The sequence below is a fragment of the Hyperoodon ampullatus genome, assembly GCF_949752795.1.
Source record: "Hyperoodon ampullatus genome assembly, chromosome: 12".
Lineage (NCBI taxonomy): Eukaryota > Metazoa > Chordata > Mammalia > Artiodactyla > Ziphiidae > Hyperoodon > Hyperoodon ampullatus.
The window spans coordinates 5,151,210-5,223,298 of NC_136925.1; positions in this window are offsets into that span (position 1 = coordinate 5,151,210).

The following is a 72,089-nucleotide window of genomic DNA, read 5'->3' on the forward strand; positions in this document are numbered from 1 at the left end:
TTAAAAGTGGAAGAAAATCTTCAAAGGTTTTGTAGAATCTTTTGGACTTTCACTCTCCATTGAAGCAGAAAAATATGCACTATCTTAAACTCTCCCCTGGAGAGGAGGTTTTCTCTCTGCCGGAAACTCATGCCATTAATGAAAAGTATTCTTGTCTAACCTCCTGCTATTTCTTTTTCAGGATTTTAATATAGAGTGTATTGACAAATTTTCAGAATAGTGTTCATTTTGTTAATTATATGTGCAGAACAGTGTTTAAGACAAATTGTTCAGGAAGAACTTAATAAAAGGAAGTGTTGAATTTAGTTTTCAGTTACATCCATTTGCTGAATACAGCTAAGGGAGTAATTTTAACTGGTCATTAGTTTGAATTGCTCAAGGGCTGCTTTTCATTGAAATAATGAATCTTCAAAATTAATCCTTTGTCCTCTCCACCCCGCACCCCATGCTCATACAGTCCTTTTTATAGAAGCTGGATAGGGGTGTCTTGTTATGAATACTAATTACCATATTAAGTTGTCAAATAGTCACTTCATGTAGAAAGATTTTATTATTGTCATTATGTGCTTAATCCTAATTTAAAGATGTTTCCTCATCTTTTGATAAAAACCAGATGATTAAGTTACAGTTCATTGACTAACTCAAAAATTAAAAAAAAAATACTATTACAAAATAGTATTAGCCTCTCAGAAAATAAATAGGTCTAAAGTCTTGCAGGAAAAAAAAAGAGATCCTAGTATTTTTAAACTAAATATAGTACTTACTGAAATATAGTCATTAGATCATATGAGAAGGTGGATTCTTTTCATCATGTTGAATATAATTTATCTTTATTTTAATTTGATAATTATTAAATATGGAACACAATCATCAAAATCAAGTTTTAGGTACAATGCCATTCATACCTCTTCAATGAATATTTACAACATGAAAATTGTTGTCTGTCTGCTAAGTGAGATTTTCACATATGTTCATTTTGTGTTATATATATTTGCTAGAAAAATGGGGGAGCATATCAGCCTGAATTTATATATCCTGCTTCTGAAAATTTATCACATGAATTGTTAACAAAATGAAGCTGATATCTGAACTTTATAAGATAATGATTCTGGCAAAATCACAGGCTGCTAATTAGAATTTGCAGTCTGGATTTTAGAGTATCACTTTGAATTATGTGGTTTTAAAAATATTTTTCATCCCTATTAGATTACTAGCCTAAGTAACTTTAATTTAATAACATATAAATCACATCAGGAGTGCCACACATACGTTTAATGCTCTTGTATAAATTCATGCTAACAAGCTTTATTAATTGAATCATTTTGGTTTTTTGGCAAGTCACGTAAGTAAGTGCTTGGTCAAGTATAGAGAACACATTTAAAGACAGGACGCAAACAGTTGGGATAAGAAGAATTTTAAAAAATGTTTGCAGTGAGATACTTCAGGGATGGGAATGATGCTTTATAATACATTGTTATGAAAAGATCCAAAAGAGAAAGCACACAATGAAAACCTGAATTTGTAAATAACTGTTCAAGACGATTGGGGCATACTTCAGGGTGCATGTAAGATAAGCATTTGACAGACAAAATTTTATGCCAATAAGTGAAAATGCGTATGTTCAGAGAACAATCCAATCCAAACACATGAGGAATTCATTGGTGTCTGTGCTTACCATTTGTATTAGTTTTGCAAGGCTGTCATAGTAAAGTATCACAAGCTGGCTGGCTTAAAAGAACAGAAATTAATTTTTTGAAAGCCAGAAGTCCAAGATCAAGATGTCAGCAGAGTTGGCTCCTTCTGAGGACTCTGAGGGAGAATTGGTTCCATGCCTTTCTCCTAGATTTCGTGAGGGCTGGCAATCTTTGGTGTTCTTTGGCTTATAGATGCATCGCTACAATCTCAGCCTCTGTCTCCAACTGGTGTTCTCTGTTTCTTCACACAAACAGCTCAACATGATGGGGAAAAATACATACATATGGATTCCTAAATTCATGGCTAAATATAAAGAGGTCCTTAGTGCTGCCCAGAAATCCTACCACTTTTTCCTAATCAAATCAATTTTCCACTTTTCTTGACAATGAGTTCACACTTTCTCCTCTTTCCTTAAATCTCCAACTCCACTTCCACCTCCTGACTCTCAGTTAATAACTTTATTTCACTGAGAAAACAAAAGCAGGAAAAAAAGAAAGTTCCATCTCCTATCACTACATGCAGTTACATACTTTTTTATTGTTTCACTTTTTACAGGTTTTTATCTTTATTTTTATTAGTAACATTGTATGTGCAAGTTGAAAGACTATTTGGGTAAGAGGAAAAAATGATTATTTATGATCTCATAATTCCAACCTAACATTATTTCTGGCATTTATATAATTTCTTTCCAGTATGTTTCCTCTGTACTCATCTCCCTCCATCCAGTTATAATTACGTAGTTGGTAATATTTGGTAGTCCCCTCCACTTCATATTAAAGAAGAGGATTTCTCTTTATTACATATTTTCCATAGCCGTCCATGCCTTATCATTACACTGTGACCATACCATAACTTAATCATTCCATATTTTTGAAATTTAGACTGTTTCATCTTTTTTATGCTACTTTCATGTACCACTGCTGTGAACCTCTTTAAGCATAAATATTTTTCATTATTTAAAATTATTTCTTTAGATGAGATCAAAAGGATGTATTCATTTAAAAATGTTGACATATGCTATTGAACTATAATATTTTTAAATGGTATTACCAACCTATACTGAATACATGATACTTATTTGCCATATTTCATCAGTGTTATGAACCATTATTAATTTTTTTGGTAATTTACAGGTAAAAAATGGCGACCTGTTTTTTTGTTTTTGAAGTATAGTTGACTTACAATATTATATTAGCTTCAGATATACAGCATAGTGATTCAGTATTTTTACAGCTTATACTCCATTAAAAGTTATTACAAGATAATGGCTATAATTCCATATGTTATATAAATATCCTTGTTGCTTATCTATTTTATCCATAGTAGTTTGCACCTCTTAATCCATTACTCCTAACATGACCCTCCCCCATTCCCTCTTCCCACTGGTAAGCACTCGTTTGTTTTCTATATGTCAGTCTGTTTCTGTTTAGCTATATACATTTGTTTGTATTATTTTTTTAGATTCCACATATTAGTGATATCATATGGCATTTGTCTTTCTCTGACTTATTTCACTAAGTATAATATACTCTAGGTCCATCCACATTGCTGTAAATGGCAGAATTCCATTCTTTTTTTATTAATACTCCATTGTGTGTGTGGGGGGGTATATAGGTATACCCCCATCTCCTTTTTCCTTTCCTCTGTGGATGGACACTTGGCTTGCTTCCATATCTCGGCTATTGTAAATAATGCTGTTATGAACATTGGGGTGTATGTATCTTTTCGAATTAGCGTTTTCATTTCTTCCGGATATATACCAAGAATGGAGTTTCTGAGTACTATGGTCGTATGGTAGTTCTAGTTTTAGTTTTTTGAGGAAACTCCATACTGTTTTCCACACTGGCTGCACCAATTTACATTTCTACCAGCAGTGTACAGGGTTCTCTTTTCTCTACATCCTCACCAATATTTGTTATTTGTAGACTTTTTGATGATAGCCAGTCTGACAAGTGTGAGATGATATCTCATTGTTGACTTGATTTGCACTCCTTTAATAATTAGTGATATTGAGCATCTTTTCATGTGTCTTTTAGTCATCTGTATGTCTTCTTTAGAAAAATTTTTATTCATGTTTTCTGCACATTTTTTGATTAGTTGTTTGTTTTTTGATATTGAGTTGTATGAGCTGTATATATATTTTTCATATTAACCCCTTATTGGTCATATCATTTACAAATATTTTTCCCATTCCATACATTGTGTTTTTGTTTTGTCAGTGGTTTCCTTTAAACTGCAAAAGCTTTTAAGTTCAATTAGGTCCCATTTGTTTATTTTTCCTTTTATTATTTTGCCTTAGGTGACAGATAAAAATATATTACTATATTTTATGTCACAGAGTTTTCTGCTAATGTCCTCTTCTAGGGATTTTTTTATCGTGTCATACCTTACACTTAGGTCTTTAACCATTTTGAGTTCATTTTTGCACATGGTTTGACGAAATGTTTTAATCTCATTCTTTTCCATGAGGCTGTCCAGTTTTCCCAGCACCACTTATTGAAGAGACTGTTTTCTCTCCATTGTATTTCTTACTTCCTTAGTTGTAGATTAATTGACCATAGATATGTGGGTTTATTTCTGGGCTGTCTGTTCTGTTCCATTGATCTATGTGTCTGTTTTTGTGCAGTAACATGCTGTTTTGATTACTGTAGCTTTATAGTATAGTATAAAAGTCTGGGAGGGTGATACCTTCAGTTTTGCTCTTTTTTTTCTCAAGATTGGTTTGACATTTCAGGGCCTTTTGTGGTTCAGTATAAATTTTAGTATTATTTGCTGTAGTTGTGAAAAATAATCATGGGTATTTGATAGTGATTGCATTAAATCTCTAGATTGATTTTGGTAGTAAGGACATTTTAACAATGTTATTTCTTCCAATTCAAGGACATGGATTCATTCAAGAGCATGGATTTCATTTGCTAGTATCACTTTCAAATTCCTTCATCCATGTTTTATAGTTTTCATATTATAAATCTTTCACCTCTTCGGTTAATTTTATTTCTATGTATTGTATTATTTTTGATGTGATTTTAAATGGTATTTTTTCTTGCTTTCTCTTTCTGATAGTTCATTATTAGTTTATAGAAAAGCAACAGATTTCTGTTATTAATGCTGTATCTGGCATATTTGCTAAATTCATTTATTAGTTCTAGTAATTTTTTGATGGAGACTTTAAGGTTTTCTATATATAGTATCATATTATCTGCAAATAGTGACAGTTTTACTTCTTCCCATCCAAGTTGGATGCCTTTTATTTCTTTTTCTAGTTTGACTGCTGTGGCTATGACTTCCACATTCTGTCAAGTAGAAGTGGCAAATGTGGGCGTCCTTGTCTTGTTCCAGATTTCAGAAGAAAAGTTTTCAACTTTTCACCATTGAATATGTGATAGCAGTGGGTTTGTCATAAATGGCCTTTACTATGTTGAGATATGTTCTCTCTATACCAACTTTGATGAGAGTTTTTATTATGAATGGATGTTGAATTTTTTCATATGCTTTTTCTGCATCTATTGAGATAATCATGTGATTTTTATTCTTCCTTTTGTTACTGTGGTGTATCACATTGATTCATTTGCAGGTATTGAACCATCCTTTCATCCCTGGGATAAATCCCACTTGATCATGGGGTATGATCCTTTTTATATATTGTTGAATTTGGCTTGCTAACATTTTGTTGAGGGTTTTTTTGCATCTATATTCTTCAGAGATATTGGCCAGTGATTTTCTTTTTTTGTTGTATATTTGTATGGTTTTGGTATCAGGATAGTGGTGATCACATAGAATGAATTTGGGAGTGTTCCCTCCTCTTCAATTTTTTGGAATATTTTGATAAAGCTAGGTATTAGTTCTTTATATGTTTGGTAGAATTCCCTGTGAAGCTCTCTGATCCTGTAATTTTGTTTGCTGGGAGTTTTTTTTTTTTTTAATTACAAATTCAATTTCACTACTAGTGATTGGTTTGCTCAGATTGAATCAGGAATAAATAGACAATCTTGGCAGGTTGTATATTTCTAGAAATTTGTCCATTTGCTCTGGATTGTCCAATTTGTTGGCATGTAACTGTTTATCATATTTTCTTATGATTTTTTGTATTTCTGGCATCAGTTTTTATTTTTCCTCTTTAATTTCTTATTTTGTTTATTTGGGTCCCCTCTCTTTTCTTCTTGGTGAGCCTAGCTAAACACTTATCAATTTTGTTTATCCTTTTAAAAAATCAGCTCTTGGTTTCAATGATCTTTTCTATTGTTTTTTTAATCTCTATTTTATTTGTGTCCTCTCTGATATTTATTTTCCCCTTTCTTCTGCTGACTGTGCACTAGTGCACATCTGGTTTAACCTATGTTGTTCCTACTGCTCTCCTTGCTTTTCTCTCTTTCTTAATTTTCCTACCCTATCAGTTCATTCCCAATGACATATTTACAGACTACTAACAATCACCTAGAAAACTACATATGCTCTTTGATCTCGTCTCACACCATCTACTTGTTTCATTTCTCAGATCCCATTTAAACTGAAACATCTGAAGAGCTGCCTATTCTTGTTGCTTCCATTATTTCCTATCTTATTCTCTTTGAACCTACTCCACTCAAGATTTCATCTCAACCATTTCATTGAAACTGCCCTTGTCAAGCTGATCAGTAACCTCCAAATTACCAAATCCAGTAACCCCTTCTCAGTATTTATCTTAGATTACCTATCAGCAGCATTAGATTACCTATCAACAGCATTTGAGGAAGAAGTTGATCACATCTTCCTCTTAGAAACTGTTTCTTCATTGGATTCCGGGACACACTCTCCCTGTTTGTCTCCTACCTCTCTGGCTACTTTTTCCTCATCTTTCTGGCCTCTTAATGTTACAGTGCTTTAAATGCCAATGATATGCTGATGACTCTAGTATATTTATCTCTAATCCTGATCTCTTCCTTGAATATCAGTCAGGCTCATGAAATACCTGTTTGTCAATTCTTTGTGAACATTTAACAGCCTCTCCTCAATCTTAATTTGATGAATAATACTTCTGATTCCATCCCTACCCTCCTCTAACACACACACATCAGCTCTTCCTGTAGTCTTCCAATGTCACCAAATGGCAACTATGTCTACCAGTTGTTCTGGCCAGAAATCTTAGTGTCATCTTTGACTCCTCTCTTTATCTGTCACCCTGGCAGATCCTTTCTGCTCTACCTTCTAAATATATCTGGAATCTATCCTAGTCCATGCCACCATTACCATTTGCCTGGATTATTCCAATAGCTTCCAATGGTCTCCTTGTTACTACTCTTGCAAAAAGAAGCCATTTTCTAAAACCCATACTGAATAAAAATTTTCCATCTGCTTTCTTATTCACTTAAAACCTGAAGTCTTTACTATGAGCTGAAAGACCTACATGGTCTGGCCCACTAAAAACTCTCTTAACCTCATTTCCACTCCCACCACGCTGTACCAAGGAAAAATCAATCATGTCTCATCTCAGGGTTTATGGATTTTCTCATTTTCTGTCTGTAATGTTCTTACCCTGGATGTCTGTGTGATTAGTTCCTTTACATCCTTTGTATATTTACTTCCATGTCTCTTTATCAAGAAACATTTATTTCAACCCCTCAATCCCTTTTACCTGGTTTATTTCTCTTTATAGGATTTGTTACTAACATATTCTGTATTAAGTTTTTTGTTCCTTTGTTGTTTATTATATAACTTCCCATTCTAGAAGGTAAGCTCCTGGAAATAGGACCTTTGCCTATTTTGTTCACTGATGTGTCCCCAGAAGCCTAGAATAGTGCTTGGCCATAGCAAATGTTCAATAAGTGTGTGTCAAATTAATGAAAGTTGGTTCCTGGGTTGTCCTTTAAATCTAAGACACAGAACCTCTTATGGTGGTGTCAGGGGTCTGCATTATTAACAAGGCCTTCTAGTGCGACAGCTACTGTTCTGGATTTTAAAAACAGTTGTAATGTGAGGTAGAATCAAAGTGGTATATGGGGTAACAGAACTTTAAAAAAGAGGAAATTTTAAATGTATTCAGCAGCAGTGGCATGTATATTGATTAGATAGTTGAGGTTAATGAGGAAGTACATTCTTAATTATTATCGAGTTTAACTTTATAAGAAATATTTTCCACTCTCTTGTAGTCCACGCAAAATGCCAAAGAAATTTGAGTTATATCTTGCGTGAAGAAATCAGAATTCGCTGCTTTTAGACCAAGTATCTTTGTTTTCTATGAGTTTGCTTTTACTGTAGGGAAAATATTAAATAAATCCACTGATAAAATATTTTAAAAGAAAATATTAAAATTTAATAATTAAAATTTAAAAAATGAATTCTAAATTTTATATATGTTAGAGGAATATGGTGTCTGTGTATTCTCTGACATATCTTAAATTTTTCTGTGATTCTGCAGTATGATTCTGACAAAGTGGTAACAGTACTATATTTAAATATCTCTAAATTCTTTATAATATTCAAAATGGATAAGTTGTCCTTATTTTGATCCATAGATAAATTATGGAAACAAAATAGAGGCATTATTCTAAATTAAGCAACATGAAACAGAGAATATATCAGGAGACCACTGTGAATCTAATGATCTGTCCCAGCAAATAGTATGTTTTTCAGATTTTTCTGTTCCTAATAGCTCAGCAGGCAGTATTTTAAAAAACGAGTTGAGTTGTAGTATATAAACAATAGAGCTTCCTGTCAGTCATAAAGACACTCTTCAGAGAGAAATGAGATGTGCAGTTCTATCTCTTCTCAGCGATAACAGATGACACATACATCTTGGTTCACATTTTCCAGCCATAATCTCCAAAGCAAGAAACTTTATTGAGAATATGTGAGTTCCATGATCTTAAAATAACCTTTGGCCTCAAATCTGCAAATGACATTAAAGTCATTACTTTTCTTGGGGCTGTGCTTACAAGGAGAGTGGTTAAAATATAGACCTGTAATTATCATAATTTTGGTAACTGGCAAATCTAGGCAAGAGGATACTAAGCCATAAAGGAGGACCAGAGAAATCTCAGACATTGCTTTCATTTTCATCCTTGATGTAATTTGAATCATTTTTTTAAAAACAAATTTTATAATCGTGTCTTTTCCTCTAACACATCCCTGTGCATGGTGATGTTGGTTCATAGTTGTTTGAGAGTCAAGGCTTGGGAATCAGAGACCTAGGTTTAGTTTCTGCTCTACCAATTAGCCAAGTTAGACGAAGTGACCTGCAGAAAGTCTACTAATTTCTCACATTCAGTTAACACATCTAAATGTTAGGGTACTAACAGAATTTACTAGGGTAGTGATGTCAAAAAATGGCCCCAGACCCTCTCTTCCCCCAGGGAGACATGGATTCAACAACAATACACAGACCAATTCCTTTTGTGAGAAATCCAGATACTAGTTAATAGAATCCTGCAGTTGCACCCCATATGAGTGCAAAACCAGCCACATCAAAGCCAATAGGAAAATTCGTGGCAATCACTTGCCATAGTACCTCTCTCCTCCCAACTCAGAGCAGTGTGATCATGAGAAGACTCTCAGCTTCTGGCATCTCCCTGTGTAGGGAAAGAGAAGGCTGAAATATACATCGAACTTGCAAACTTTTCAGAGGGCTTCCAGAGGGACTGATTTTAATCTTGCCTGAATCTAAATGCTGACGGGAAAGGGCAACAAATTTGGGGTCTCTTAAAACAGAGGCACACACTCATTTGCCATAGTCACTTCCCCCAGCTCATCATGGAATAAGTAGAAGAAACCCCCCAACTCCCAGCTTCTCCTGGGGGAGAGAAAGAGTTGGATCATTTGTCCAACATTCTGGCTTTTTGAGGAGCTACCCCAAAGGGACTGGTTTCTGTCTCACCTGTGTTGGAATCTTATTGAGAGTTGGTATAATCTCGGTGCTTAGGAGCCCCTGAGAACAAAAGATAGCTGAGCGTCTTGCTGCTACTCCAGAGAATACACGGTACAGCAGACAGAGGATGATAGAGCTTGGCAGTCTTCCTCTCAGGGGGGAAGAGAAGAGTGGGGCCAACATTAAACATTCCACCTTTTCACTTTCTACCATAGACTTTCTTCACCTACAAACCCATCCTTATTCTGAACCAGCGTTCCTAAAGCTAACTCTGATTATATCTTTGCCTTGTTTAAAGATTTCTTTTATATTCATGTTGCCAAAGATAAAGTATGCATTTCTTAACATTGCCTCTAAAGTTTGTTCTGTTCATCTGGCTAAATTTCCAATCTCCCTCCTTTCCATCTCTGCTACCCTGTGCTTCAAAGAAAGTAGCTTCTTATTCACTACATCTGCCTGCGTTTTTTAAAACTACTTCTTTGTACACATTCTTAAAAAATTTGCTTCCTGCCTTCTTTACCTGGAAGAAGCTACCAATTTGTTAAGCTCAGACATTCCCTTTTCTTTGAATCTTTCTCAAGTAGCCAGAATCAGTCACTAAATATATGTTTCCAGATTTCTCTGCTCTTGTCTATATAATAGCACTTATTGCATTGCATTGTAATTGTTAGTTTTTGTATCCTGACTGGTCTTTGAATTTAGGGCAGACTGTATCTTATGTTTAAAAGAGACCTAGTACCTAGCACCATGCTTGACACATAGGAAACATTAACTAAATGTAGCCTGGATTAATGAACATCATAAATTGGTGTGAACAAAAGATCATGTAATGATTTTCTGAAAACAAAAACAAAACAAAACACTCAAAGTGTCTTTACATAAAACTAGGGGAAGCGGTTGTTAATGAAAAAATGTTGCCGGCCACATCATTAAAAAAACAAAAGATGTTGCAGCCATCAAGCCATCACATTTCAGCCACCCTAATGGTGAGCCTTGAGGGAACTCAGGGTAGAAACAGGATGTCCACCATCAAGCCATCAGTCACTACAGCCATCCCCCCAACAGTCCACCCAGGATGAGAAAGCACAGGACACTGGCCCCAGAGAGCTGAGGTTCATATCAAAGTAATGATTTCAGTGAGCCCAGACTCTTGCATTTTCACATACATAGAAAAGCATTAAACTCCTTAACTTGAGATATCTGGTTTTCTTTAACAGTAATCTTTTGATGTTTCAACTACCTGGTGTTCATTGCAAAGACTCCTATATAGCCTGCCTTCTCCCATACCTCTTTGGAGTGGTCCCTCAGAGAGATCTTAGAGTCCTGTCTCCCGGGCTTGAAGTCCTCAAATAATCCACCAAATAAAACAAAACTCTCAACTTTTAGATTGTGCATTTTTTTCAGTCAACACTGTGAGAGAAATGATTATTAAAGGAAGCATATTTGAGTTGATGTGGCAGTGAAAACAACAGTTCAAAGATTTGATGTTCCTTGTAGGAAGGTCCTTTACCTCTCCTTAGGTGGCACACACAGATGAATAGAATGGCATCCGTGTTCTCAAGACATTACAATCTGTAAGGAAAAACAGTTATGTGAACAGTTTGGTGGAATAAGGGAGTACAAAAGCTATGACAGGTGTGTATACTGGATATGTATAAAATGGGTGTGGTGAGTTCTTTATGAGGTTAGATAAGGCCTCCTAGAGGAAGTAATTAAATTAAATTAAAGGTAACATTTTTGAGAAAAAAAGGAGAATATTAATACCAGAATTTGTCAAATGGGTAATGAATGAAGTAGAGCCTTGGTTTTTGCATTCCTCTTGTAAGCCAGTTGGACATGTTATATTCATGTGCATTTATGTATATTCAAAAGCTGTGTTCTAACTGAAAAATTTATTTATTACTAATTGATATGTATTGTTGATTTTATTAAGCAACCATATTGAATTTACACAAGAGGAGAAATTGAAATATTTCATTACAAACACTAATCTAATTATGTTGCAAAGAGATCAAAGCATGGAGTCAGGTGAAGTGATAGAGCTCCTGTTGGGCCTGGCATCCTTTTACAGAAAGTTCAGGCTTTGTTCTTATTCCCATGTTCTTTAGGCATGTGATCAAAGGCATTTAGATCTCTCAGGCCACACAGTTTGAAATTGACAGTCACCTCAGAGAACAGACTCTGAAACGTCTATGGGGACATCATAACGTTTAACACCAGAATAACACCAGAATAACACCAGTCAATTATTTTTCTAAGTTAAACAAATATCTCTGATAACAATCATTAAAATTCAAACAGATAATTAATAATTATACTCTGTAGCTTAGTCCCACTGGGAGAAAATTAATTTACATGCTAACAGTATTTTTAATAGTTATTTGTTGCAATTTTGATACACAGTGAGGCTAAGATGTCCATATGCATTTGATATTGAATTTTTTCCCCAAAGGATATATTTGCTTAAGGAGAAAAGTAATCATTATACATATTGAAAATCAGATGCTTTTGAACTTTACTAATGTCTGGATAAGACAAGTTCCCAAAACTTATTTGTCTTCTCTGTTAGGAGTGTCTTAGCTATTACTAGGATTTTGTACATTCATATTAACTCTGTAATCAGCTGTTGAAGTTTCTTTAAAACTTCGTAAGATTTTTATTGAAGTTGTAATTAGTCTATACATTAAAGAGAACTGAAATTTTTTGTCAGTTGATGAACATTGTATACATCTCTATTTGTCTGTTATTTGTCTCAATAAGGTTTTAAATTTTCCTGCAGAAAGGTCTTATAAAATTCTTGTTAAATTTATTCCTAGGTATCTATATGTATTATTGTTATTATTACTGTAAGTAGTGTCTTGACCTACTTCATTCTCACTGTGGAAAAACCTACCCAGGATTTTTTTAGCATCATTACTTTTAATTACAATAAGAACTGGAATTAAGTGTTGACCAGAGAAAGCATAAATAATGCTGTATCCATATGATGGGATATTGTAGATAGTTTAAATTGAGTGAAAAACAGTATATACAAGAATACAAGTGAATCTTAGAAATAAAGTGCTTTTTGGAAAAAAAAGAATTTCAGAGGACTACATATACACTCAAAAAGAAGCAAATTGAATACATAATGCCATAGCAATATTCATATATATGGTAAAAGTGTTTTAACAAACAGAATGATAAGCTCAAAATTGATGATAACAATTACCTTTGGGAACAGTAAAATAGAGGATAGGTAGGATTAGGGAGAACAAACAGTAGCTTCAAAGAGGGAGATAATATTTTAGTCTTAGATTTGGATGGTGGTTCGTATATGTTCACTTTGTTATTATACTTCATTAGTTTCATATATCTTAGCTTCATTATTTTGTATGCATTAAATGTTAGATATTGTTTTTTAGGCAATAGGAATAGCTCAGGCTTTTCAAAATGGTTAGGAATTCACAAATAAATAACAAATCACTAAAAATTACTGTAAATCCTTTTAGTATTAACTTGTAATCCTCTTATACAAGGCCTGTGAACACAAAATCCTTAGAAAGGCTTTTATGAGCTTCATATGTAGCCTAAGAGATAACAAGAAATATGTTTTCTTAATATATTAAATTGATTCTGTGATTGAAAATATTATACTCTTTGAAATAAAATATGGCAGCATGTTATTAGAATATTAATATTGTAATATTACTTCAAATCTTTACAAAACTATCATTTTATTCAATGAGGCCTACTCTGACTACCCTATTTATTACTGTAAACTTCTCTCCCAGTCCCCTAACCCTGATCTTCTTTTTCTTTCTTATTCATAACACTTAACATTTTTGATCATATTGTTTAGCTTACTTATGATATTTATTGTTTAATATCTATTTCCTCTCACTAGAAGGCAGTATGGAAGCTAGCTTCTGAAATGGTCCTCTATGCATTACCTTTCCTGATATTTGTGTCTTGGTGTAGTACTTACCCACTTTGAATCATGGATGGCCTTTGTGACATATAGAATACTCTAGAAGTGGTTTTGTATGATTCCCAGTACTAGGTCATAAAAACATTTCAGTTTTTAACTTGTCCTCTCTCGGATCATTTACTGTGGCGAAATCCATCTATCATATCATGGGGACATTCAAGTAGCCTTGTGGAAAGAGTTACCAAGGGATGAACTGGGGCTTTTTGCCAGCAAACAGAAAAAACTTGCCAGCCATTTGAGTGATCCACTTTGAAAGTAGATTTTTTCCAACCCCAATTATGCCTTCAGATGACAGCATCTGGCCCCCATTTTGACCACAACCTTAAGAGAGACAATTAAGCAGAATCACCCAGGTCACCCATAAATACTTGACCCACAGAAACTATCAGAGATAATAAATGGTTATTTTTTAAGCCAGGAAATTATGATTTAAAAATAAAGTCATAAATGTGATTATAAAATCCTCTGTTAAAACCTCAGAAAGATATGAGGTGGTAACTCAAAGAACCATTCAGTTAAACAGTTGGGCTTTGTTCTTACAGCCTCAGCTTAACCCGAAGGTAGAAAATATGCTATCTCGAAGATGCTTATGGGTGTAGCTTTGTCAAATGAAATGAACCCCAATATAATTCACAATGGACCAAAGAAATTTGGTGAGAGTTATACAGACAGAAACACTGCCAGCTTGATCTGCAAGGGACAGAGATAGTACAGAATAAAAAGAGAAATTTGGATCCTCAATCATTTTACATACAGGAAGCAAACTGATAAAATTACTTAGCTGTAAACACATGCCGCATTTCCTGACAAAGAAGAATGATTGGAAAGGCAGAACTAAGGGCCCAGAGTATGGAGCAAAGAACCTGGCCTTCAGTCCTAATGAAGGAACTGACAACACGTGCCTTGTGGGATTTCAGAATTGCTGTGGACCAGTGAATTTTATATGCCTCCCATCGTTTTAATTTTTCAGTGAGAACGTTTAGAGTGGTTATCCTTTGCCTTTCTCAAAAATTGTTTGTAGGGACTCTGGTGGATAGATACCTTGTCTGTTTAGTTCACAGGTCTTCATATTGAGAACTCAGAACTGGATCCACGGAGCTTCATTTGCACCTGACTTGATTTAGATGGTAAGTTGCTACCTCCCCAAGACAGCTGTTTGTCTCCTCACTGAACGTAAAAGTACTTTAAAATTCTTTTACTGCCATCAAAGTCAAGGTTAATGGCTAAAATTCACCATTGACTGTTGCTGTAAGGGACTGAGACCTTCGAGGGGCTTGGGGGGAAATGACCATTTTGTATATGGGAGGAATATGAATCATCGCAAGCCAGGGAGCACACTGAGATACCTAGTCTACAAATTTGCTCACACTACTCTTCATATTCTGGTCATCATGCCTTGTGGAATCCCACCCACACTGAATCATGGCTGGCCTATGTAACCAATAGAGTATTATTAAAACAACAGATGGTGTGTGACTTCTAATGTAGGCAAGTAATGTCGTTTTGTTTGCCAATTTTAATCTCAGGTGCCTAGAAGAGTTCCTGGTACATAGCAGACGTTCAATAGATATTTACTGTAAATAAAGGATAAATACTGATGACATACATTTTGGTCATTATAATAAATTATTTTGAAATAATTTGTATTTTGTTACTCTTTGTTCATGCTATTGGTGAATTTTAGCCATTACGCTTGACTTTGATGGCAGTAAGAGAACTTTCAAGTTCTTTTACATTCAGTGAGGAGACAAACACCTCTCTTGGGGAGGTAGCAATCTACCTCTGTATCATCAGCACAACTTACTTTCTAATATACAATCATCTCTTCTGTTATCAGCTACCACTTGTGTATATCTAGCTCCTATCACTTACTGCAACACTGAAGCCTTCTGTCTTCTTGAATTATCTTACTTGACTATGTGGTATTGAGATACAGACTTTTTTATATACAACTGCAATGTGGTTCAGCTGCTATTTCTGGCAGCCAACCATTGAGCATTTACCATGTGTCATATGTTGTCATATTTAATCCTTACAATTCTGTGAGTCAGTGCTATTAACTCCATACTAAGAAATGGAGGAAAATGAGGAAAATGGGGCATAAAGAAGTTTAAGAGGTTGACAATAAGAGACAGAATTTGAACTAAGGCAGTTAGACTTGAAAGATGATGTTCAGTCAACATCAGTTCACTGTGCTGTCCTGCCTTAGATTTCAAGTCTAACACCTGATTTCAGATGAAAGGCCTTTAAATGCAATGAAAACAAAAAGGGTCCCCGAGGCATACTTGTTGACATCTATACTCAAAATGTAATTGTCTTTCATATCTGTTAGCATGTTCTGAAGAAGAAACTTTGACTTTTAAATAGAATACCTGCTAATATTTTACAAAAATGCATATTTATTTTAATACTACATATAGTCAATGAAAAAATTAATCCTAATGGGCCAATTAACTGACTAAATTTCTCATTTTTTACTCATAAATATATACCAAAAGAGCTTAGCTTTTATAGAGATACCAACTTGCCTGGATAATAGTTAGTTTTAATAATGTTGCCATGATCAGAATCAAGGGCCAAACCAAGCCTTTGCTATATAGCTACAGAGCCCTGTAAGAGAGAATTTATAAAATCTTTTACTAACAAAAGCTTTTACTAATCCCAGTCAACAAACTGTGATTTAGTACACAGATTAAGTAAGAAAACAAATGACAAAACCAATCTTGTCTTCCAGATGGTTGGTCATTGAATATTGTGAGCAACTTGGTTAAGTTTAGTTTATACGTCTAGACTTAAGAGGCAGTGTGATTTATTAAGAAAAACTATTGAGCAAAATCATCAGATTTCATCTACTAATTTTCTATAGATCACAGTTATATTTACTAAGTTAGGCCTTAATAACTGCCACATTAGAAAAACAAAACATGACAAAACAAAATTTCAGTGACTTTAAAAAGGATTATTTCTTCTGTGAGTTTCATGTCCCACATAGGGAGTTATGCAGAGCTCTGAATGACAAAATCTCTCAGTGACCCAGGTTGATAGAGACTTCATCTCCTGTGGATGCAACATATGGACACCTGATTCAGGAGCTATCATAGAAAGGAAGAGGGATTCAGATGGCACACTAATGCTTACCTGCCTGACCTCATTAGAAACACATGGCACTAGTACAAAGGAAATATAGAGACAGACATGCATATTTTATATTGATCTATCTGAATTCATTAATCTTGTCTTCTTTTGGCTGTGTCTTTCTGTTAAATTCATCTAATGAGATTTTGATTTTAGATCTGTGTTATTTTTCTTCTGCAATTTCCAGTTGTTTTTTTTAATAGATTTTAATTTGTTAGTTAAATTGTCCACATTTTAATTTATTTTTTCAATCTTCCCTTTATTTTCTTGAACGTATCAATAACAATCATTTTAAAAGTCTTCAACAGTAGTGAAAATATCTGGATCACCAGTGGTGTTGCTCCCATTGTTTATTTTCTCTCTGCTTCTTTTGTCTTGCTAAGTAATTTTTAATTTAATGTTAGACATTGTGGATAAAAATCTATAGAGGTTTCTGATTATGTATTCTCCTTCCAGAGAGATTCTCTGTGTCTCTTGGCCAGAGAGATGGGTAGCTGATTATCCATCAACTAACTTCAACTAGGTACTGGGTACAGTCAGTGCCACATTGCAGCTCTGAAAAAAATCCAGTCTCTGTCAAGCTCGCACCTGTCCCTATGGGGTTTTCAAGTAGGAGTCTGGTGTATTTTATGTAGTTTATCTCCCTAGTTAAGGAACCAAAGTCTAATTTTTGTCTTATGAATTTTTTGCTTTTTCTTTTCTTTTCTTTCTTTCTTTTTTTTTTTTTTTTTTTTTTTTTGCGGTATGCGGGCCTCTCACTGTTGTGGCCTCTCTCGTTGTGGAGCACAGGCTCCGGATGCGCAGGCTCAGCGGCCATGGCTCACGGGTCCAGCTGCTCCGCAGCATGTGGGATCTTCCCGGACCGGGGCACGAACCCGTGTCCCCTGCATCGGCAGGTGGACTCTCAACCACTGTGCCACCAGGGAAGCCCGAATTGTTTGCTTTTCAGAGACTTTTCCTTTTAGGATTTTAGCCTGCTGACCCAGTTTTGGTCATACTAGCTACATGCTTTAGGCTCTCTAAATCTCTGTTTCTACTTTCTAAACCTCTGCTTCCACATAGCAACCAGAGTTTTCACTGGATTTTTTGCCTCCTGTCAGTTCAAGAATCATCAAAAGATTCCAAATAAAAGCAGCTGCAGAAACAGCTTACTTTTTCAATATTTTTCTTTCTCCAGAGACCTAGCCCTTCTATTTTTCTGCCTCAGAAGCTTCTTGCTACCTTCAGGCAAATGAATGCTATATTTTATTTTGCCTTTCTAGTTGTTGGAAACACTAGTCTGCTGCTCAGCTGTTCCATCACTTCCCAAAATAGAAGTCCTAGGGAAACATGAAATATTTTGTAAGCACGAGCTATCTCTGGCACTGTCCAATAAATTTTCCTTCTTCTCTCATATAGAAAACAGACAACTCCTCTTCATTCAATAACTCCCAATGTTCCATCAAGTCACTGAATCAAATTCAAATCCATGATCTCCAAGATACATACAGTTGCATTATGAGTCATCTTGAGCTGGAGATGCATGAACAAGTTACCTATGCACTGTACACATCAGTTTACAAAAAAGCAGTAGGACCAGGATAAGGGTAATAAACAGTCCCACTGGGAATAAAGAAGACAGGGTGGCACATAACAGTCACTAGTCTATAAGCAATTCTGGAATCCCATTTGACAGATAGTTTAAGACCTCCTACTCTGAGTGTATCTATTATTCTCCCTATATTTTGGCTCTGCCTTCTGGAATGTTTCTTCTATTATTCTTGACTTATCTGAACTAGGAATTGGAAACTATGCCGAATAAAAAGCTTTCTTAACTCATTTTCCCTCCATAGTCTTGAGGATCCACAGCTTTTTCTTGTTTGTTAATTTAAGTCTGGAACAATCCAAGGTGTTTTACAGTCCAAGCTTATGATAAGCATTCCTTTGAAAATGCAGTAAGCTTCTGATTTATTTGCTTCCAGACAATTCCATGAGTCATGGTTCTGGAGTCTGCTTTAATGTTTTGTTTCTTTCTTTCATGTGTTTCGCTTCAAATACTGGAAGCTATCTTGAGGTTCTCCAGAACATATGTGTCAGCCACACCTGTAATCTAATCTTTTCCCCATTTTATTTTATCTAATAGAAAATGGATACATACCGGCCTTTGTCTCTAAGACAATTTTAATCCATTCTCTTACTGTCTGAGTCTGTCAGTTTTTCCAGTCATGTAAGGCCCAAATTTCTGCTTAAAAACTAACTAATTCTTCCTGTGATAGTCACTTTCCTAAAGTATATTGTCAAACACAACCATAGCTATAATATACATTATTACCCTGGAACTACTGTTGGTTGCAAATTGACTCATGTACACAGAGGGTAAGAAAAGACTGAATAAAGAGGCAGACCAGATTGGTAGGTGGCAGTTTAATAAGCAAGGGAACTTACTTATGAGGCCTGTCTTGGGCACCTGCAAAAGGATTAAATCTGTGCACCCACTTCCAGAATCTTACAGCTTATATAGAGGCTTTAACTGGGTTCAGTCATGTGTACCACTCAGATGGTCTCAACAACATAGTGCTCTTTCAAGACTGTGTCCTTAAAAATGGTGCCCACTGTGGGAATGGTGGGCAGAATATATATTCCAAAGACTGGGGTGGGAGGGATGAGGAGCCTCTGATTCCCCAGATCCAGCTCACATCCTATAGATGACCTCCTGTGACAGCTACAAGTTTAATAGTACATCATCCTTCTCTTACTTCATCAGCATTAACAAATATATGGCCTGTGCGTAACTGTATCTCCATCTTTCCAGCTCCTGATGTTGGCTACCTTGCCAACCATAGGTCAATGTCAAGGAGTTTAGGTTTTGTTACACCAGAAACACATTTCATGTTATATGTGTTGGATAAAATAATGTTAACTGCCACAACAGACAGACTGCAGAATCTCAGCTGTTCAACAGAACAACATTTTTTTTTTCTTACTTACATTTCTTTTCCAATCAAGTGGGCAGGAGAAGGCACTCTACAAGTCACTCAGGGACCCAGGTTGCTTGAGGGGCCACAGCGCGGTAGGTTACTACAGGAGGAGTAGACACCGGAGGCACATTGATCTTAAGAGCTCAGCTGAGAAGTAATGTAACACTTTCATTCATAGTCCATTGATTAGAACTAGTCACAAGGCTCTAAACTAAGTGCAGGGGAACCTGGGAGAAATTGAGAAGCACACAGAACAAAAAGAATGTAGATGAGATAAACTTTTAGGTCCTCCTAGCTCCAAATTTTTATGAATCTCTGCTTAAACAATAATCCGTGCTTTAACAGGTTCTGTATAGACAGTATCTTCAGAATATTAGAGGAAACATGATTTGTCCAATAGCGATCACCTATTCCATTTTAGAGCAATGAAAAGTCCTCCTCTCCCACACCCCGCCCTCCCCGCAAAATCCCACACAATTCTGTCACATACTGAGCATTTACTCTAAATACTTAGATTGCACTTTTCTAACAGGTACTGCTTACACAGGCAGTGAAGCGGTTAGATTAAGAGCAAATGAAACAAAATGGCCAACTATTTTCCCCACATTTTTGAAAAAACTGCTAGGTAACAACTAATATAATAGAATTTCTATGAATTCAGGGACTGAAATTTCTTCATGAAACCTCTTGATTGTGTTTACATTTTAATCAAAATTGTTCATTTTGAGGAAAGAGTAAGATTGATTACCACTGTTATAAGAAAGGCTAATTTAAATATCCTTTATTTCTATTTTCAGGTGTTATGTTGATATAAAAGAACATTATTTTCTCACTTAAAATGCAACATTTTGTATGTCTCTATAGAAAGAAGGCAATCATTTTGTATTCTCTAGCTGGTGTCTTTAACTATATTTACTTTGTATTTCTTATGGTGGTAAATTTTTTTCTATGTAGCTTAAAAGTGTTTAGAGATAAAAATGGGAGAGAAAGGAAACTTTCCTCCTAATGTTTTATGCAATTTGTACAATTTGGGTTCTGGGACAAAGGGGGCAATTTCCAGATTGATTAATTGATTGATTGATTGTGTGTGTGTGACTGAAATATTACCTAAAAGGAAAAAACAAATTCGTTTCTAAATGAATAAGAACAAAATCTAAGTGCGATATTTTTTTTTCTGGAAATGGGACACAGTGATTGTTATGAATAATACTATTATTTGTTTAGAAATATTTTTAAAACATAGAAATTCCTAAGTGTATTGTTTTGTAAGTCATTTACCAAAGTTGAATAATTACTTTATTAAAGGGGAAGCCCAAGATAGTGGATGAGCGCATCACCTACAGAATGAAGTCCAGATAACTCAGCAGGATGCGTTCTGGCTAGTCTCCCTCCCCAACCCCATTTCCAGTTTCTCATCAGACCCAGCTTTGTGTGCTAGCATTACTAAATAGCTTGCACTTCTGCCAAAATGCCATACTACATCAGAACTCCATGATAATGTCTGCCTGGCACTGTTTTCTGTCTTTTTTTCTATCTGAGGAACAGGTTCTTTACATGATGAACACATTCAATTTATTGTTATATATTTATTATTTGATCCATGCCTGTTTCCCCGAGTAGACTGTGAACTCTCTGTTATCAAGGACGTCACTGAGTCCCTGCATGTGGTATGATAGGCACCCAGTAATTGTCTAAATATCAAAAGAATGAACTGTCTTTGTTATCTGTCTTTGAGTATAGGCAATGAAGAGCTAGAATGAAGATTACTTTGAGATAGTTGCCAGTTTCTGAGGGATCTGTTTTTAGTTTTCCTGTTTTCCATTTTTTACTTTTCCAAATAAATAGGAGAGACAGCATTGTTTATTGAATACTTATTATGTGCAAAGTATTGAACCATGTTTCTACAGATGCATGAGGATTCACTTCATCTTTTCCTTTGGGGAAATTACAATCCAAACAATGACTAGAATTAAAAACATGAAAAATACACAAGATAAACATAATTTTCCAAAAACTGAATTTGTCTTACAGCCCAGGACCCAAACCAGTAAGTCAGAATGGTCTTTTTCATTGGGTTTTTATTTTATTTTTCTTTCCCCAAAGGCATTTTATGGTACCTGTTTGGAATGGTTTACTGTAAAGACTAACTTGGAAATGTAGTTTCATTTCTACCTCATTCAGTGAGTGAGAAATCCAGAACACGTAGCTATGATGAGGAAGGGGAATAGAAAGAAACACTCCCCAGGAGAGCTTCAGAAGATATTTACTCCTGATTCCAGATGGGTCTCCTGACAAGTCAAGCCCTCACCATGTACTTCTAGTCCTTCTCACCCTCTACAGGAGAGCAAGTCCATCCCCAGCACATACTATCACCTTAGTGCCATTTTCTGAACCTATTTTGATTTTCTTACCTAAGTATTCCTTCAGTGAAAGTGAAAAAAAAGGTAGGTAGAAAATGGTGCATGAAGATACAGAAGACTTTGACCACCTTTCCCCAAGTATGCCCATAATTGCAGTAGGCAAAATTTGACCAAGAATTTACTGATCCTTTCTACTGTTGGATCCTTTCTACTGATCCTTTTAGAGTATCTGTTAAGTATTGGAACTGTTCTAGGGAATGGGGCTGTAATATTGTCAATCAATAATTCCTACCTTCATGGATTTTACATTGTAGTAGAGAATCTTACTTTCTAATGTCTACTTTTTACATTGCTATAAAATTTACTTTTCATGTAAAATCCACTCCTGTTTATGCTTTGAAACAAACTTCTAAAATAGTCTGGTGGGCATAAGAGGACCTAAAAAGTTTAGTCTCTGCTTCCCTCTTTAACTTCGTATTAGTGTTTTGAAAATAACACAGATTTGTTTTCTCATAGTTCTGTAGTTCCAAAGTCCTGGTTGGCTCAATTAGTTTCTCTGCTCTGGGTTTCACAAGACTGAAATCAAGGTGTCAGCCACCTTGAGCTCTCTAGAGGCTCTGGAAAGAATCCATTTCCAAGCTCATTCAGGCTGTTGGTTGAAGTCCCTTCCTTGGGGTTATAGGACTGCAGTTCCCATTTCCTTGCTGGCTGTCAGTCAATGCTGCCCTTAACTTCTGTAGCCACATATCTTGCTTATGGCCTTCTTCAACTTCAAAACCAACAATAGTGGATTGAGGCCTCTCTTGAGTTGAAGCTTTCTGACTTCCCCCTTTCTCTTCATCTAGCCATATTTCTTTGGCTTTAAGTGTTCATGTGATTAGATCAGGCTTACCTAGATAATCCAGGTTGGTTTTTCTACTTTAAGGTCAGTAACTCAGTTATAGTTATATAAGCTATATATATATATATATATATATATATATATATATATATATATATATAGTTATATAAGTTATATAAGCCCTTTTGCATGCAATTTAACACGTTCACATGTTCTGGGAAACAAGTCATGGATATTTTGGGAGCCATTATTCTGACTACTACAAACTTCAATTCTGATCCTCCTATTCTTCCTCATAAAAATATTCTTTCATACATTATAAATCCCTAATCAGGTTAAATAAAGTTCTTACAATGACTAAGTGTCTCTGTCTTCTTTAACTCACATGCTCTTCATTCTTTTAATTAGGATATCTTCTATCTATGCTTCCTCTAGGTCTCAGCAAGAAGTGCTTTCTTTATGGAGTCCTTGGTACCTTTCCTGGATCTCTCATAGAACTTTGAGCCTTACCTAAGCATATGTTTTATAATTACCTTCTAAATTACCTGTTTCAGTAGGCCAGTGGTTCTATATTGTAGGAGAGGAAATTGTCTAAGTTCAGCATTAGCCCAGTGCCTGAAATAAATTAAATAGTCAGGAACTATTTGTTGAATAAATATATGACTAGGCACTGTTTTGTAAGCCACTATTTATTTGTTTCTTGAATCAGCTTTAAATTCCTTAAGGAAGTGATTTTGTCCTAAGTGTCTGTGTCTCTGATGCCTACCACAGTGTTTACATACCTTTAGTGGTTCAATAAAATTTACTGATTGATTGAGTGCAGCCAAAAGAACATTTGGTTTTTCATGGAATATAATCAACTAGTAAATCAACTGTCATCAATTTATAGATTTCCTGTTAATCAATACAGTTATTTATTTATTTATTTATTTTGCGGTACGCGGGCCTCTCACTGTTGTGGCCTCTCCCGTTGCGGAGCACAGGCTCTGGACGCGCAGGCTCAGCGGCCATGGCTCACGGGCCCAGCCGCTCCGCGGCATGTGGGATCTTCCCGGACCGGGGCACGAACCCGTGTCCCCTGCGTCGGCAGGCGGGCTCTCAACCACTGCGCCACCAGGGAAACCCTCAATACAGTTATAAATTGAACATTTTGAATGTTTGTTTAGAGTCTGTGAAACTAAATTCAACTTACCCAGAGGGTTTATAGGTTTAAGTTTCCACTTTATTATTAATTCAACTCTTTGCATCTGGGTATAACTTGTATTTCCTTACAGTCAATGTCTATTTCTGTTCAGATTTGCTATACTTTCAGTCATTTGTTACAAATTTGTATCCACATTTTCTTACAAAAAGGATTTTAAGTTGACTAACTTGTTTTATTTGTGTTAAAATGTCAAACAATGCACAGTGGGTTCATTCAGTTATAGAGTTCTGGCCCAACCAAATTGGTCACATCTCACAGATATAGTTTTTGTTGTTCTTGGAGTTACTCCATTTCTTTATAGAAAAAACTTTCTGTTATTCTGCTTGAACTTAACTTTAGCTAATACTGCCATATGTTTCAGGTAACAGATGAGCTATAGTTATTAAAAGCCATAAATAATTCTGTATTGCCTTCTGAATGACTAAGAATATGAGAATTTTGCAAAACCAATATTTATTGCATCTGTATTATATCTAATTTGTGAAAATTAGAGAACCATATACTATGGAGGTTATATGAACTCTGGATTAATAAAATTATATACTTAAATAGTATACTTCATTTGCTAACTATATGGGATAACGGAGTTACTATGTGTATTTTTTTAAAGTAGTATCATTGGGTCATTTTAATGGCTTTCCTATTTATCGGAAATTCTACCTTCAATGCCCCCAGATCTAGTAAGAAGAAACTGCTCACACTGTGAATCCAGAATCTAAGGGTCCATAGGGATCACTCAGTTTCTTGATGCTTGGTCGTTATGTGCTCATTGCCTCAGGAAAGCCATGCAATAGCAGAAAGGAAAGGGAAAAGAGAGTCTTTCAGGCTGTCTGTTTCACTAGCCCAGTCAGAATGGAAATAGAACAGAGAATAAATAAGAATTGGGGGACAACCATCATGGGTAAGAGCAGAGCATCCTCATATCTAGCTTAGGCAACATTTCACTTTTTGGGGAAGGGAAAGACATCAGGAGGCACAACTTTTGGTGCTTCTGAAGGGGGTTTTCTATGCTCTACCCCTGGGTCAAGCTCCAAAGGTGGGCCAAACGGCAGATGGATTTGAGGTTGCTGCGAGCAATGAGTACCTGTTCTCTGTTTCCCTGGGTGGAGTCCCCAGAAGCTATGAGACCGCAGTGGGAAAAGGCCTGTATGGGGAAGCTTCCCAGAGTTCCACTGGACCAGTGTGGCCTGGGAACATAGCAATGATTCCATCTAGCCCTGAAGGGCATGGCAGTGGCCAACAGCCTCTGGACTAGAGACAGTTGCATGGATATGAATAAGTGAGGTCTTACGGCAAGCTAGGAGGAATAGCTCACAGAGACACACATCTACAAACAAGTAAGAGTAATGTCAAGACAATTTTTGGCCAGCTTACATCAAGATTCTGATGAATCCTGTGATCAGCAATGTTTGTGTCCCTCCCAGATTATGGTGTTGAACCATAACTCCCCATGTGATGGTGTTTGGATGAGGGGCTGTTGGCAGGTGACTGGGTCACGAAGGCAGAGCTCTCAGGCGTGGGATTAGTGCCCTTATAAAAAAAAACCCAGAGAGCTCCCACACCCTTCCTGCCATGTCAGCAGACAGCTGTCTATGAACCAGGAAGCAGGTTCTTACCAGACACCAAATCTGTCGGAGTCATGATCTTAGACTTTCCTGCCTCCAGAACTGTGAGATATAATTTCTGTTGTTTACAAGCCATCCACTCCATGGAATTTTGTTATAGCATGTCAAATGGACTAAGACACACCTCCACATCATGCCTTCTCCCAGATTACCCCCCCACACACACACACTCCATGACTTGACCTATGTAAGACTTTTGAAGTTTAGATGCAACCTAGGGGGAATTGAGAGGGGAGTATACAAATACACTAAAATTTCACTCATCCAGTGGAGTAGAAATTAAGCTGATTTAAAAATAAACAAATACATAAAATTACATTTGTTGAACACAATACATCTGAGGACTTTGATTTTTACTCACTATATTTTAAAAATTTTTAAATGTGGCCCAAAAGCTTTATGTAGTGTGCCCAATGTTATGCTGCAAAGTAGAGCCAAGAAAGAAGCTAAATTTCTGACTTTCATTTTAACACTTTTCCATGACATGTCACTGACACAATTGCTACGTGTGAAGGTAAGCTTAGTTTTTAATTGTAATATAGCCAACTCTCAGACACCTCTTGGGTGACTCTATATGCTCTTAGCATTATGTGCACTGAATGTTTTTAATTTCAGTCTACTTATCTAATACTACATATCAAATCTGCTGATCAGTCCATTTTAGAATATAGTCAAGAATAGAGTCTAAATTTAATATTCACTTTTCTAGATGTAACCAGAGAAGTAGGGTGGATACTATACTTCGTTAAGCTTCTAATTCTGTATGTTTATTTTAAAAAGCATTGCTAACCTGTTAGCTTTTTGTTTCCATTTGTAGCTTGTGGTTTGTTTTCTCAGGATAATTTACTGGTCAGTACAACACACATGGCTACCAAAGGATATAATGAGAGGTTCTTTTTCATTAAGCTACCTGGACATTTGTTGTCCAGGGAAAATGTAATTCCAAATAACTGCTGCAGTGAAAGATCCCTTCTTCCAAAGAGCTGTGTCCTGCTATGACCTTTCTACAGTGTCACCAGAAAGTTAAAATGGAACATAATACCATGTGCAGCAGGTCTGAAATTGTTATATTGGTTTCAGATTATTTCGATAACTTGAGAAAGGCAGAATGTTAAAGAATATCCACTGTTTTCATTTCCATTAAACATCATATTCAGAAGAGTTCTTCTTACATTTAAATTCTTACCTGAACGGGTTAGATTTTGAAGTAATTGGAGGAAGAGAAGAGTGATTCTACAGGGATCACAGCTGCAAAATAAAAACTACAAGCTCCTGGATAGCTGAGGTGAAACTATGACTGCAATTTCTGAAGGAGTTTTCAGTTACTACTTGTACCCACCTGTATAGCATTCAGTGTCTTCCTTTAAACTCACAAGGCCTGATTCCTTGGGTTATGTTCCAACATTCCTCCCTTCTAACATATATTTCTCTTGATATCTGGCAAAATTAATAGTACAGTATTAAAGCCTATCTCCATACTATGTTCCTACAAAGGCAAAATGGATCAAACATCCTGTGTGGAACTTTCTGAAGAAGTGAATTTAGCAGCCACTTGTCTTCCTGTTGATGTAAGGAGGCAACTTTGATCAGCCAATCAGCAGCCTCCTTCAATGTGTTTAGATCCTTTGTGGAGTGTGTGTGTGTGTGTGTGTGTGTGTGTATGGGGGAGGATTTAAGAAGTGTAAGGCCTGATCCCATGTTCCCAGGATATTTCCACTGTACCTATGGTCACAAGACTACCATACTTAAAAATATTGTCATCTTGGTAACTGTTGACCACCCATGAGTTCTGCTTATTTAGAAAGGATTAAAGCAATATGTTTGTAAATGTAAAAAAAAAAAGGTTGAAAGTTTTTTACCCTTTCTCAAAACATTACTTTTTAGCTTAGTATTGTGGTTATATATTATCCAAAGAAATGGGTCAGCAGTATATTGCCTTTCTTTGTCTTGCCAATATGTGGGAAGTGCTATAAAAATGTGAGCTGTTATTATTTGTTAGAGTTTTCCATGTTGAACTAACATACAGAGACCAAGTAAAAATCAAGGCTAATATTTCAAATACAATCTGAGTAATTGTTTTCATCTTTTTAGTGTGTCCATATTTTTAGTGTTATGTGAAGATAAACAAAGTTGAAACTGCCTCAGATTAACAAAAAATTTTTTCAAAAGTTTTACTTTTTTCTCAAAAGGGGTGCAATTTAAATGAACATCTTTAAGTTCTTTTATTCTTTTGTTCCCCAGGGTTACTGTTTCTTCTGGCTGCATAGTATTACTAATTGTACCCCTGGAGCAATTTGCAATTATTATTTTGATTATTATGATTGGTTGTTTCATGTTTGAACCCCTTAAATGGCCTTACATTTACTAGAATAAAATCTAAATTTCTTATTGAAGCCTACAGATCTCTGCACAATCTGGCCTTTGCCTCTGTCTGAGAATGTGGGCGGGCCACTATGCTTCAATCCTCCTCCCCTTTCAGGTTCTTAAACATGCCAAATTCTTTTCTCCCTCAATGCCTTTGTCGCTGCCTTTTCTACTGCCTGGAAAGCTTGACTACTTATTCCTAATTCCTCTCTAAGGCTGGCTCTGTCTCTTTCTTCAAATCTTAGCCTAAATATCTCATCAGATAGACCCTCACCGTACTCAAATTAGAGCCCTCATTCTCCTCTAACACAGCTCTCTGCTTACTCTGTTATAGTGAGAATCTAGTATATACTTATGTTAGCCAACACTTGTATATTTACAGTCTCCTTCTGACCTGAAAGCTCCATGAAATTTGGGACTTGATTTTATGTTGCAGGTGACCCAGTGCCTAGGACAGTGTGTGACACATCACAGGCTCTTAATATTGTTGTTTTTTCTGTTTTTTTCTTCCAATTTTATTGAGATATAATTGACATGCGGCACTGTATAACTTTAAGATGTACAGCATAATGTGTTAATGACAACAACAAGTGTTAACTTGTTGAGTGAAAATAAATGAATTAATAAGAGAAAGAGAGAAAGATGATGGAAAGGGCAAAGGAAAGAAGGGAACAAAGAAGGGAAACAAAAACACTGCTTCTTTTTCAAGATATGGCATGAAAAAAAATGAGGAAGAAGAGGTTTTTAACTCTGTGAGGCAGGTTCTTTGTCTTTTTCCATTGGTATCCCCGGCACTGCACCTGACACTTAGTGAGGGCTCAAAAAAGTTTATAGAAAGTATGTATGAATGAATGAATGAGTGAATAACTATATTGCTATTTAGTGTTGTCTAAAGCAAATACTATCTGAACAAACCAGGCACCTCTCAAAAAGAAACTCTGAAAAACTAAGAGTAAGCTATTTTAGGATGCCAGCCTCCATGATAAGATCCCCTGGAGCAAGTTACAACAGTGTTAGAAACTGTGAGGTTGAAATAGCTTCCGTTCTAATGAAAACTAGACAAAGCTGTGTTATAAGTATTTGTGACTTTGGGGGCTGTTTCCATCTAAATGTAGATTTTCATTTTCTGTTTAATCTGTGTGTGTATAAGCCTATCGTGATTATGCCAAGATGAAGAAACGTACATTTGAATTGCACCCCTTTTGAGAAAAATGTAAAACTTTTGAAAAAATTTTTTGCCAATTTGAGGCGGTTTCAACTTTATTTTCACATAACACTAAGAATATGGACACTAAAAAAGATGAAAAATATTACTCAGATTGTATTTGAAATATTAGCCTTGGTTCTTACTTGGTTTCTGTATGTTAGTTCAACAGGGAAAACTCTAAACAGCATTTAGACAAGACATCATTAAGTTCTTTTGTTCCCCAGGGTTACTATTTCTTCTGGCCTCATAGTATTACTAATTGCATGGAAATTGGTGTCAGTTTATGAGAGAATTACTTGAACTCTTTTGCTTATTGAATTAGAAAAGGAACTATTTTCATCTGAGTGAAATAACTCCCAAGACATGTCTTGTGGACTAACTGGCATTAGAAATGCTCATGGCGCAGATAGACTGGTTGATTACTTTGTGGAGGTCTTACTTGATGCATTTCTCCATCCCACTCAGAGACTGAGAGAAATCTCATCTCTTGATAGCCCTGTGACCTGAAAATTCCGTATCTTGAAAGAAAGGGTGTTTTAGTAAAATAAGTGTGAGGTCCATAAACAGTGGATACTCTGAACCAGAAGGTTACTTTTTTTTTTTTTTTTTTTGCGGTACGCGGGCCTCTCACTGTTGTGGCCTCTCCCATTGCGGAGCACAGGCTCCGGACATGCAGGCTCAGCGGCCACGGCTCACGGGCCCAGCCACTCCGCAGCATATGGGATCTTCCCAGACTGGGGCACGAACCCGTGTTCCCTGCATTAGCAGGCGGACTCTCAACCACTGCACCACCAGGGAAGCCCCCAGAAGAAGGTTACTTTTTAAAATCCTACAATACCTCACAGCAGTATTTCCCAATTGCCTTACAAACCCTGCCATGCTTTTATGTCAAGGTCTTCCATAGTCAAATAAAGTTATCTCTTTCCCATCTGTCTGGGGAAATATTTAGCTTTCATGTAGGACTGTAGGTAGTAGCAAGGGAGCTTGGGCACTCTGTTGCTTGATTTGTCTGGAGACTGGTCCACTCCCTTAGGAGGACCAGACTTTTATAAAAATATGTCAGATCTAGTTCCTTCTCTTCAAAGCTAATTTGATTGTTTATAGTTAGCTGCCTCTGAAAGCCAGAAGTTAACCTGGAAGACTCAGGCTTATATCTGTTATTGCAACTTTGATCCACAGTGGTCAGCAAGAATATATAATACTGTTAAACCAAAGGAAAGCATTGCATGATGAACAGTGTTGTGCAAAGGGTGTAGGTGAAGGGGCTGGTATGGGATGTAGCTGCGACCAGATTAGAAAAGTTCTTTGTTTCTCTTTTAAATAGAATGGCTCTGGTGTTGCTGGATCTGGAGAAGTCAGAAGGACACATAAAGAGAACCAACAAAGTGTCTTCAGAAAAAGACTGCATAAAGAGAGAGAAATTGGGCACAATTAATAAATAACTGCAGATATTAGGGAGAGTCTACATAATAGTAAGCTTCTGTTAGCTGCAAACAGAAGCAGACTGCTTTGAAATTAGTTACAAATGCCTTGGATAAAAGGGGTGACTCCTTCACAAGAGGATAGCCTGTGGGAAGAAAAGGGTAGGATGAAGGAAGATCAATTGAAAAGGAGAATCTAGCTCTGTTTGGATATATCAGGCTAACAGTTGGTGGTCCTCTAGCAAATCCCACTCGGAGATGCACAGTTTGGCCAGCACAGGTTTTGCAAAACTTGAATATGAATGTTTTTGTGTGGTGCTCATACTCCCAGTTTATTGTGTCACTTTCTACTGTCATATATTTATCCCATTTATATGCTTAAGTTACCTGTATGGCCCCTGTGTGCATTTGAACTTTAGACATAAGAAGGTATCTTTATATGTTCCTAGAGAGGAGAGAGGGATGCTTAGATCAAAACGCCACTGATATGCTTTGCAGTTTATTCTACGTAATTATTCTTACTTCATCATATCGATAGTGAACAGTGTATAGTTCTTATTACACAGACATTTTAATACATGCTTTTGCTGCTTTATAAAGGCTCCAGTTAAAATCCCTTTTATATTTTTAAACAATCCTTTATTTTTTATAGAGTTATCTATCTATCTATTTATTTATTTTTGGCTGCATTGGGTCTTCGTTGTTGTGCGTGGACTTTCTCTAGTTGCAGTGAGCGGGGACTGCTCTTCGTTGCGGCGCACAGGCTTTTCATTGCAGTGGCTTCTCTTGTTGCAGAGCACGGGCTCTAGGCACACAGGCTTCAGTAGTTGTGGCTCGCAGGCTCAGTAGCTGTGGCACACGAGCTTAGTTGCTCCGCGGCATGTGGGATCTTCCCGGACCAGGGCTCAGACCCATATCCCTTGCATTGGCAGGCGGATTCTTAACCACTGCACCACCAGGGAAACCCAAAGCCCCTTTCAGACATTCGTTGTTATATACCTGGTTTGGGGAGACATCAATGATCCTGGCAGTTGAAATACCTTCAAATAATCCTCAATCACAAAATGCCATCTCACCTATGGTTTATGTAGGCTTCATTATGCTGCAGATAATAATGCCTGTGGTTCTTCTTTTCTGCCTTACCCCACTCCATCATTTTGGAGTCCAACTTCTTCCCTGAGCTGTCACCAGTATATTTCCTATTTTTTATCAGAACTGAAGTCATTTCTCTCCAACTATGGTGACCATCTTGTCCCTCTCAACAAGGTGAGTAGCCGTTCCCCAAAGAATTATTTGTTCAGAGTATTTCAATTTTGTGTTCACTAACTATATCATGACTCACTGAACATTTCTTTGTGAAATGCCTCCTGAGAGGACACACACACACACACACACACACACACATCCACAAACACATACACATAAATTTAAGTATACATAAATCTATACACATAAATACACATAATACACATAAATACACACATGTATATGTGTGAGTGTATATGTGTGTGTTTATATTTTCCCCTCCATAAGCACATTTTACAGATAAAGGTAACTGATAAGAACCTACTTTCCAGGTGCTTTATCTACTTAACCCTCACCACAGTTCTATCAGTTAGGTGTTTCAAGTTTAAAAAATAATTTTAGGACTTCCCTGGTGGTAATGGTTAAGAATCTACCTGCCAATGCAGGGGATGCGGGTTCAAGCCCTGGTCCAGGAAGATCCCACATGCTAAGGATCAACAAAACCAGTGTGCCACAACTACTGAGCCTGCACTCTAGAGCCCACAAGCCACAACTACTGAGCCCGTGAGCCACAACTACTGAAGCCTGTGCACCTAGAGCTCGTGCTCCACAACAAGAGAAGCCACCACAATGAGAAGCCTGCACACCGCAATGAAGAGTAGCCCCCACTCGCCACAACTAGAGAAAGCCACGCACAGCAAAGAAGACCCAATGCAGCCAAACATAAATAAATAAATTAATTAAAAAATAATTTTGTAATTTAGGAACCTGAGGCTGGAACATATTCAGTGCTTCCTCAGGTCACCCAAGTAGGGAAGAGCAGAGCCAGGATGTAAACATCAAAGTCAATTACATTTCTATTTCTCTGTAGTCTTTCATGTTGATCTCTGCAACAGTGGTTAAAAATGATTCAGATTTCACTTCCCTTTACCTTACACTGGTAAAAGCAGAAAACACCGTATTTGATTATATATGTATATATATTTTACTGTCTAAACAAAGAAATAAAAACTTCTCTAATTTTTGTTGTTGTCATTAATGCAAACAGAAGAGTGTTGAGATGTTTTGGATGATTTCTGCTGAGTTTTAATTGGTAATGCAATCAGAATCCAAATCTGATGAGGAAGAGAAATGATCTTACATTGAGGTGTGCATCATAAGTCATTTAGAGTACCAAGTCCTTGTCATATCTCAGAGACTCATTTTGTCAAGTGCTAGCAATCAGTAGTGTTCATCCTGTCACTGTGCTTGAAGGTAACATAGCTTATTTGATGGAAACATTTTCACTTGAGGAAAAAACTGATATGGAGTTGTCTTCTTTGTCCCTGTAAACAAGAGAAAAACACATGTCATCTTTTATCTTGGCAAAGTATTGAGATAACTTAATTGAAAATAAGAAAGAGCAAAGTTTTTTTTACAATGTTTATGAATTTTGCATTGAGGAGAGAATCCCTATGGAGTCATTCTGCTGATTTTCTTTTGGAGACTAGATTTCTTGATTTCAAAACAGAAGTAAAATTATTGTTAATATACATTAGCTTGCTTTACTTACTTTTAAAATCAAATATGTTAAAAATTCATAATGTTTATGACCTAATTCTGTTGATTGACATACATGCAATATATAAATTATGTAAAAAGTATGTTGCAAGATAATTGAAATAAATAATTACTTTGTTTCTGATCCTTATTCCAAGAAATGAAAGGGAAGAGCAGAGTACATCAGTCAAGCACAGGAGCCTAATCTTTCCTCTATTACATTGAGAAAGAATAGATTTCCATGATGTCACTCTATTTATCTTTTTTTTTTAAGTTCCAAAGAATGCTAATTCTTTCCATTCTGTATCTTACGTTGTATTTTTTTTTAACATCTTCATTGGAGTGTAAGTGCTTTACAATGGTGTGTTAGTTTCTGCTTTATAACAAAGTGAATCAGCTATACCTATACATATATCCCCATATCTCTTCCCTCTTGCGTCTCCGTCCCTCATACCCTTCCTATCCCACCCCTCTAGGTGGTCACAAAGCACCAAGCTGATCTCCCTGTGCTATGCGGCTGCTTCCCACTAGCTATCTATTTTACATTTCGTAGTGTATATATGTACATGCCACTCTCTCGCTTTGTCCCAGTTTACCCTTCCCCTTCCCCGTGTCCTCAAGTCCATTCTCTAGTAGGTCTGGATCTTTATTCCCATCCTGCCCCTAGGTTCTTCATGACCATTTTTTTATTTTTAATTCTTTTTGATTCCATATATATGTGTTAGCATATGGTATTTGTTTCTCTCTTTCTGACTTACTTCACTCTGTATGACAGACTCTAGGTCCATCCACCTCACTACAAATAACTCAATTTCATTTCTTTTTATGGCTGAGTAATATTCCATTGTATATATGTGCCACATCTTCTTTATCCATTCATCTGTTGATGGACACTTAGGTTGTTTCCATGTCCTGGCTATTGTAAATAGTGCTGCAATGAACATAGTGGTACATGACTCTTTTTGAATTAAGGTTTTCTCAGGGTATATGCCCAGTAGTGGGATTGCTGGGTAATATGGTAATTCTATTTTTAGTTTTTAAAGAACTTCCATATTGCTCTGCATAGTGGCTGTATCATTTTACATTCCCACCAACAGTGCAAGAGGGTTCCCTTTTCTCCACACCCTCTGCAGCATTTATTGTTTGTAGATTTGTCGATGATGGCCATTCTAACCTGCGCGAGGTGATACCTCATTGTGGTTTCAATTTGCATTTCCCTAATGATTATGATGTTGAGCATTCTTTCATGTGTTTCTTGGCAATCTGTATATCTTCTTTGGAGAAATGTCTTTGTAGGTCTTCTGCCCATTTTTTGATTGTGTTGTTTGTTTTTTTGATATTGAGCTGAAGGAGCTGCTTAGAAATTCTGGGGATTAATCCTTTGTCAGTTGCTGTGTTTGCAAATATTTTCTCCCTTTCTGAGGGTTGTCTTTTCATCTTGTTTATGGTTTCCTTTGCTGTGCAAAAGCTTTTAAGTTTCATTAGGTCCCATTAGTTTATTTTTGGTTTTATTTCCATTTCTCTAGGAGGTGGGTCAAAAAGGATCTTGCTGTGATTTATGTCATACAGTGTTCAGCCTATGATTTCCTCTAAGAGTTTTATAGTGTCTGGTCTTAAATTTAGGCCTTTAATCCATTTTGAGTTTATTTTTGAGTATGGTGTTAAGGAGTGTTCTAATTTCATTCTTTTATAAGTAGCTGTCCAGTTTTCCCAGCACCAATTATTGAAGAGGCTATCTTTTCTCCATTGTATATTCTTCCTGCCTTATCAAAGATAAGGTGACCAAATGTGCATGGGTTTATCTCTGGGCTTTCGATCCTGTTCCATTGATCCGTATTTCTGTTTTTGTTCCAGTACCATACTGTCTTGATTACTGTAGTTTTGTAGTATAGTCTGAAGTCCGGGATCCTGATTCCTCCAGCTCCATTTTTCTTTCTTAAGATTGCTTTGACTGTTTGGGATCTTTGTGTTTCCAACAAATTGTGAAATATTTTGTCCTAGTTCTGTGAAAAACGCTATTGGTAGTTTGATAGGGATTACATTGAATCTGTAGATTGCTTTGGGTACTATAGTCATTTTCAAAATGTTGATTCTTCCAATCTAAGAACATGATATGTCTCTCCATCTCTTTATATCATCTTTAATTTCTTTCATTGGTGTCTTATAATTTTCTCCCTATAGGTCTTTTGTCTCCTCAGGTAGGTTTATTCCTAGGTATTTTACTCTTTTTGTTGCAGTCATAAATGAGAGTGTTTCCTTAATTTCTCCATCAGATTTATTATTATTAGTGTATAGAAATGCAAGAGATTTCTGTGCATTAATTTTGTATCCTGCTACTTTACCGAATTCATTGATTAGCTCTAGTAGTTTTCTGGTAGCATATTTGGGATTCTCTATGTATAGTATCATGTCATCTACAAACATTGACAGTTTTACTTCTCCTTTTCTGATTAGGATTCTTTTATTTCTGTTTCTTCTCTGATTGCCGAGGCTAAAACTTCCAAAGCTATGTTGAATAATAGTGGTGAGAATGGGCTACCTTGTCTTGTTCCTGATCTTAGAGGAAATGCTTTCAGTTTTTCACCATTAAGAATGATGTTGGTTTTGGTTTTGGCATATATGGCTTTTATTATGTTGAGGTAGGTTCCCTCTATTCCTATTTTCTGGAGAGTTTTTATCATAAATTGGTGTTGAGTTTTGTTGAAAGCTTTTTCTGCATCTATTAGATTATCATATTTTTTTATCCTTCAGTTTTTTAATATGGTGTATTACATTGATTGTTTTTCATATATTGAATAATCCTTGCATTCCTGGCATAAACCCCACTTGTTCATGATTTATGATCCTTTTAATGTGCTGTTGGATTCTGTTTGCCAGTATTTTGTTGAGGATTTTAGCATCTATGTTCATCAGTGATAGTGGCCTGTAGTTTTCTTTCTTTGTGACATCTTTGTCTGGTTTTGGTATCAGGGTGATGATGGCCTCATAGAATGAGTTTGGGAGTGTTCCTCCCTCTACTATATTTTGGAAGAGTTTGAGAAGGATAGGTGTTAGCTCTTTTCTAAATGTTTGATAGAATTCGCCTGTGAAGCCATCTGGTCCTGGGCTTTTGTTTGTTGGAAGATTTTTAATCAGAGTTTCAATTTCAGTGCTTTGGTTGGTCTGTTTATATTTTCTATTTCTTCCTGGTTCAGACTTGGAAGGTTGTGCTTTTATAAGAATGTGTCCATTTCTTCCAGGTTGTCCATTTTATTGGCATATAATTGCTTGTAGTGATCTCTCATCATCCTTTGTATTTCTGCAGTGTCAGTTGTTACTTCTCCTTTTTCACTTCTATTTCTGTTGATATGAGTCTTCTCCGTTTTGTTCCTGATAAGTCTGACTATTGGTTTTTCAATTTTTTTTATCTTCTCAAAGAACCAGCTTTTAGTTTTATTGTTCTTTGTTATCATTTTCTTCATTTCTTTTTCATTTATTTCTGATCTGATCTTTATTATTTCTTTCCTTCAGCTAACTTCAGGGTTTTTTTGTTCTTGTTCCTCTAAATGCTTTAAGTTTATGGTTATGTTGTTTATTTGAGATGTTTATTGTTTCTTGAAGTAGGATTATATTGCTATAAACTTTCCTCTTTGGACAACTTTTGCTGCATCCCATAGGTTTTTACTGTCGTGTTTTCATTTTCATTTGTTTCTAGGTAGTTTTTGACTTCCTCTATGATTTCTTCAGTGATCTCTTGGTTATTTAGTAATGTATTTTTTAGCCTCCATATATTTGTATGTTTTACAGACTTCTTCCTGTAATTGATATCTAGTCTCATAGCATTGTGGTCAGAAAAGATACTTGATATTATTTCAATTTTCTTAAATTTTCAAGGCTTGATTTGTGTCCCAAGAAATGATCTATCCTGGAGAATGTTCCAGAAGAAAGTGTATTCTGTTGTTTTTGGATGGAATGTCCTATAAATATCAGTTAAGTCTATCTGGACTAATGTGTCATTTAAAACTTCTGTCTCATTATTTCCATTTTGGATAATCTGTCCATTGGTGAAAGTGGGGTGTTAAAATCCTCTACTATTATCGTGTTACTCTTGATTTCCCCTTTTATGGTTGTTAGTATTTGCCTTATGTATTTAGGTGCTCCTATGTTGGGTGAATAAATATTTGCAATTGTTATACCTTCTTGGATCGATCCCTTGGTCATTATGTAGTGTACTTCTTTGTCTCTTGTAATAGTCTTTATTTTAAAGTCTATTTTGTCTGGTATGAGAATTGCTACTCCAGCTTTCTTTTGATTTCCATTTGCATGGAAAACCTTTTTTCATCACCTCACTTTCAGTCTGTATGTGTCCCTAGGTCTGAAGTGTGTTTCCTGTAGACAGCATATGTACGGGTCTTGTTTTTGTATTTATTCAGCCAGTCTATGTCATTTGGTTGGAACATTTCATCCATTTACACTTAAGGTAGTTATCGATATGTATGTTCCTATTACCATTTTCTTAATTGTTTTGAGTTTGTTTTTGTAGGTCTTTTCCTTCTTTTGTGTTTTCTGCCTAGAGAAGTTCCCTTAGCATTTGTTGTAAAGCTGGTTTGATGATGCTTAATTCTCTTAAATTTTGCTTGTCTGTAAAAGTTTTAATTTCTCTGTCGAATCTGTAACCTATGAAATAATTAACGTTGAATGATCACAATAGTATAAAATATCAATTAGGAAAAGAAAGAGTGTGCCCAATAAACTTCAGGGTTATAGAGCTATATTTTATGTGAATTTCTCTCATCTGTGGGGTTTATCTGATTTTTGCATAAGTGAAAATATGTTTGAGAATTACTAAGAGTGAATCAGAGATATAAAAGCAAGAATTAAAATATTGATTTGGGTATTGTAAAGGAAACTACCCATAGTGTGAAGGACAAGACAATTAGACTTTGAACTGACACAAAGGCTACCTTACCAATGTAGAAGGAGAAAAACAGAGCTTGTAGGTGTTGCATGAAATCTCTCACTGAGGAAACAGCTCTCACACAGTCCAAAATGGGACCCAGGTGCAGGCTTCTAATGTGTGCTTTCTTCAGTGATAAAAAGGACTCATTTATTTTTGCAGAAAAAAATGGCTTCCAAAACAATGTCCTTCCAAGAGCTACAGTGTGATGACAAAACCTGCGAAACAGGGACAGGTATGAAGACCTAAAAGATGAATTACTGTCCCTTAGGTGACCAACCAAAATGTTCTTCAAGTGACAGTGACAGAGATTAAGAGGCTGTGGAGCCAGGGCACAAACAAGGACAAGAACAAAATCACCCTGTGGATGGGTTTCCACATGATAGAGTGGAATCTAACTGCACATATGTTCTCAGCCCCAAAATGGGAGCAGTAGTTGGCAATTTCATTATTTCAGACAAAGTATTATTAAAATGGAATATAAACAATAATCATTATGTTTATGTTGAGAAAATGATTCATATTCATGCATTTCATATTCATGGATGGTGCTACTGCTAATGGCTGCATTAAATGGGGATAAATGAAAAATGTGTAACCAACATTTCTTTAAAGATAATACACATGCTGCATACTGTGAATGAATGCAGAATAATATAAAATTTTCAGACTCTACCTTAGCCTTCCCTAAAGGAGTACACATATCATTGGCATAGTAATTGGGGCTTTTTATAGAAATGATTAAAAATTTAGGTATTGCAGGCTGGAAAAATATTTTTGTTGTACAGAGATTTCTGTTGTAATGGCATATTTTGAAATGGGATTTGACTTGTATGAGAAATAGCCTCTATAAAGTCATACCCTGAATCCAAACAATGAAGAAGAGAATATAATTTTCCCATGTTGAGGGAGGGCAATCATTCATCTTACTTCACTTTTCCCTGTGAAGAGCTCAAATCTCAATTGAATGAGAACTTCTATAGTGAACTGTTTGATAGGGAATCAGGGTTCTCTTCTGCCCTGTTAAATGACTGGTTCCTGGGGGAACATCTATCTTCTCTGCTTCAGAAATCATCAGACATCTCTAAGTGGGTCTAGTCCTGTTGGCTGGTTCCCAAAGCTTTCATTCATTTTTCACTTAGGGAATGTAATATAAATGTGATTTCAGGCTACATGAAACAAGTGAAATAGAGTACGATAGTGCAGTCTGTGTACAATTGGTATTCCTGTTTGCGGATATTGTCCTAACTCTAGCCTCACCCTCTTACTTGCTATTCAACAAGTTACATATTATGAGCAGGACTGTTAATCACCTCTACATTGAAAATGTAGAGAGCTGTGTATCATTGTGTATCGGAAAAAATATTGTGGGAGAAATTTTCCTTGTTTTAGCTCATAAGGAACTTGATTTTCAGGGTAGTAAAGAGGTTTATCTATTGTAGAAATTTTGTAAAATGTATTTTAATGAAGAAAATCATTCCTAATTCCACCACATGGAGCTAGCTTTTGTTAGCAACTTGATTTTCTTTTTAAATGGGGAAGTAGACTTTAACAGTAAACTACATTTTTAAAAAAATTTATTTTATTTATTTATTTGTGGCTGCATTGGGTCTTTGTTGCTGCGCGTGGGCTTTCTCTGGTTGCGGCGAGCGGGGGCTACGCTTCATTGTGGTGCGCAGCCTTCTCATTGCGGTGGCTTCTCTTGTTGTGGAACGTGGGCTCTAGGCACTTAGGCTTCAGTAGTTGTGGCACACGGGCTCTTTACTTGTGACTCATGGGCTCTAGAGTGCAGGTTCGGTAGTTGTGGCTCACGGGCTTAGTTGCTCCACAGCATATGGGATCTTCCCGGACCGGGGCTTGAACCCATGTCCCCTACATTGGCAGGCAGGCTCTTAACCACTGCACCACCAGGGAAACCCACAGTGAACTACTTTTTAATTGAGTTCATAATGAAAATTTGTTATTGTTCTTCACAAACACTAATGATTTCATAGTGTTCCATTGTATAAATGTACAGTAATTTACAAATCTAGTCACATTTTGTTGTAAATTTAGCCAATGTCCTTCTAGATAAATCTTGAACCTGTCCAAATAAATTTTCTTAGTTTTTCCGTAGGACATATTTTTGAAGTTGGACACTAGATTTAAGGGTACAAACATTTAAAAATATCACTGGTACACATTTCAAAGCTCTACTTATTTGAAATATCTTTATATTATATTTATTCATTCATTTATTGCTTCTTCCAACAGATATAAGGTCTTCAGTGTACAAGATACTGTTTTCAATTCTAGGAATACATCCCTGAATATGATACTATCTCTCACATCAAGGGGTTTACATTTTACTGGGAGAGACATACAAGTAAACAGCCAATTACAATTCAGACAGATAGCAGCAATTTTAGGGTACCATCATCCAGGAGAGCAAGTGGGTAAATGTAAATAGTTTTAGGCCCAGGGTTACAGTCTTGAGAAAGAAACAGTCTTCATGTGAAGGGAAGTAAGGTCCTCCAGAAAAGCCAGGTTTCAATTAGAGAGATTAAGAAAACAGATTTTTCTGAGAGTAGACTATGAATTTCAGTGGGCACAGTAAGAATTTCAGGATTTGAAGAGAAAAGGGGAGAAAGAGAGAGATGGTGCAGCCTCTTTTGTATAGAGAGGGAGAGATGCGGGTGATTGAGGATCTGTGGATTTTTGTGTCACAACATAAACAGGATCAAAGGGTAGTGCCAGTGGTGAGCAGACTGTGATTGTTGGGTAGAGAGAGGTGGGTTTTCATGAAAGGACTCTCTTCATACCTGAGGAGAAAAGTAATTTTCTTTAAAGAACATTAAATATTGGAAAAATAAGAATATTTCATAAAAAGGAAAATATTCTTTCCTTTTAGGGTTCTTTCACCAGCATGTCCTCTCCTCCCAGGGTATATTCCCTACCTTTGCTGCATGTGGAGGCACTTTGTTGCTCTGGATGTAAAAGAGGAGGGGCCATTCAATAGCAGCAGAATCCTATGCTTCACTTCCATTCTGAGACCTTTGCCTTACCAGAACTGTAGAGCCCAAAGATGACTTCCTCTGATGAAGCTCAGAGCTCCCAATTTTTCACTCCATCTGTCATAATCACAAACACCATGGGCGGCAGTAGCATGACTGATGTCCCCAGATGGGGTCAGCTATAGCCTGTGACCAAGGAAGAGGCAGAGTCTGGTTTATAAAAATACTTAAGAAGTGAACAAAATCCATACTGACATAACTTCATTGTTAACCAAGCTATAATTTTGCAATGGATTTTTTAACGTAAATGTCAGTATATAATCAACTCGGGAAAGGGGTACCAAGAGATCTCCAATGAATCATCCTGAGCCACACAAGGTCCCCCCTGTTGCCATTGTGTGATAGCAGCTGTACACCTTCCTCATAATTGGGCTCATTTCTCTCCGTCAGGATGTCACTTTTTCTTGTATGTTGCTCTCTTTTTGTGTCTATGGTAGAAATGTTCCCTTTGGTGAGTCTTAGGACCTTCACATGTGCAGAGCATAGAGTTGTAGGGATGGGAATCCAAATTCTCCAAGTAGGCCACTGAGAGTGAAGCTAACCAGGGCCTCTGCAACTTCCACCTCTGGGATCCTGGCCTTTTGTATTCTACTTAATGGTAAAAACCAAAAAACAAACAAACAGAAAAACAACCAAAAACAAAAGCCTGTTGTTGATTTAGGACACGTACTTCATCTTGGAGACTATTTCCCTATCTTTGCATGGTATCTTCTTCAAGCTGGTCCCTCAGCTGCTCCTTGAAAAGGCCATTCCATTGTTCTATTAGGTGGTGTGGTAGTAGATCCTATGTTCATATGCCTGCTTGTTTACCTTCTGTAAAGTGGGTTACTTGGTCCAGTGCAGTGTTCAATGGGATGCAATGTCAGAAAATGAAACACGAATCCCCGAGACAGTGGAGCTGGTTCAGTCACTACAGAAAGAAGAGTGATATGTGCTAACAAATCACTTCCACTTCCAAAGTGGAAAGAGTTCAATGTCATCAGCTTGACTCAGAGGGGCCATTGGTCTACTAGAGGGATGGTGCCATTTGGAAACTCTGTCTTGGTCTCTCCAGATGTCAGGTTGGACATTTAGTAGTGGTAGCAGCTAGCTAAGCCATGGTGAGTGAAACCTCATGTTTTGGGGTTCAAAAACAAATCTCCATCCCTGCCCTCATGATTATTACTCCATTTATGTTCCTACTGTGTAAGCACTAGTGCAGACAATGACAGAGGTTGGCTAACATCAAATGGTTGAATCATTATTTCTACTTGGTTATTTAGTACTTTTTCTGGTGGGGGATGCTCTCTGGTAGGGAATTGCATGTGACACAAGATCTTCATATTTTGTCCACTCCTGTAGATTATCTACATGTCTCTTATCCCCAGTCCTTCTATTTTTTTCCTTCCACACTCCTGATCAGGAAGCCAAGCCATCCTCTCTTGTCCGTAAATCAATATATATTCTTATTTCAAGACACTTCTCTGTAAATAAAATTGATGACCAGATGCATTTCCCAGTGTTGACCTTTGGGAGAGTTGCCCCTACTGCTTGCAGTTTTACACCCCTGAGCAGGGTTGTAATGCAGCAGGACTTAATTTTTGGCTTCTAGCAATATCAGAACTGAATCATCTGTGAACCAGCCTTGTTCTTTCTCCACTTCCATCAGTTGTGAACTGAGGGAGAGAAACTAGTGATTTAGTGGATGACATAGGGGTCTATGCAGTTTACTTGTGCTCTCTGGTCCTGTTATGCCCAATTCTTTGTATACCATTTCCCTTTATGATGGATTGCTACTAGCCTGCCCAAGCACATGACTAGGTGGGCCTATAAAAAATCCACCTATTACAGTTCTGGCTGGTTTCTGTCCACCAGGACCCAATAGTATAATAGTAATGGTTTATTCAATGGTGCATATTTTCTGCTGAAGCTGATAAGGTCTTGTTCCAGAACCCTAAGGGCCTCACTTGTAATTTTTCTATTGGAACTTGCCATAAATTCTATGCAACAAAACTACACCACCAGTACCCCCAAGACTGGTGAATTAAATAGGATTTCTATGGGGCGCACCATCCCTGTATCCTTTAGGTGTTTAAGAGTGATATTAATTTTTGCCATTTCTCTTGAGATACAATATTGTTTAATTTAGTATCTTGTCCAACGAGTGAGGTTTCTACTTGACTTGCCTGCTATATAACTCTTACCCTTCTGAGGAAGAACCCAATATGGGGGTTTTGCCAACTATTAAGTACTTGCATTCCAACCACATATTTGGAGACCAGGAAAATAACCACCAAGTAGGTCTGTAGACCTGATGGGCCCACTGTGAGCTGGATCAGTGCTAGGACTTCATATGATTTCCATAGAAATCCTCTCCCCCATTACTCTAATGGAGGACCATGATGGCATTTCAGGTCCTTAGGTCAACTTGGACCATATCTCCAGTAATCTTTGATGTGTCTGAATATTCTCTATTCTACAGTGTATGTTCAACAAAGGAAATGACCATAGTACCATTTGTGGACGGATTAAGGGAATCATTATCATGTAAACCTTCTGTGGTGCTATAGAGTCCTTTCTTCCAAGGACTTGGACTCTCTTCCAGTTGGTGGCTTTCAGGTCTAAAAACTGGTCTCAATCCAGAACCTGAGCAGGGATTGTGACATTTTATTGGAGCAGCTACTCTCAGATTTCTGATTGTTTATTCTTGATTTCCATTCATTGTATAGATTAAGAATTCCCTAGTTGGTTGCTCATCCATTTTACCCTGAAACATTGTCATATATCATTTACTATCATATACAGAGCTCCCAGTGAGTCTAGCACCTTGATTGCCACTCCCATGTTGCTTCTCATTAAGATAACTGAGTCTACCTTACTTGGGATGCTTAAACACTGCCACTGACCTCTAAGATTTAATGATGTTATCATCCTCATTGCTATCAGGAAGTATTTTCTTAGATAGCTCCTGATGTGATTCCAATGTGCTACCAAGTGTAGGAACCATTGATTTGACATACTAATATGATTTTGACTTAGCATATGACATTGTATCTTGTTAACACATGTCAAAGGAAAAGACTATCTGTAAAATTGTACTAATTATTTTAGATCAATTGTTTTAAAAATAGTCCCTGATTCAGGACTTATAACAGAGTCATCTACTGATCAGGAATACATTATTTTGGACTATGTTTGAATTATCATTTGTTTTTGGTTTGGTTTGTTACAATAAGTAACCTTACACTAAATAATACAATTTGCAAACTAAAAATATATAGAGAGCTTTATATTCTTATCTTCAAAGAGCTTTTTCCCTATCAGGTTCTCCTCCATGCTATATGTGTATAATATACATTTTAAATATAAATAATCTTATTAGGGTCAGTCCATTTACTCTTATCATAGATAACATTTATTTACCATCTGTTTATTGAGATCACATATTCTGTCATTTCACATTTACTTGTTTCTCTTAACATTGGGTAATGTATAACTTAGGTAAGCATGTCCATGCTTTTCTCCAGCTTTATTGATGAAACTGTTGAATAGGAAAATGTGGAGGGCAGAACCTGCAGTGTGCCTGCTTCACAGTGATCAAGACCCATTAATCAATACTTTGGGGCTGGAAGTGCTCAACCAGCATATTCCACATTATTGTTCTGTCATTCAGCTGACATTTCATTTTGTCCACAAAGGGATCATAAGAAAGTTTGTTTAATGCATTGCTGAGAGATACTAAGTCTATAGCATTTCCTTTGTTGTACTAAAGCAATCATAATAATTACCCTTTGGTTAGGAGCTTTCTGAGCACTTTACTTAAATTATCTTATTTAATGGTCATCACATTATTTGAAATTCAATACTGTTATTATATTTATTTTACATGTAAAGAAACTGTAGGTATAAGAGATTAAGTGATTTATCTGTGGTAATTCAGCCTTTGGATCCTTCTGACTCCAAAGACTGTTGCCAGAATAGCAATTGTATAAAAACAATGAATTGATAAGTAAAAATCCCAAATCATCACTTTGTGCAACTTAAAGTTACCATTGCCATAGTGCTGTACCTTCTTTCTATTTTACAGTTCTGAGTTTCTGACTTTCTAATTTATATTCTTAAAATCTTTTCAGGAAAAATTGTTTAAAAATAGAGCTTCCATTTAGTTAGTGCCAATATTTTAAATAAACCATTCAGAGAGACACCACTGGGGGGAAAATATCTTCTAAAGAGATTCTGGAAATTCCAATGAAAACAAAATAGACTTAACTTGACAAGTATTGCAATACTAACACTTCTCTGGATATGGGTACGAAGAGATTGATAGCATTCCAGTGACATTATCATGTATATTAAAAATTAAACATTTGTCATCTGCTATGTCATTTTTATCAGGTATTTAACATAAATTTTATTAAGTATTTAAAGGGTATTTTATAATACTGCCACATAAAGTAATTTCATTATTCAATTCATTTAATAGTCATTGTGTAGACTGTAGCATCCCTTCCATTTATTTTTATGGAGTTGTTAATATATGTTTAGTCAGCATGTTTTCATGTAGACAAAAAAGATGTAGAGGACAGGGTACATAGGTTTTAAATGTTTTTGTAGTCCTCACATCCTATTGTATGATGCTTTGCCATAATAGCAGTCAAAAAATAAGAGTATTGATTTGGTTTGAGACCACATCTGTTCTTCTGCCATATAAAATTTATGTTAACTTACTAGTTGGAGTACTTTTTAAAACTATAACAATAAACATACTTATTTCTATTTAAAAATTGAATTAAATTATTTTACTCAAATTCAATATGCAGAGGGAGCTCCATAGCATTTAAACATTTTTAAATTTTAATACTGACTAGTGAGAGAAGTCTATTCTGTATGCAGTCAGTCATAATATCTAAGATATCATGAAGTATATTTCATAAAATTGAGAGAAAAATATATGTATGTGGTTATAGTGTTAGATATTTTAAAGGGAAAATATAGCTAAATAAGGATGGAGATTCAAAATTAAAATTTTGTAAACCAACTTCCCCAAACTTAGAAAGTCTAGGTATTAGAGATAATAAATTAGCTTATAAAGTGAATTCTCCAAGTTCACATATAAAGGAAGTATAAGCAAAATGTGAACGGAATATCTGCTATAACATTTTCTATAGGGATTTTTTTGAAATTCAGAAGAATATATATTTTCATACCTGGAGTATTTAGGACAAGACTTAATGGATCCTTTCATATGCTAATATGCAGTGTAATTTTCTAAGGGAAGTATATAGTATGCAGTAATCCTCATATTTATTTGACATTGGAAATCTTATACTCAGATCGCTTTTACAGAGCAGTGGTCCACTTTGGGAAATGCTGTCCTAGTATGACCATAAAAGAGTAACATGGGGCTTCCCTGGTGGCGCAGTGGTTGAGAGTCCGCCTGCCGATGCAGGGGACACGGGTTCGTGCCCTGGTCCGGGAAGATCCCACATGCCGTGGAGCGGCTGGGCCCGTGAGCCATGGCCGCTGAGCCTGCGCGTCCGGAGCCTGTGCTCTGCAACGGGAGAGGCCCGCGTACTGAAAAAAAAAAAAAAAGAGTAACATGAACATATAATAATGGTGTTAGTATGGTCACAGCATACGTACATGTAACAACACAGCTTGCTTTAACAGCATTACATAGGAATAATAAAAAGGGTGAGATGGATTTATTTCTTGGGACAGGCAGTGAATATTAAGGAATGACAGCAATACCCATATTTTATCACATCTGCTGGTAAGGGGTGATTTTCAAAATGGCTCAAGTAAAACACACATTAAGAGGAAATGTAAGATCCAAGAAAAGTGAGAAATTTTTAGAGAATAGAGTATGTTTAGATCCTGGGACTTTCAAAGAATTTTGAGATAGAATCTTGGTGCTAGTATCAGTAAGTTTTGAAAAATCATGGAGAGTATAAGAGGTGAGAAGTGGGTCAATGTTGGCCAGATACTTGAAAACAATAAACAAGTGAATTTAAGAAAATGACATTGTATAAATCACTTAATCTCTCTTGGCTTTAATTATGAAATGAAGTAATTATTCTAAATGATTCCTAGAGTTTCTTCCAGGACTGACATTCTATGTTTTTGTGTTTCTAAAATTCCTATAAATCTCTGGCAAGAATTATGACAAATTTTAAACAGATGGAGCCTGTGTTTGTGTGAGTGAGTGTGCACTTAGAAAGACATATGGGTTGATGATGGGGAATTTCTGGGTTAGCTCGGTGCCAGACTAGACAAGAACATTCTGCCCAATCTCCTCTAAATGCCCATGGGAACACACACACACACACACACACACACACACACACACAATAGCAGCAAGGGAACTTGAAACTGCATAAAATGAATATCATATACAGAATCCAGGGGACAGTCTACTGGCTGGATTAGAGACGTTGATGAATTTCAAAGCACAACCTTGGACTTCACACAGCATATACCAGTCTCAACTGAAGTAGGATAAATGGCTTGGCAGAGAGTTAAGTGAAATAAGAGTCTGCCTCCAGTTGACCACATGGCTCTGAGCCACAGAGATAATAGGGTTTTTACATTTAAATTTTTCAATCTCAGTATGTGTCCATTAGAAGAATCAGGGATTTTTTTTCCCTTTTTTTCTCTAGAAAAGAAAGGAAGGACTAAAGGAATATACATTGAAACCCAACACGAGGTAGAAATCTTCTAAATCTTTTGAAATTACCCTTGGGGCCATTCAGAACCAGAGTCACGTCCCATCACTTGCTTGCCTTTATCTGTGTCTCTTCATCCACGGTACGAGACTGTTGCTTGCGGAAGGGGGAAGAAGGGGGCTAGTTGTATTGTGGGATATCAGCTTATTGAAGGCAAGTGTTAAAAACAGGAAAAGAGGGCTTCCCTGGTGGTGAAGTGGTTGAGAGTCCGCCTGCTGATGCAGGGGACACGGGTTCGTGCCCTGGTCCGGGAAGATCCCACATGCTGTGGAGCGGCTGGGCCCTTGAGCCGTGGCCGCTGAGCCTGCGCACCCGGAGCCACAGAGGGAGAGGCCACAACAGTGAGAGGCCCACGTACCTCAAAAAAAAAAAAAAACAAAAAACAAACAGGAAAAGAGACTGAAAAATAAAATCATCATGTGCCACAGATGTTCACATTGCCTGTGTATTAGAGGGTTATAGATCTTGGAAATCCTTGTACTCTATGTTAAAGACTTAAAAAATCTAGATCACTTCCTCTTACTCAAAACTTTCTCCTTTATGCTTAATGTTTACCTTTCACTGAAACAAAGCTCTTAGGAGTGTGGCTCCCTGGAGAATTCAAAGATAATTTTTAGATTTAAAATTTTAAATGGCTATAGTCAATGAAGCAAGTCTAAAAAAAACTGTACTTAGAATCCAGATATATACTGAAACACAATAAGGAAATTTATCTACTTTTCTTTCTGCTGCTGAAATGATCTGGGATTAGTTCTTTGGTCATGATCTCTACACATTGAAGACAAATTTTGTTTGTTCATTGCTAACCTGATGGTAATATCTACGTTAGCTGATTGCTTACTTTGCACCAGTCTTTCTCTCAGTATTCACAGCAACAGGATGCCATGGTCCTCCCTGTGTTACAGATGATAAAACTGGGGATTCAATAGGTTCAGGCACTTGGTCAGAGTCACACACATTGAGTATCAAAGTTATGTCTTGAAACCAAGTTTGTACAGAACATTAACTCTTCACTAATCATCTGTACTGCTATGCTCTTTTTAGTACTCCAGCAGCAATTTAAAAAAATAAAAAGACTGAAAACTGGGGTTTACATTATGAATATCTATTTTTATCTTGGTAAGTAACAAGTAGCAAGGAAATTCCTGGAATCCTGATGACCATATCAGAATATTCAGAGTTTATCTCAATGCAGGGCAGACCTCATTTGCTCTGCATGAGAATGGAAGTAACACTGCATTTATAGGTGTCTTGGTGGTAGTTTAACATTAGCTCTCACTGTCTAAATCTCTCCGCTTTCCTTAATATAACTGGCAATCCCTTCGCCTAGAGTGCTGTTCTCCTTGCCTCTCCTGGACTATATCCTACCCTTCCCCAAGGTCCATTTTATACACCGCCATCTCCATTCACATTTCCCCTTTTTCTCTTAAATAAATGTCAATTTGCCTCTACCCCAAATAGAGAATTCATACTTCTTTCACTATTTTTAATTAATTGCCTACTACATGTCAGGCATGTGCTAGAGGCAAAGGATTTCCAAAAAATTAAAAACATGTTTTTTTCCCTCAAGGAAATTACATTTTAATGGAGAAATAGATCCATAAAATCAAAAATGCAGTGAAATGGCATGCATAAGAATTAAGGTGAGCATATAATTAATTGCCTAATTAGGGTCATTTTTGCAGATGAAAAGGGAAAATTAGTAATCATGCTTGAACAACTGCATGACTGGGGTCTGTGCTGGAAAGTTCAGATCATACCCAGAAGGGACCTGTGCTTATGGTGAATATGATTGTAGAAAGAGGAGGGCTAAGCCTAGGGAGGGAAGATTGCATTGTTTATTGGTTTCTGTCTTGTATTACTTTCATTTGTACATGAACCTTATTTTACCACCAGACTCTAAAAACCTTGAAGGTGGGATCCATATCTATTCATCATCTCTTACCCCACAGTGCTCACAGAACACCTCCTTGTAGGCGGTCATTTACTTTGTGTTGAATGGATGCACTCGTTTTCCTCTAATGTGTCAATGCTCTCTTGCTGCCAGTTTCAGAAATGTGCCTTCATCATTCTCAGACACATTACCACTGTCTGTGCATTTGGCCATCTTTTATGTTTTAAATTCATTTCTTTATTTGCAAAGCAGTTTAATTATAACGTGTTTTAGTCCCTTATAAATTCTATAAGGTTTACCTGCTACCAGTTAACTCTATGTGGAAGAAACAGAAAAGAACCAGCAACAGATGGTGAAGTAGGCAGAGGAGCAGGTTGGAGGATGGATTGTTTCATCCTCAAAAATGAGGAAAAACACAATAAAAGAAGCCCAGTAGTGATGTGTTCTGGCAGTCACTCAGAGAGTCTCTGGAAATGAACACTCCTAATTTTAAGCTTGAGGGTGGTCATCTGCTTGTTCCATCCCAATGGGAGAGAGCCCGAGCTCTGTGACAAAGGGAGGGAATTTTGGCTTCCTCATCCTTTCCCTACAGCCTCAGAGGGACATGCCACTCTGTTTGGAGCAGCCCACCTTCCTGTTACACTGGGTGTGAATGAAACCTTCTCTGTGTGGAATGAGGCAACCTTTTCAGGATTCCACAGACATCTATGCTGGAAAGATCTGGAAGGATGACCCAGTGTACCTCGATCTCACTAGAGGTCTGGGGTGGGAGGGTGGGGGGAAGAACTGAGGACCAAAGCAAGGAGGTCACTCAGCCAAAATGAAGTGTGACTTTCCAGCAAACACACCTTGGGAGTAAGTGTGATAGACTTATACATGTTTTGACAAATTAACTAGTCAAAACGTGTTGTTTTCTATAATTAATGACTGTAGTTTAAATTCTGAACAACATTTGTATTCTGTCAGGCATCCTGAGCCTTTTTGAGCCCCTCTGTGACCTCATAGAGCAGATCTCTGCCATGCAGAGGATTGAAGTTTGGATCTGGTACAAGATCTCAGCCCTGACTCTGGGTGCTGGCAATGAAGGGATGCACCTGAGTTAGTCAGGAAACAGCAACTCACTCAATATCCAAATCCAAGAAGTCACACCAAGGAAGGGCTGCAATCAGTTGAAGGCGACTGAGTAGCCCATGCAAACTAGCTATCTCTCTACTGTATCTCTCTAATGGCAAACAACATTCAGATGGGAGTCATGGGTGGGACTCAGACTTAGTTCAGCCGTGTCAATGACCTTTGACAAGTAACTTAATCTCTTTATGCTTTCCTTTTCTCATTGGTAAAACAGCAATGATATTAGTACTTTTATTTTTTTTAATTTTAATTAAAAAAATTTTTTTGGCTGTGTTGGGTCTTTGTTGCTATGGGCAGCCTTTCTCTAGTTGCGGCGAGCGGGGGTTACTCTTCATTACAGTCCATGAGCTTCTCACTGTGGTGGCTTCTCTTGTTGTGGAGCATGGGCTCTAGGTGTGCAGGCTTCAGTAGTTGCAGCACGTGGGCTCAGTAGTTGTGGCTTGCAGGCTCTAGAGTGCAGGTTCAGTAGTTGTGACGCACAGGCTTAGTTGCTCGGCCATATGTGGGATCTTCCCAGACCAGGGATTGAACCCATGTCCCTGCATTGGCAGGCAGATTCTTAACCACTGTGCCACCAGGGAAGTCCCAATATTAGTACTTTTAGAGATTGTAAATATTAAGTTAGATAAAGCATGTAAAATGCCTAGCAGGTAGTAAGCACTCAATAAACTCTGTGGTTATGAACAATATTACTGTTCATGCTACTACTTGGTGTCCCAGAGAAGTTTTCTAGGATAAACAAGGAGGGGCAAATCAAAGTAGGGGACATACAATCTAAGAATCAATCTATTGATTCAAATATCCATTTTTTTGGTATTTTTTCTCATTATTTACCAAGTTTTGAGAGAATGAGATGTAATTTTTCCTTTTCTTGATTGTAAGAAAAACATCTTGCTGGTCCTGGTAGTGAAAAGGTCTATCATGAAATAAGAAATGAAAAAAAAAAAAAGCCTGCTTAAAAATGACTTACATGGAAAAACAACAATTTTTTTTTTAAAGTTAAGCAAGGTAAAAGTGTCTTCATTGTGCTCTTCTTATCTAGGATCCTCTCCACTTTGGAAGTTACAAATCCCTTCTGCAGTGACTTTCAGAATCCTGAGGGTTATTTTTTTTTTAACTCTATTAGTCTTGGGGTGAAGGGGAGCAAAAATATTTGAGTTAATTAATGTTGTGAACTTGTTCATGCTCTAAAGGCAGAAGTAATTGGTGCCTTTCTGTAACTCTAGTAAAATGGCTCTGGGAAGTAAATATCCTCCTTTTGAAGATTAAAGGTTAGCTTCTCAGCAAATTCACTTAGTGGAACCAAGACGATTAGAGATCAAGTTCTATACAACTGATGCTAGTCACCAAGGCTCACATGGACACCGAGGCCACCACTCTTGGGGTCCCTCAAGGTTAAATCTTGTTAGAGCAAATCCCATTGCAACAAAAACATCTGAATATCCAAAAGTCAGTGGAGCCACGGGACTTCCCTGGCGGTCCAGTGGTTAAGACTCCACGCTTCCAATGCAGGGGTCCTGTGTTCAATCCCACTTTTAGGCCAAAAAAAAAAAAAAGTTGATGGAGACAGGGCATGGCACTCTTACTGCAACAACATCACCACAAGGGAACTTGTAGTCCAACCACAGCAATAAGGGAATAAGATCTCTGTCGGAGTTTGTGGCAATGGGATTAAGCTATACCTAGCCACGTAATTTAAAATGAAAATGATGGAAAAGCAACAATGAAAGAGACAAGTGAGAGACGGAGGCTGCCATTTCCTTGGCAGCAAGAGAGGAAGTGGCTGCCTTCATTTAGAAGAACTCGATGCCCAGATGCTTAATCAGTGTCATTCGGGTACACATTCTGCAAATACGAGTAAAACGTTTTTGATAACATGACATTGTAAGTCACTGAAATCACAATAGCATTAGAAGTGGATGCTGTTGGCCATAGCCCAGCAATTTCAGAAATCAATAGTCTTGAGCAAGCATTTTTCAAGACATGTATAATGTAGCTTTAGGACAACACACTTCTAAAATCAAGTGTATTCATCAAGAGAATAAAAAATAGATTCAAATAGGAGAAAAGGGAGCAAGTTAGCAACATGAAAACATATGCAATCTGCTTGAAAAATTGCTGTAGTTGACTTCCACTGGTGGTAATTTAGAAGAGAGGCAGAAGAAAAGAAAGTCCAGCTGAGAGGGTAGAATTGAATATGTTTGCTACGATAATAGAAAGCATCTTTTGATAGCCAACAGAAAGTACATTCACATCATCAAATCTGGCACTACTTAAGTCATTCCTCACTGCCTGGCATCTTTCCTGTAGCTTTTCAGTTCTTGGCTGGTGGCCCAAACAGGTGGCTAAGAGAGGAGGGGATGTCACTCAACAGACCACGGTTCTTAATTAACAGAAGCCCTCTGAGGATATCCAGTCTCCCACTGCCATGTCAATTAAAAGTACCAAAATGAGTTCAGTGTGTAAAGCAAAAATGCTGCTTTCTTGGCTTGAGCTATTTTTCTAAAATGCTAGGTCTACTTTTTTGGGCCAAAGAGTCCTGCATCCATTCTGGGTGTGCATTTTTGTTTATTTGTTTGTTTAGCACAACCTGGTCATAATTAATAGACAATGTGTCCATATCAATAATCTTTCATGAGATGAGAGCCATTCTGAGCAAGAGTTACCATTAATAATGTACTTTCAACCCTTGCTGGGGGAAGACAAGAAATGAGAAATCTCAGGCCCAACCTCAGATCTACTGATAGCATTCCCCAAGATTTCCCTTGTACTGATGCATATGCATATTAATTTGAGAAACACTGCACTCACATCAATAAGGCTTTTTTGCTGGTCTTAATTAATTTGTGTAAGAATTGTCTGTGCTTTGTCAGTTATGTTTAAATGTTCAGAAATACATTAGAATATTTTTGTGAAATTTAGTCTTCTGATTTTTACTTAACTTGTAATTGGAATCACCTTTGAAATGAAGTTGAGTGTATCTTAATATAATTTCAACTTTTTTCTTTCTTCTTTCTTTTTAAGACTGTAGAGTTTGATTTAATTTTTTTCTTGCTTAGGAATGAGAAGCATAAGATAATTACACAGAGTAAACACAGGGATGGGTTGAGGAAAACTTGAACCAATTGATAAAGAGAGAAAAAGTGTTCCAATCTTATAAGTGAGGCTGCTTACTCAACTAATTTCAAGGTCATGGGTAAGATCTAATTTTCCCTTTATCCCTCAGATATTTTTCTACCCAATATTTTAGACAAATGCCTCATGGTTCTCATTTGATTTAAGGTATTTATACACATTTGCAAATATGTCCAAGTGGATAATACCATAGGAAAATAAATTCCGAAGTGTATTCTGAAGTTGCATCGTGTATTCTTAGCACTTCACTTTGAAGAACAAAAGTTTAGAGCACTTAAATTCTTTCTCAGAATGGTTTTCTTTGGAATACATGATCGTTAAGCTTGGAAACTACTGCTTGCTATAGTCTCCTCTTTGCAAGGCACATCAGCAATACAAATGTTCTGAGAAGTCCTACAGTAAAAGTATTATATTTTGTTTAGCTCAACATCAACCAAACCACTTATATCACCATGATTTCTATTGAACTTGTATGGAATTCAAATAGAAAAATTCAAGTATATGTTCCTATGAATTATTTTTACTTGATTACAAATGCAAGATATGAGAGCGAGTTTTAATGAGAAGGGCCTTAGTCATTTGAGCAGAGGGAAGGGATTTGAACTGGCTGGGATATGAGCTCAGACAATATGAAGGTGAGAAAGCTCTCTTACAGTCCAATCTGGAGTTAGCCCTGTAGTGTGCTTTGTAGCATAAAGTGGAGCTTAAGATGGGTGAATTGGGCTGTGTGTGTGTGCGCACGCATATGTGCATGTATTTCGTGTTGATTAATGGCTGTAGATGAGAAGAGAGGAGTTAACCAGGGAACCAACTACTTGGGTTTAGTGTTTTGTTAGCTTTTATTGACCAGGAGGAAAATGCCTGTTCTCTAGAGCATCTATGAGGACTTAGGTTGACACAGGAAAAGAATGTCCTGGGAGGACATCTTACTGAGGGTGAATTGGGGATCCTAGAAATAAAATGATGTGTATTGAGAGCTAATAAATGGAGACCTAGAGCAAAGTGGTGAGCGAAGTTGGCGTCCATTAGCCAGATCTGGTTGCATTCTGACTCAACCTTGCCTGAATGAGATTGGACACACTTGGATTTCCCCGAGTGCCAGTTCTTTCATCAGTAAAATGCAGGAAATTTTAGAGTATTTGAAAGGGTTAGAGACTATAAAGTTCCTGGCACATATTAGGTTGTAGTAGGTGGCCAATCAATGGTAGCATTATTCTTTGTTCTGACTGAGCACTTACCCGGGACCTGGGCCAGTTCCTGTGCTGAGGCTGTGGGCAAGCCTCTTTATTTAGTATTTGGGGAGTTAGGGAAAAGGCTTTGTGTGCCTCAGCCAGACACACCTGGAGAGACCTCTTAGAATTTTTTTACAGATTACTGAGATAACACAGAACAGAGAAATTTCATATGGGTTCAGATAAATACTTAAAAGAAAATACTTACTGTTTCTTTTATGACCAGAAATAAGCATTTCAAAAATCATATTAGGGCTCAAAATTATCTCCATTTGAGAAACCTAAATTATTTCTGGCCTTTTACCTTTATACGTTTTTTAACTGAGGGTTAAGCGAAAAATAAGTTCAACTTGAAATACTAATATTTTAAAATTCTTAAAGTTATACAACCACATTGTTGAAAGAATTAAGGGATTCAAAAGGCTTACAATTAAATGTCTCCCTCCCTATGTGCTAGTCACTTTTTTTCCCCACTAATAGTTTTTGACTATCTTTTCAAAGATATTTTATGCATGTATCATCATGAGTGTCTATCTCTGTATACGTTCCTACCACAAAGGTAGTATACCATATAGACTGCACTGTATTTTGCTTGTTATATTTAGAATATATCTTGGAAGTCTGCTGCTCTTTTTAATGACTCCAGTATTTCATTGCCTGTTCATACTATAATTTACCTAACCAGTATCAAATTAGATATTTTCAGTCTTTTACTATTATTAACAATGCCACAGGAAACACTCTGATAAGTATTTCAATTTGCAAATAGCAACTGTAGCAGAGGAGTACATTTCTTGACTCTTTCTAGGATCTAGTGTGCATTTTTCTATTTGGTAATTATTGCCAAATTGCTTTCTGAAGTGATTTGTTCATTTTTCTAGCGAAGTATGAAGTACCCTTTTCCTACAAAGCATATAAATCTCTCATCAGATAGGCATATCATAGTTTAATTTGCTTTTCTCTTATGAGTGTGATTTAATACCTTTTTTAATGTATTTGAAATATTTCAGATCTATTTATATTTTTTCCTTCTGTGAACTGTTAGCTTGTGCCTTTGCTCATTTTTCTTATACTGTTCATTGTTTTTGGAGATTTGCAGCAGGGTTTTACATATTAACAAAGTTAGCCCATTATCTGTAAGTTGTCAATATGTATTTTATAGTTTGACTGTTTACACTGCTTTTTTTTGAGATTGCTTTTTATTTTTATGTAGTCTCTTATCTATCTTTTCTTCCACGTGTGAGTTTTGCATCACACTTAGGAAGGTTTTATTCTCTTACGATTTCTTGTAGCATGTTCACAGAATGTTTTCAAATGTAAACCGTTGATTCATCCAGATTTTGTTGTGGTGTGAAGAGTGAGATTTATTTATTTTTTTCCAAATAGCTTTTCAATTTTCTCAACACAATTTTTTGAATGGTGCTCATTCTCTGCTGATATACTTTGCCAGCAGGAACAGATGGGGTCTAGGCAGGGAAATAGGAATCACTCTAGGTAGGTATTATACAGAGTACCGAGAATTCATTACACAGGTTAGGGAAATAGGGGTACCAAATAGGGTACAGTGAGGCAATCCAGGGATTAGCAACCACAGGAAGCTGATACAACTCCTACTGCTATAGTCATAAAGCAAAAAGTTAATAATCAGAGCCCAGAAGTCAGTGCTTCCATTGAGAGATAGCCATCAAGGGATGCCCAGTGAGAACCAAGATCATGGAGGTAGTGGCTGTCCTGCAGAATCAAGAGCCAGGGAGAAAGATGGCACCTGAAATATATCCTGGATTTTTCCCCTTCCTCCCTGCCAGGCTCTGCCAGTGCCTTTTGGTGGATGAACACATCCACAAGACTAAGGACACAGGATCTGGGAACTGTAGTTCTATGCCTTTCACCTAAGAGAAATGCAAGTGTGGGAACTTGGGGATATGTGATCAAAGACCCAGCTCACCAGCATACCGTCTGATTTGTTCCATTAGTTGCCTACCCATTTAGGTATCAGAACTACCTTTAATTTAATTTAATTTAATTTAATTTTATGCTGCAACTTTAGAAAATATTTTTTCAATCTCAGAAGACTAACTCCTTGTTAATTTTCAGGGACTTCCCTCATGGTCCAGTGGCTTAAACTCCATGCTCCCAATGCAGGGGGCCTGAGTTCAATCCCTGATCAGGGAACTAGATCCCACATGCCACAACTGAAGATCCCATGTGCCACAGCTAAAGATCCCGCAGGCCACGACTAAAATATCCCAGATGCCACAAATAAAAGATCCCACAGGCTGCAACTAAGACACAGCACAGGCAAATAAATAAATAAATTAATTAATTAAAAATTGAATTTGTATGATTTTTCCCATGCAATTTTTCCAAATGAAATTTCAGATTAGCTTGTTTACTTCTAAAAAGCATCCCATCATAATATTATTGTATTCATATTAAATGTATAGATTAATTTAGGGATAACTGATATTTGTAGGAAATTGAAGAGTCAGTCATATAGAGAAACAAGGTATATCTTCCTATTTATTCCAGGCTTCTTTAAGTCACTTAGTAGAGTTTAAGATTTTCTTCATAGAGATTATACACATTTATTTCTAGGAATTTCCCCTTTTTTGGCTGTTTTGTTATTGTTTGGAGGTATTTTCTTCTACAGTATACTTTTATCTGGCTATTGATGACTATGAGAAGACTATATTGTGTATATTACTTTTGTGACCTTACAGAATTTTTTGTAATAGTTTTCAGTTGATGCTCTTGAATCATGTTTATTATCAATTACAGACAATGGTGACTTCTATTTTCTTCTTTCCAAATTTTATAACTCTTTTTTTTTTCAAATTTATTTATTTATATTTTTGGCTGTGTTGGGTCTTCATTTCTGTGCGAGGTCTTTCTCTAGTTGCGGCAAGCGGGGGCCACTCTTCATCGCAGTGCACGGGCCTCTCACTATCGCGGCCTCTCGTTGCGGAGCACAGGCTCCAGGCGCGCAGGCTCAGTAGTTGTGGCTTACGGACCTAGTTGCTCCGTGGCATGTGGGATCTCCCCAGACCAGGGCTCGAACCCGTGTCCCCTGCATTGTCAGGCAGATTCTCACCCACTGCGCCACCAGGGAAGCCCTATAACTCTTATTTCCCATTTTGTCTAATTTTACTTGCTAGTTCCTTGAAAGCAATATTCAAACATTTTGGTGATAGTGGCCATCATTGCCTGGCTCCTTAATGAATAGGAATGATTTCTCCATATCAAACACAATTATCTCTGGTGGATTCTTCCCTTCATTTCTTTTACTGAAGCAATTCAGAGATCATCTGAGTTGTCAAATCCTCATTTTTTTTCTGAATTATGTTGCAAAATAGTCTAGTCTATATGTAAAGCCTTTTGTAGGGTAGTTCCCTGAAAAAGTTCTTTCTTCTCCATGTTAATTAAATAATTTAGACTTTCTGATATCTTCTGTGAATGATTTTGGTATTTTATATTTTTCTTGGAAATCATTATTTTTATGTCTGTTTTAAATCTCATTTGCATAGATTTGAACAATATAAACCCAAATTATTATTCTAATTTTCTTTATGTTTGTCATTATTTACCTGTTGTCATTTCTTATTTTCTGTACTTATTTTCCTCCTTATTTCTATGACTAAATTAACAGTATTTTGTCTATTTTATTTCTAATCAATAAACATATTCTTAGGCTTATTCATTAGTTTTGCTAGTTTTATTTATTCTAGTGTATTAGTGTCTGCTTCAATCTTTACTATATCCTTCTTCCTGTTGATTTTGCACCTAAGGTGGTCTAAACTTTGGAATCTGCTGTTTGAGATCTGCAGCTGCCAGAGTACAGTGCCTGGATGATTTTATACTCCTGTGTTTTCCTCACTGTAATTGGCATCCTTTTCTCAAAGCCTCTATTACATGATTACATATGCCTCCTGGATTTGACAAAGATGAAGTTTGTCTTTATCTTATTCTATTTATTGTTTTATCTCCTAGTTCTGTTAAAATGTGTTATCTGTCTGTTTCTTATTCTTCTTTTTGTTTTGGTATGATTTACCTTAGGAAAGGTAATAGTGAAAATTTTCAATGCCATCTTAAACCTGGAAGTTCTTCTCTAATAAGCAAATGTTAATATTTTTGTGTTTGGAACCTCTTTGTTCTAAGAAGTTCTCTTTTACTATTCCGGAACCATTCCTAAGCAATATGTCTGTTACTTTAATTTTTTTAACACCTTTATTGGGGTATAATTGCTTTACAATGGTGTGTTAGTTTCTGCTTTATAACAAAGCGAATCAGCTATACATATACATATATCCCCATATCTCATCACTATTGCGTCTCGCTCCCTCCCACCCTCCTTATCCCACTCCCCCATTCGACCCCTCTAGGAGGTCACAAAGCAGCAAGCTGATCTCCCTGTGCTATGCGGCTGCTTTCAACTAGCTATCCATTTTACATTTGGTACTGTATATATGTCCATGCCACTTTCTCACTTCATCCAGGCTTACCCTTCCACCTCCCTGTGTCCTCAAGGCCATTCTCTATGTCTGCGTCTTTATTCCTGTCCTGCCCCTAGGTTCTTGAGAACCATTTTATTTTATTTTTTTTTTTAGATTTCATATCTATGTGTTTGCATATGGTATTTCTTTTTCTCTTTCTGGCTTACTTCACTCTATATGACAGACTCTAAGCCCATCCATCTCACTAAAAATAACTCAATTTCCTTTCTTTTTATGGCTGAGTAATATTCCATTGTATATATGTGCCACATTTTCTTTATCCATTCATCTGTCGATGAACATTTAGGTTGCTTCCATGTCCTGTCTATTGTAAATAGAGCTGCAATGAACACTGTGGTACATGACCTTTTTTGAATAATGGTTTTCTCAGGGTATATGCCCAGTAGTGGGATTGCTGGGTCGTATGGTAGTTCTATTTTTAGTTTTTTAAACAACCTCCATACTGTTCTTCATAGTGGCTGTATCAATTTACATTCCCACCAACAGTGCAGGAGGGTTCCCTTTTCTCCATACCCTCTCCAGCATTTATTGTTTGTAGATTTTTTTGATGATGGCCATTCTGACTGTTGTGAGGTGATACCTCATTGTGGTTTCAATTTGTATTTCGTAATGATTAATGATGCTGAGCATCCTTTCATGTGTTTGTTGGCAAGCTGTATATCTTCTTTGGAGAAATGTCTATTTAGGTCTTCTGCCCATTTTTGGATTGGGTTGTTTGTTTTTTTGATATTGAGCTGCATGAGCTGCTTATAAATTTTGGGGATTAATCTTTTGTCAGTTGCTTCATCTGCAAATATTTTCTCCCATTCTGAGGGTTGTCTTTTTCTCTTGTTTATGGTTTCCTTTCCTAGCTTTTAAATTTCATTAGTTGCCATTAGTTTATTTTTGTTCTTATTTCCATTTCTCTAGGAGGTGCATCAAAAAGGATCTTGCTGTGATTTATGTCATAGGATGTTCTGCCTATGTTTTCCTCTAAGTTTTATAATGTGTGTTCTTACATTTAGGTCTTTAATCCATTTTGAGTTTATTTCTGTGTATGGTGTTAGGGAGTGTTCTAACTGCATTCTTTTACATGTAGCTGTCCAGTATTTCCAGCGCCACTGAAGAGGCTGTGTTTTCTCCATTGTATATTCTTGCCTTTATCAAAGATAAGATGACCATATGTGCGTGGGTTTATCTGTGTGCTTTCTATCCTGTTCCATTGATCAATATTTCTGTTTTTGTGCCAGTACCATACTGTCTTGATTACTATAGCTTTGTAGTATAATCTGAAGTGCAGCAGCCTGATTCCTCCACCTCCATTTTTCTTTCTCAAGATTGCTTCGGCTATGCATAGTCTTTTGTGTTTCCATACAAATTGTGAAATTTTTAGTTCTAGTTCAGTGAAAAATCCCATTGGTAGTTTGATAGGGATTGCATTGAATATGTCGATTGCTTTGGGTAGTGTACTCATTTTCACAATGTTTATTCTTCCAATCCAAGAACATGGTATATCTCTCCATCTGTTTGTATCATTTCTAATTTCTTTCATCAGTGTCTTATAGTTTTCTGCATACAGGTCTTTTGTCTTCTTAGGTAGGTTTATTCCTAGGTATTTTATTCTTTTTGTTGCAGTGGTAACTGGGAGTGTTTCCTTAATTTCTCTTTCAGATTTTTCATCATTAGTGTATAGGAACGCAAGACGTTTCTCTGCATTAATTTTGTATTCTGCTACTTTACCGAATTCAATGACTAGTTCTAGAAGTTTTCTGGTAGCATCTTTAGGATTCTCTATGTATAGTATCATGTCATCTGCAAACAGTGACAGCTTTACTTCTTCTTTTCTGATTTGGATTCTTTTATTTCTTTTTCCTCTCTAACTGCTGTGGCTAAACTTTGAAACTATGTTGAATAATAATGGTGAGAGTAGACAACCTTGTCCTGCTCCTGATATCAGAGGAAATAGTTTCAGTTTTTCACCATTGAGAACGATGTTGGCTGTGGTTTTGTCATATATGGCCTTTATTATGTTGAGGTAAGTTCCCTCTATGCCTACTTTCTGGAGGGTTTTTATCATAAATGGGTGTTGAATTTTGTTGAAAGCTTTTTCTGCATCTATTGAGATGATCATATATTTCTTCTCCTTCAATATGTTAACATGGTTTATCACATAGATTGATTTGCATATATTGAAGAATCCTTTCATTCCTGGGATAAACCCCACTTGATCAGGTGTATGATCCTTTTAATGTGGTGTTGGGTTCTCTTTGCTAGTATTTTGTTGAGGATTTTTGCATCTATGTTCATCAGTGATATTGGCCTGTAGTTTTCTTTCTTTGTGGCATCTTTGTCTGGTTTTGGTATCAGGATGACGGTGGCCTCGTAGAATGAATTTGGGAGTGTCCCTCTCTCTGCCATATTTTGGAAGATTTTGAGAAGGATAGGTGTCAGTTCTTCTCTAAATGTTTGATAGAATTTTCCTGTGAAGCCGTCTGATCCTGGGCTTTTGTTTGTTGGAAGATTTTTAATCAGAGTTTCAATTTCAGTGCTTGTGATTGGTCTGTTTATATTTTCTATTTCTTCCTGGTTCAGTCACGGAAGGTTGTGCTTTTCTAAGAATTTGTGCATTTCTTCCAGGATGTCCATTTTATTGGCATATAGTTGCCCATAGTAATCTGTCATGATCCTTTGTATTTCTGCAGTGTCAGTTGTTACTTCTCCTTTTTCATTTCTAATTCTGTTGATTTGAGTCTTCTCCTTTTTTTATTTGATGAGTCTGGCTAATGGTTTACAAATTTTGTTTATCTTCTCAAAGAACCACCTTTTAGTTTTATTGATCTTTGCCATTGTTTCCTTCATTTCTTTTTCATTTATTTCTGATCTGATCTTTATGATGTCTTTCCTTCTGCCGACTTTGGGGTTTTTTGTTCTTCTTTCTCTAATTGCTTTAGGTGTAACATTAGGTCATTTCTTTGAGATGTTTCTTGTTTCTTGAGGTAGGACTGTATTGCTATAAACTTTCCTCTTAGAAATGCTTTTGCTGCATCCAATAGGTTTTGGGTCATCGTGTTTTCATTGTCATTTGTTTGTAAGTAGTTTTTGATTTCCTCTTTGATTTTTTCAGTGATCTCTTGGTTACTTAGTAGTGTATTGCTCAGCCTCCTTGTGTCTGTATTTTTTACAGATATTTTTCCTGTAATTGATACCTATTCTCATAGCGTTGTGGTCATAAAAGATACTTGATACAATTTCAATTTTCTTAAATTTACCGAGGCTTGAGTTTTGACCCAAGATATGATCTCTCCTTGAGAATATTCCATGCACACTTGAGAAGAAAGTGTATTCTGTTGTTTTTGGATGGAATGTCCTATAAATGTCAATTAAGTCCATCTTGTGTAATGTATCATTTAAAGCTTGTGTTTCCTTATTTATTTTCATTTTGGATGATGAGTCCATTGGTGAAAATGGGGTGATAAAAGTCCCCTACTATGACTGTGTTACTGTCAGTTTCCCCTTTTATCGCTGTTAGCATTTGCCTTATGTATTGAGGTGCTCTTATGTTGGGTGCATAAATATTTACAGTTGTTATATCTTCTTCTTGGATTGATCCCTTGATCATTCTGTAGTGTCCTTCTGTGTCCCTTTTAATAGTCTTTATTTTAAAGTTTATTTTGTCTGATATGAGAATTGCTACTCCAGCTTTCTTTTGTTTTCCATTTGCATGAAAAGTCTTTTTCCATCCCCTCACTTTCAGTCCGTATGTGTCCCTAGGTCTAATGTGGGTCTCTTGTAGACAGCATATATACGGGTCTTGTTTTTTTATCCATTCTGCTGGTCTATGTGTTTTGGTTGGAGCATTTAATTCATTTACGTTTAAGGTAGTTATCGATATGTATGTTCCTATTACCATTTTCTTAATTGTTTTGGGTTTGTGTTTGTAGGTCTTTTCCTTTTCTTGTGTTGCCTGCATAGAGAAGTTCCTTTAGCATTTGTTGTAAAGCTGTTTTGGTGGTGCTGAATTCTCTTAGCTTTTGCTTGTCTGTAAAGGTTTTAATTTCTCTGTCAAATCTGAATGAGATCCTTTTGGTTAGAGTAATCTTGGTTGTAGGGTTTTCCCTTTCATCACTTTAAATATGTCCTGCCACTCCCTTCCTGCTTGCAGTGTTTCTGCTGAAAGAGCAGCTGTTAACATTATGGGGATTCCCTTGTATGTTATTTGGGTTTTTTTTCCCTAGCTGCTTTTAATATTTTCTTTGTATTTAATTTTTGATAGTTTGATTAATGTGTGTCTTGGCATGTTTCTCCTTGGATTTATCCTGTATGGGACTCTGTGTGCTTCCTGGACTTGATTTACTATTCCTTTCCCATATTGGGGAAATTTTCAACTATAATCTCTTCAAATATTTTCTCAGTCCTCTTCTTCTTCTCTTCCTTTCTGGGACCCCTTTAATTCAAATGTTGGTGCATTTAATGTTGTCCCATAGGTCTCTGAGACTATCCTCAATTCTTTTCATTCTTTTTTTTTATTCTGCTCTGTCATAGTTATTTCCACTCTTTTATCTTCTAGGTTACTTATCCATTCTTCTGCCTCAGTTATTGTGTTATTGATTCCTTCTAGAGAATTTTAAATTTAATATATTGTGTTGTTCATCATTGTTTGCTCTTTGGTTCTTCTAGGCCCTTGTTAAACTTTTTGTGTATTTTCTCCTTTCTATTCCAAGATTTTGGATCATCTTTACTATCATTTCTCTGAATTATTTTTCTGCTAGACTGCCTATTTCCTCTGCATTTTTTGATCTAGTGGGTTTTTACCTTGCTCCTTCATCTGCTATGTGTTTCTCTTTCTTCTCATTTTGCTTAACTTACTGTGTTTGGGGTCTCGTTTTTGCAGGCTGCAGGTTTATATTTCCTGTTTTTGGTGTCTGCCCCCAGTGGCTAAGGTTGGTTCAGTGGGTTGTGTAGGGTTCCTGGTGAAGGGGACTGGTTCCTGTGTTCTGGGGTTTGAGGCTGGATCTTGTCTTACTGGTGTGCAGGACTGCATCCGGGGGTGTGTTTTGGGGTGTCTGTTAACTTATTATGATTTTAGGCAGCCTCTCTGCTAATGGGTGGTGTTGTGTCCCTGTCTTTCTAATTGTTTGGCCTAGGGTGTCCAGCACTGTAGTTTGCTGGTCGTTAAGTGGACTGGGTCTTAGCGTTGAGATGGAGATCTGTGGGAAGCTTTTGACATTTGATATTACATGGAGCTGGGATGTCTCTGGTGGATCAATGTCCTGAACTTGGCTCTCCCACCTCAGAGGCACCTCAGAGGCACAGATACTCAGCCAGAGTACCAAGACCTTTTCAGCCCCATGACTCAAAAGAAAAGGGAGAAAAAGGAAAGAAGGAAAAAATATTAAAATAAAATAAAGTTATTAAGATAAAAAGTGTTATTAAAAATAAATTAAAAAGTCATAAAAAAAAGAAAGACAGAAAGAAAGAAGAGAGCAACCAAACCAATAAACAACTCCACCCATGAGAACAAGTGCTAAAAACGATAGTAAGAAAAAAAAAAAGAAAACGTGGACAGAAGAACCCTAGGACAAATGATAAAATAAAATCTATAAGGACAAAATCATGCAAAGAAGCATACACATACACACTCATAAAAAGAAAAAGGAAAAAATATATATATCTATATATAAAAAAAAGGAAGAGAGCAACCAAATCAATAAACAAATCTACCAATGATAATAAACTCTAAATACTAAACTAAGATAAACATAAAGCCAGAAACAAATTAGATGCAGAAAGCAAACCCCAAGTCTACAGTTGCTCCCAAAGTCCACTGCCTCAATTTTGGGATGATTCATTGTCTATTCAGCTATTCCAGAGATGCAGGGTACATCAAGTTGATTGTGGAGATTTAATCTGCTGCTCCTGAGGCTGCTGGGAGAGATTTCCCTTTCTCTTCTTTGTTCTCACAACTCCCAGGTCTCAGCTTTGGATTTGGCCCTGCCTCTTTGTGTAGGTCGCTGGAGGGCGTCTGTTCCTGCCCAGACAGGACGGGGTCAAAGTAGCAACTGATTCCGCGGCTCTGGCTCACTCAGGCCGGGGGAGGGAGTAGTATGGGATGCGGGTGAGCCTGCGGCCACAGAGGCCAACGTGATGTTTCAACAGCCTGAGCACACTGTGTGTTCTTCTGGGGAGGTTTTTCCTGAATTACGGGACCCTTGCAGTGGCGGACTGCACAGGCTCCCGGGAGGGGAGGTGTGGAGAGTGACCTGTGCTCGCACACAGGCTTCTTGGTGGCGGCGGCAGCAGCCTTAGCATTTCATGCCCATCTCTGGGGTACTCACTGTTAGCTGCGGCTTGCGCCCGTCTCTGGCGCTCGTTTAGGCGGTGCTCTGAATCCCCTCTCCTCGCACACCCCGAAACAATGGTCTCTTGCCTCTTCGGCAGGTCCAGACCTTTTCCTGGACTCCCTCCCGGCCAGCCGTGGCACACTAACCCCTTCAGGCTGTGTTCACGCCGCCAACCCCAGTCCTCTCCCTGCGCTCCGACCGAAGCCCGAGCCTCAGCTCCCAGTCCTGCCCGTCCCGGCGGGTGAGCAGACGAGCCTCTCGGGCTGGTGAGTGGCGGTCGGCACCGATCCTCTGTGCGGGAATCTCTCTGCTTTGCCCTCCGCACCCCTGTGGCTGCGCTCTCCTCCGCGGCTCTGAAGCTTCCCCCTCTGCCACCCACAGTCTCCACCCATGAAGGGGCTCCTAGTGTGTGGAAACCTTTCCTCCTTCACGGCTCCCTCCCGCTGGTGCAGGTCCCGTCCATATCCTTTTGTCTCTGTTTATTCTTTTTTCTCTTGCCCTACCCAGGTACGTGGGGAGTTTCTTGCCTTTTGGGGGGTCTGAGGTCTTCTGCCAGCGTTCAGTAGGTGTTCTGTAGGAGTTGTTCCACGTGTAGCTTTATTTCTGGTGTATCTGTGGGGAGGAAGCTGATCTCCATGTCTTACTCCTCCGCCATCTTGAAGGTCTCTGTGCTAGATGTTTTATGTTGATCTGCTTAGTTGTGTAAACGTGGTCCTTCACTCCTTCCATTTCTGCCTCAGACAAGTGAGGGGATTAGTTACTTTAGCTCCTGTATTCTTCTCTCCCTCAAAAAAAGTCTTAGAAAAGTCTTCCAATCTAGCTACAAATATTGGTCTTTTCCCAGTTTCTGAACTAGAGACAGAATTGTCTGACCTTGTTTCTCCTCTTCTTTGCACTATTTCTTAGCACTGACTGTACACATGCACTTATATCTTGTTTATCTACACTCACCAAACAAAATAACATTTCCTCAACTACATATTGATTTTTTTAGTGGTGGAAGGTAAGTAAAAATCTACCAAATTTTCATTCTCCTATTATTAGAGGGCTTTTGAAATCTGGTTTTATTTATAGACACTACTTGCTGAAAAGTCATTAATATTTAATGGAAAGGCCGTATGTGGCAATTAAGTGAAATTTATATTTTTAAGAGAATTTTAGAAAACAGTTAACATATCAGTAATTTCTGAAGAGTTTGGAACTCAGGTGCAGGCAGCTTATTATGAAGTCTTAATAAAAGGGGAAATAAACTCTAAACATTTTATATGTTACATATGAAAAAAATGATCACTGAAGAAATGAAAAAGCAGTGTTAAAGTTTAATGCCACTATTGCTATTAAAAAATGTATTTCTGTCTTCTCAGAATTGAAGACATACATTTTTGATCTGAAAAACATGTACTGATTTTTGTCTTTCTTTTGACTCACTAAAAGATGCAGAAAGTGCCTTATTCTTGTGTGATTGAAATGGGTTTTAAAACACAGAGTTGGGGCTTCCCTGGTGGCACAGTGGTTGAGAGTCCTCCTGCCAATGCAGGGGACACGGGTTCGTGCCCCGGTTTGGGAAGATCCCACATGCCACGGAGCGGCTGGGCCCGTGAGCCATGGCCACTGAGCCTGCGCGTCTGGAGCCTGTGCTCCGCAACGGGAGAGGCCACAACAGTGAGAGGCCCATGTACCACAAAAAAAAACAAAAAAACAAAAAAACACAGAGTTGACAACACTTAACAAGTGAATGGATTTGTGGCTTCTTTCCTTTGAATAGTGCATTCTGAGAATGATCAGTCCTGTGTTCTTGAGTGATATGACAGAAGTTAAGTCTTCTGACAGTGTGACTATCTGATGACATTTTTGAGTGAATTTTGAAGCTTTCTTTTCACTGAAATTCAGTGGTATATTCTTGTACTGTACTTGAATTACTTTGATCTTTGTTAAATTTTTTCCCCTACAATATTCTTTTATTTTTTGCAAATATAAAAACAACTTGGGGCCTGAAGGAAAGAAAATTGTCTTATACAAAATGGCTGTTGAGGCAATGATAAAATATGACTGAAGAAAAAGTTAGGATCACCTTTAATGTCACCTTGGAAAAATGTCCTTTCAGCTGAAAATGAAGTACATTGGGTTTTGAATTGACAGATACCTTACCAGGGAACAGAAGCGTTAGACTCTGACCAAATCTTGGTCATCTGTAATGGGCTTCCCAGTGGTTCCTCCTGGTATTGATATCTAAGAACCTCTACGAATTGTTCACTAACAGCAGATAGACACTTGGGCAGTGTTCTTTTGAGGATGCAGACAGCTTATAAATAGGCAGAAAGGAGCATTCCTCTCCTCATTCCTCTTCCATAGAATAATTTCTTCTGCTTTTACTGAGTACTACTTTTTTGTTTCTGTTTCCCTCTAACGTATATAGAAAGGTGTTGTGGAAAGTTTATTTTAGGGTGTGTGGCAGGGAGACCTGTGTTTGAATTCCTGGCTTTATCATTTTTATGCAGTATACACTCTTTGCTCTTTTGTTTCCTCATGTGTAAAATGGAAAGATAGCCTTTTCATTATAGGGCTGCTGCTTGGATTAAATAAGGTATCAAATATAAAGAGTTCAGTGTTTTGGCAGTGCATAAAAAGCAAAGGAAGCATATTAGCTAATCACATCATTCTGCTTTCCTCAGTCCTTACCTGGTTCTGAATGGGAGAAGATAGATGAACATGTTAAAGCATAAATTCAGCCTTATGAGGGAGCCAGCAAGGCTGTGTCTCTTTTTTCTCTACCTGATGTTTTCTCAGCTTGTCCCTGTCATCCCCACATGGCAAAGCTGAAGTCTACCCATCCTTGATGCCTCAGCTTAAATGCCTCTTTCTGTTTTGTTTGACTAAGCAAGGTTTGGTTTCCCACTATGGGCTCCTAAAATGATCTATACTTCTTTGTACACTCATCACAATTATAATCAACTGTGCAATCATTCCCTTCTACTCTATCAGCTCCTTGGGTCAGGAAACTATCTTTCTAGTTGGCCAATGTATCAGCAATGCCTAGCATATTATGAGCTGGGAAGAGTTACTCGTTGAGTCAGTGTACTGAAAAAGACAGTATCCAGGCCTCTGCTTTTCATTTGGCCATGCAGAGGCTGGCGGGCAGTGTCCTGGTAGCTTAAGGGTCTGTTATCTACTTGCATCCCCTGCCTTCTTACCTCATCTCCCTCACCAACTAGAGAAATTCCTCTTTAATCATCTGGGCTAAGCAGATGAATCTCCAATTCAAGCATGCTTCTATTCTCACTGTGGAGATGGCATCCCAAGGTTTGTTCACCAGCAGCGTATTGAAGTCTGCCTATCCTGGCATCTTTCCATCTCACCGTTTCTCCCTGAAGTTCTTGCCAAGGCCCCATTTTCGTTGTTGTTGTTACCAGTGTAACAGAAGATGTATCAAGGAAAACAACAAAATTCTCTCCACATCCTTTATATCTGACTCCTGAAAATAGAGTGAAGTTATGTCTCCATGATCAATTCTGCCAACTTTAAAGAACATGTGGGCCACAAACTCTCCCTGGGTAGACATAGCCTGGATTGTTGGAGAAGTCCATTCAACTCAGTTCTACAAACACACTCAGCATCCCTATGGCTTGCAATCATGTGCAAGTCATTGATCTAGAAAATGATGTTCTAGATTCCAGATCTAGGAGCTCTCAGGAGTTTCTTCTTTACTCAGAACATGAAATTCTTACTCTGGAAGCAGAAGGATTTAGAAGTGGTTGGGTGGCAAGGAGAGTGTGAACTCTTTGCTACATGTTAAAATGCATGGGGGACCAGTGATCATGGTGAAAATCCCAGCCTGTCTCAGTAAGACTGACTAATACTTTCATAAGATGTTTTACTTTTTGCAGATTACACACCCACTTCTTTATCTTGCTGTGTTCATCCTCAGCTGTCTTATACCCAGGGGAAACATCAATGTCACTAGCAGCCTCAGTCTTTTCACTAAAGTCGAGGAAGAGCTAAAGTTCAGTTACTTTCAGAACATGATCCCTTCCAGTAGAACTGTCCATTCATAGTTTGTTACCACCAGACAGTGAGAAAACTACATTTTAGACAACTATATATATATATATATATTTGTTTTTTCATATATGCTCTTTATTTTTATTATTCAGTAGGATCCTAGCTCTCGGGGGTAAGGTAAGTGTGGAAGACTGTCTATATTGGGAAGTGCTCGGGACATGACTGATTCTCCTGTCTCAGATCTACCAGTTATTAGCTGTGTGTTCACAGTACGTAAGTTATTTCTCTGTTCCTCAGTTTCCCAATCTGTAAAATGGGGATAATAGTAGTATGTATTCCATAGGGTTATTCTGGCAATTCAAATTAATACACTAATATGTGTCTAGTAAGAGCCTAGTAAATGCTAGCTATCGTAATTCATGTCATTGAGTTACAAGTGTGTTTTCTTCCACAAAGGATTTGAGTAGCTGTGTGCTCACTTGGCACTGGCAGGCAAGTGATCACACAACTGCAAGGAGGTCTCATATAAATGTTCTAATTTAATCCAGCTACAGCCTAAGAATTATTCTTTTATTTAATTATAATTTGCACTACCACTTTTTAAGGTTCCTATCAAGATGTTAAGTGGTATTAATAAGATAGCCCCAGGGTGGTATTTAAAGTAACAGAACTTCTTTTAGCCAACACCTTTACATTGCTTACAATGTGGCAATCACTGTTGTAAGTTCTTTCAAATATTAACTCATATACTTCTCACAAGGACTCTGTGAGATAGGTACTATTATTATCCCCATTTTTCCATATGAGGAAGTCTGTCAGAGAAGTTACATGGCATTCTCAAGGTCATCCAATTAATGGCAGAGTTAGACCAGCTAGAGAATATTGAGAGACAGCATAGCAGAGTGGTCACAAGAATGGACTCAAGTCACATGACCTAGGTTTGCAACCCTAGCTTTGCCACTGATGTGCATAAGTCAGTTATCTTCTCAAAATGAAAAGAATCAATTACATGATATCAACATTCTGTGATTAGCCTTCTTTAAATATTTTTTCTTTTAAAAAGTTATCCTAATTTAATGAGGAAACCAGAGCAGAGTAGCTAGGGAAACATTAGTACCTGCGCATAAATCCTCAGTGGTAGTTCAATTGGCTGTCAAGATTCCGATAGTAGATACCACACGCAGGGCAGCTGAGGAATGCAAAGTTACCTCACAGCCTTGCTTTTATGTTGCATTTGTCACTAACTTTAATATGGATAAATCACTTTTGAGAGAACTACAGCAACCATGAAGTTGCCATATGTTAGATATACTATCTCTGCTGGTTACAAGTAAATGGCCAATGATATTTACACCGTAAATATAGCCTGGTTATAACAATTAAGGAGAATCTAAGGTTAGTACAGATGGACATATTCTGTTGCCTAAATCCTGTATATTTTATTAATTGAAGACTATATTTCAAGACATAGAATCTATCAGGAGAAATAACCCAAGCAACATAAAAATAAAAGGGAGCTATAAAATCTGAGAAGACTGGTGGCAGAAAGTTGATTCTTTACTCTATGTTCTGTCTTTTGAATGATCATCTTGAGTTTTTAGGGACAATATTAATCACTGCAATTTGGTTTCTCTGATTAGTGTATGAATATAGACTTTGAATTAAATTTTATTTGTAAAAGCAATACAGATTTCAAGGTAAAGAGGAATAATTCAAAAGTATACTGCAACCATTTTAAATTGATACGTGTGCCATCTAGCCTATTTTGGTT